This window comes from Macaca thibetana, chromosome 1 (assembly GCF_024542745.1).
Source record: "Macaca thibetana thibetana isolate TM-01 chromosome 1, ASM2454274v1, whole genome shotgun sequence".
Lineage (NCBI taxonomy): Eukaryota > Metazoa > Chordata > Mammalia > Primates > Cercopithecidae > Macaca > Macaca thibetana.
Window position 1 is genome coordinate 180,384,256 of NC_065578.1, and position 56,860 is coordinate 180,441,115.

Consider the following 56,860-nt stretch of genomic DNA (forward strand, 5'->3'; position numbering starts at 1 on the left):
ACTGAATAGAACAGAGGCAACTGATCTATAAAAGTATATTGAAAGATGTTTTGAGCTGACTAGAGGTGGTGGCTTAAGCAATTAAGCAGCTGAAAACTCCAAAGAAAATGGAGCAGAGAACACAGTACTGTCAGAACATAGGGTAGGTTGGGAGGGGAAGGAGGTCAGTTTGGAAAGCACTGAGATTTTTTTCTGTGGGATATTTAAGCAGAGATACATGTTCAGTATGCAGCTGCTTACATGGCTCAGAAAGGAAATCAAGGTTGGAGATAGACTTGTGTGTCTGTAAATAGGTGCCATCAGCTTAACTGCTGAAGGTGATCTACAACATATATGCAGGATAAAGGACTTTGAAAAGGAAACCAAGACAAAAATATAACTTGCCCAAGATCATCCACATGGTGGAGAAAAGAATTAAGACAGACCCAGTTCTGTCTAATCCAATACCTTTGCCCTCTCCCATTGCTCAAATGAGAAATCTGCAAATTCACTGGAAACTGTAAAGTGTTATAAATGTATGAACATGTCTATTAAAGTGGCTTAAGAGTTCTACGGAGTGATTATATTGCTTTTAATTGTCACAGTAGAAACTCACTTAGAAAAGAAAATGCTGGCCTTGGTCTTATTCAAAGACAGAATATGGGAGGAAGCCAAATGTTCAGCCCTAGGTCAAAAGTTTTATTCAGATTTATGTGGCTTGTACACTTGCCAGTATTTACTTCAAAAGGTAACAATTCCAAGGTGATTTTTCTATTACAAGTAGTATCACTTAGTATACTTTTGAAACATGGTACAACTACTCTGACATTTAAAATGAACAGATGTAACTGGCATTATAAAATTTTCTAATATATAAGGTCAACAAACTACACGGCAAGTATTCGGTGTAATACTTTATTTTCTACTGTATTAAACGAAAGCCAGGAAAATACCAAGTTATTTAAAGGCAAATCTTTACTCCTTAAAGAAAAAATACAAACTGTGGTATTTTTAAGATAGATCGTTATATTTTACATAATATAAACAAAATCACTAATGCATCTATATGCTTGGTTTCCTTAAACTACAATGAACCACAGAATGGGTGAAAATGCATTTACTTTTTGGTGGCAAATAAACATATTGGAAAAAACACGTAACACATAGCATGCCTTTTTTTCCTTACTGTCTACACACAGGAACTGACATAACCAAGATTTAATAGCCACCACCTCCTCTCCCCTGTCCAAAGTAGCCACCTCCATAGGCCCCCCTACCACCTCCTCGCTGGAATCCCCCAGATCCTCTGTAGCCTCCACTAGGCCCTCTGTAGTCTCCTCCAGAGTTGCCTCTAAAGCCACCTCGGGAAACTCCTCTATAGCCTCCACCAACACCTGCACCATATCCTGCCCGAAAGGAGTTGGGGCTGCCACCATAGCCTCCGCTACCATAGCCTCCGCTACCATAGCCCCCGCCACCATAGCCTCCACTGGTATAGCCACCGCCATAGCCTCCACCGCTGTAACTAGAACCTCCCCTTCTATATCCGCTTCCATTGTCGTATCGGGCCATCTTGGGAGGACGTGGACCATCTCCATACCTAGGAAAAGCACAAAACCATCACTTCAGCAAAGCATTCTTATTATTTCCCAACCACTCACCAAATGCACACAGTTAGTTATATTTGAAAATTTAATACATAAAGGGAATGAAGCCAAACGCACAAATCGAAATTGAAACAAAATTGATCTGCTATTCTAAAACAGTCATCAATTATATCCATCTGTTTTTCTGAAGTTCTTTCTGGTTCAATCTCAAAAGTTTTGAATTTTGGCAGTATGTCATTACAACTTTAAGAAGTGCTTACTCAGGTCAACAACATAGTGTTCCAAGAAGGCAAGCATTAGGAGAGGGTTCCTGGAGCTGCCAATAAACTATTTGGTCTTTATCACTAAAAGTTTTCCTGCAATAATTCTGAAATACGATTTTGAAAAATGTATATCTAATTTTGAAAAATTCTATCTACTACTGTAATTTAGGCCACCACATATTCATACATCCTAAACTCTCTTACGTATATCCCTTTCTTTCTAGTTTCTAGACTACTATCCCTCATAGAAACAGATTATATATACAAAGGTTCCTTGCTTACCAGCCCTCCTACCAAAAATAATCTCTCTTCTCCTAAACACCCATGAATACTTAATTTGTTATCTGCCTATGATGCTTACTGAATTATCCTATACATTTAAGCACCTAGGAGGGCCACAGTAAAGCCTAGTAAGAACACTGTTTCAGGAGGCATGTTGCCTGGGTTTGAATCTGGTTCTATCAGTTATTAGTTGTATGACCTTATCTGTGCCCGGTTTCCTTATTTATATTAAAGAGAATGAGGATAACCATCTACCCATTTTATAGACAGACCAAATGCAGTAAGTCATTTTTGATGAGGAATTAGAGGTCATTTTTGGATAACTGGAAGGATTTTAGTACAATAGCATATTATAGTATTACTAAAACACTTAAGGTTTTGGGGTGGTATTGTGACCATGTTCTTAAAAGATATGAAGTGTATTGATGTAAAATGTGGTAGTGCCTACTACTTCATCACAAATGATTAACGAAATGTACAAAACGCTGAAAATTAGTGAATCTAAACAAAGACTATATGGCTAAACATTGTATCACTTTTCTGCCTTTTTGGCAAGTATCAAGTATTTGTAAATAAAAACTCATGGGCAAAGGAAAAAATTTTAAAACCTGAAGCAAATAAAAATTTTAAGAATTAAGATAAATTTCTCATTTCTTTAAGATATCCATACTCTTAGTTGTTTAAGATAAACAAAAACACATACACATTGGATAAAGAAGCAATTTAACATCTCATCAATATTTTTTCTTTAGAGATGCCAAAACAGTACCATGGAAAAAGGGCTATCTGGGCTGTGTCACTTCCCTGTCATGTGACCTACTCTGAACTACGTATGTGTATTTGTAAGATCCTTTTCCAACACTACCAATACGCACTGATGCGGCAGACCAATTACTAACAAAGGGACTAACAAAAGTAAATGACATTTTTGTTCTGAGTTTGTTAGACGGAACTAAACTATCTATATCTAGAATTTTACTTAATAAGGCTTCTATCACTAACTCTAGGAATTCTAGACCTATGAAAGATCTCTCCCCTCTACTTGGTTCAATGAGAAGTTAATATGGTACTCACCGTGTACTGCCAATCATAAGGTTGATACCAGCAGCTGAGGGTCTAGAGATTTGACGGATCATGTTCAGCATACGTTCATTTACAGGGTCCAACTGGCTGATGATAGCAGGTTGTTTGGTTACTTCAACAACAAGAGCCTCCATGGCTGCCCGGAGACCGGTGATACAGGCAGCAGCTTCATGAGATATTTGCAGTTTAATCCTAAAGTGGCGAAAAACATTAAAAGTAAGAGAGGGAGTATATGAAGAAAAAGACCATTATCTCTCAACCTCACACATGGCAAGTTAAAGAATAAATTTAACTTCTTAAGCATTAATATTTTTAAAAACTACTTATAATGGCCCCAAACTTAGGCAAACACAGATATGAAGAGTATTAATAATCAGCACTAACCTCTTAAAATTCACTGCTACTAGCAGGAATCTTAAGCCATAAAGTCTATCAAGCCAAATAAAATACAAAAATATATGTAATATATAATAAACAAAAAAAAGTCTGGCAATATGGATCATTCAGACTTATTATTTTTTGAGACAGAGTCTTGCTCTGTTGCCCAGGCTGGAGTGCAGTGGCATGATCTTGGCTCACTGCAACCTCTGCCTCCCAGGTTCAAGTGATTCTCCTGCCTCAGCCTCCAGAATAGCTGGGACTACAGGTGTGCGCTACCACACTGGGCTAGATTTTTTGTATTTTTAGTAGAGACAGGTTTCACCATGTTGTCCAGGCTGATCTCGAACTTCCTGAGCCCAACTCATCTGCGGCACCCAGCCAGATCATCCAGACTTTAAAAGAATGAATTAAGAGACCCAGAATGCTGGCATTTTCTAGGTTTTCAAGAATATGATGGCTGAGCCTACTGGCTATCCATTAAGCTCTATTCCATTTTTGCCCAGTGCTTGCCACTAGTTTTGAATCAATATAGAGAGTATGTGAAAGTGTATTCAAGTTTCACTTAGATTGATTCCATAGTGGTGTGCATAGTGGTTAGACATGGCTCAAATTTCTAATGCATCTGCTTCTACTGGTATCCGTTTAAGTATATAGTATGCAATTAAGTTAGATATAATTAGTATATATTTAAGTTATAATTAGTATATAATTAAGTTAGATTAGCAGCTGAATTCCATCATATTATAATTCTAAGAATTCAGTTTGGAGTTCACAGCGGAAAATCCTTACCAGTCATCTACAAGCACGATCTGCCCATCAGATTGGACTTTCTTGGAGGCAAACAGAAGCAACTGCAGGGGGGTGACTAAAGTCATGCCTTTAGCAGAGATGGCTCGAGTTCGAATCTGCAAATGGAGAAAGAGACAGTACAAAATGGTTGACATTCCAACTTCCAAATACCGCCACATACTGTGCTTTGAAAATCAAAATTCATATTCCTAATGATTGTGAAGACAATTTCAACTTTCAATGTTAACTTTTGTAGTCTTTTCTTACCTTTTCACCAAATACAAAGAAGGGAGATGGGTACTTCATGTCTTGGCTACTAAAAGGACAATTAACAGATGATTTATGGATAAGTGCATTACGTCCTTCAGTGGTGAGAATCTTTCTCTTTTCCTTATGATAGCATACATTGGGGTACACACCAAAGGCCAGGAGGGAGATAACAACATCCAAATTATTATCTGGTCCAGTGTTAGTAAACACTTGTGTCAACAAACAATCTGTTAAGAGGAGCAGAGTGAAAAGAAAAATCAGATAACTGGCTGATCTTCACATTACATGCAAACTATTCAAGAAAATTCAGAGAACTGACTCTTCCTCTCTTCACATAACCTGTCTGTAAAACTTTCTCATCTGCTACTCTTCAATAGTTGTTAGTTGTAGAGAAGATGGAATGATAATCTAAGAGGACACCTACTGGAATGAAGGCTGACGTTTTTACCCAGTCTACACTTTATGAGTACTTAGCTACTGACTGGAAAGCATGACAGTCAACCGCTGAAAGCACAGACATATTTTGTTCTGGACAAACGAGTTCTAGCCTTATAACCTCCTAATTGGATATAACCTCCTAATTGGATAAATTAAAGACAATTTATACCTTGGTGCCTGTTTCATTACTTATAAAATGCATCTCAAGACTCTAGCACATAAAAAGTTTTCCCTTTCTTATAATTCTGAGGAGAAACTAACATTTCAGCTGGCTTATGACAGAAGAGAACCACTCACTACTCTGTTAAGTTATTCCAATCACAGCTGTTAAAAATTTACCATCTTGCCCAACTACCTTCTGTCTCTCAACAGTCTTATCTCTGGTTATGCATTCCAGTTCTCAATGTTTTAGGAAATAATTCTATATTTTAACCTAGTTGGAAAAGAAAAGTACTACAGTTCATCTTTATATTAAAGCCATTTAAAATTTAATGTGGTAGAATTTACTTCAAGTCTAAATGCTAATCAATTACTTTGCAAACCACTATAAGGTTATCAGCAAAGTACTCATTCTGGGAGCTGGACCAGTATCCATGAGAACTAAGAAATAGTTGGGAATATAGAAAAATCATAGGGTCTAAAATTTGAAGCTAAAATACACTTTGCTGTCAATTTGCATGTACTATATAAATGTCACTTTAAAGGTATCTTAAGAATGGGAGTCTTACCTTCTGGAAACCCAGAATTAATCAAAATCTCTTTGAGTTGAACTTTGGCTTCCCAAGTCATTCTTAGTGTAGCCATATTAAGTCTTTTGTGCTCACAAAAACGTATCTCTGCTTCTTCTCCACCCATTCTAAAATAAATCGGTATGAGAAATCATTCTCTAAGACCCGAGAACTAAATACAAATGAGAAACTACAGACAGACCACCCAAATCTTACTCATACCTAGCATCATCCCAGGCTTGGAATACTGATAAAAGGGCTACGTGATCAGAAAATCTGTTTCCAGCAAAATTTCGATGGATATAGCCCAGCCGCTTTCCTTCATTGATGAAAGGCTCTGGAAAGCAGGTAGCAGCAGCAATGGTACAGATAGCATCTCCCACGCTGAAATACACAAAGACAGTTAAATTCAGACTAGATCACAATATTGTTGCCAGCAGCTCAGGTAGTACTGTCGACTGTGAGTTGCAGTCTTTATGGCTATGATTCTACTTTTATTTGCAATGAAATTGGCTTAACAAAGAACTTTACAGCTGCTCTCTTCAGAATCAGAGAGAGAAAAAAAAAAGGTGCGCTGACATTCCAATGGTCACGTACTTACCATAATTATGACCAAGTATATTTTTCCTTTAATATTCTCTCTCTCTTCCCCATCATACCAAATCTCTTTAATCTTCAACATTTTCTGATAAAATAAACCTTTTTTCCTGATGCTGCTCTTTCAAGACCAACTATTAATAACGAGGGACCCTCCCACCCCGGCCTCCCAAAGTGCTAGGATTAAAGGTGTGAGCCACATTGCCTGGCCTGCTTTTTACTTATGAGAAATCAGTGCCCGTTTCCCCGTGTTGGGCCCAGATATCCATATACTGGAACTGTACATTTTTTTCGTGTTATACTTCTCTCAATATTTAAGTATGTCACTTCCCTTAAGAACATTCAGGATTTTTTTTGTCTGAGCCAATACTGCTTTTACAGGGAGAAGAAGATTCAGAAATTATTCTACCACTTAATGAAGAGAAATAAAACAAAGCACTTACTAGAAAATACACCCCATTATCATCATTTTCCCAAAACGAGGCTCAATGGGGAGTTTAGCCAGGATTCGTCCCAAAGGAGTCAACTCATCATTGGCATCTAATGCATCAAGCTCTGTGGGGAGATAGTTTTTTGTGAGTAGAAACAAATGAACACTAATTTTAGGCAGACAAAACATTACTTTCTAAATTAAGGTTAAGAGAGTTTAGACTTCCTCTTTTGTCAAGCCACTGCTAGTACCATGTCTATAGTCAACAATTCTCTTTACTCAAAAATAGAACAAAATCAAAATCTGGAGCACTCAACATAAGGAAGGTACTACAACTACATCCTGCAGGTTATAAAAACAAATACAATTCATATTGTCTATAAATACAGTATTAACTATAATAGCAGCATAAGTTTCTATATGCCATAAGAAGTCTGACACTCAACTGTTAATGTTTTAGAAAAAAAATAAAATCTGGAGAAAATTCTGAAGTTACATAGCAGATAAATGCTAGATTCAAAATTCAAATTCAGATCTAGCTCCAATGCCCTTAATTTTCACTGCACTATTTTCACTGCTTCTAATAAAACAACTTTAGCAAGAAAACATAAATGTTCCAGGCTGGACGTGGCTCACGCCTGTAATCCCAGCACTTTGGGAGGCTGAGGTGGGTGGATCACTTGAGGTAGGGAGTTTCAGACCAGCCTGGCCAACATGGTGAAACCCCGTCCCTACTAAAAATACAAAAATTTGCCAGGTGTGGTGGTGTATGCCTGTAGTCTCAGCTACTCGGGAGGTTGAGGCAGAAGAATGGCCTGAACCTGGGAGGTGGAGGTTGCAGTGAGCTGAGATCACGCCACTGCACTCCAGCCTGGGCAATGGAGCAAGATTCTGTCTCAAAAAAGTTCTAAGAGATTCATATGAAATTCATTGGGTATCCTAAATTATGTTCTGATCTTTAGTACATAGTTAAGAGATGCCTTTTTAAGTTTTCTTTTGTAAAGTAACACTCACTGTCCCTTTCTTCCCTCTCATTGCTCATTAGAACAGGGACTATATTAAGTACCTAAGGTAAGACTGGAGGCCTTGCTATTATTATCACGGCCCTGTTGACTACATCTTGATTCATTTGTTGTGTTATCTGCCAGGATAAGACAGATGGTATGATTAATATCTGTGTCAAGTAGGTTTGTATTTGTTAAGTACCTCTAAGAGTGTGTTCTGCTTCAATCACAGCATCCAAAGGGGGAGGTTCAATTGCTTTGGCCAGAAATTGGCCAATTCCTCCCAGACGCAGAAGTTTTATGCTAAGAGCAATTTCATGCAATGGTGTTCGGAACATCTCTGGTGTCATGTGGGTTTCAAGTCTGAGAGAAAACAAGCATAAAATAACCATCCTCCTTGTGTATACACAGATGTTAGTTTAATAAACTTTTTTCAGCAAGGTAATCAGGGATAGAGCTGCCCTTTCCTCATCCTTTTATTTTACAATTACCATCGAACCTTTTATCATTCACTATACACACTGTTGACAAAATTTAATCTGGCTGCATAGTGGTTTCTGACCTATCCTCACAGCTTGATGGCCTTTCCAGCTGAGAAGAAAAATGAAAAAATTATCCAAAATCTCGAATGCTATTAGCTCCACCCATGGTCTCTTCAGGCCTTGCCTGTTGACAAACATGGGTTAAAAACGACAACACCACTTTTTGTAGGATAACTCATACTGACATTTCTCTACAACCTCCCACCTTCCTAGTTCATGTAATTTTAGTGCCACTAGAAAGGCTCGTACAGATGTAACTCTTTAAAATCCAAAACTTTTTGACTTCTGACATGACACTTAAAGGAAATGCTCACTAGAGCATTTTGGATTTCATGTTTTCAGATTAGGGATGCCAAACTGGTAAATACAATGCAAATATTACAAATAAATCAAAATCCACTTCTGGTCCCAAGTATTTCAGTTTTAAAAGAGATATCTGACCTGTATAAATTAACAATAGCAAACACTTATTGGGAGATCATGATGTGCCAGACACTGTTCAAAGTATTTTACATTATTAACTCATTTAATTTCTTATACTAATCCTATGGGTTAGTCATTATTTACCATATTCTTTTTACAACTGAGGAAACAAGAGAGATTAAGTAACTTAGTATTGTATAGAATGAGGAAAACTCAGGCTTAAGGAGTAACCATTTAGTGTTATACAACATATTAGACACAAATAATGTTAAAATCTAGGTCTCCATATTTCTAATTCTGGCTTATTCTCTATAAATGATTCATGATGAAGATTCTTAAGAAACATTTACACCTGATTCCAACATGGCTGGCAAAACTTAGATCAGCTTAAATTCGCAGGTTTACATAACTGCATGTCTGTCCCTACAGAGAACAGAACAAAAATCCCTTACTAAAGGTCAAGAATTGGTCTTACCTCTCAAAACGAGCTCGGCTGCACAGGTGAAAGCAGAATCCAGGCCGTACTCGGCCAGCTCGCCCTTTCCGCTGCTCAAGGTTTGTTTTTGATGCCCATACTGTAGCATAGTTGGTCATATTGTTGTGAGCAGTGAAGAGTTTCACTTTCTGCCTACATAGGAAAGACTGGTTAATTCTAAGACTCATGTGTATTATCAATAACTATTACATATCCACTAAGTAGTGAATCCTTTCCACTATGTAGTTAAAGTCATGCCTACTTGTGATGTCTATTCATGAATGGCACAAGTAAAAATTATCAATTTGACTGCACACTCCAAGTTGTCAACCTACTGAAACGCAATGTAACATCCACCTGCCACTTACCAGCTGAACTGCCTTGGCCAAACTTTCTATGCCATTACCTACCTTATAAGAGTTTTTTTTTTTTGTAAACGTTAAGTAAAATAACAAATGCAAAGCATTTAAATGGAATATGGCACATACACAAAATAAAATAATTATTTAAGTCATCTCTATTCCAAAGTTTAGTATAACTTTTAGGATATCTATATGTAGTGATGACTGTGTGGTCCTTCTGAACCCCCAAGCAACCTCAGATTCCTTCAATGTTACATACAGAGACAGCTGCCACTAAACTACTGGGACTGGCACAGAATGCTATTTAACATTTCCTAAAACGGATGTTGGCAGCAAATTGTTTTCATTGTCAGGACACACTAAGGAATTATACAGAGAAGTCATGGGGCACAAGTTGGCCAGATATAACCAAGTTTCAACGTTTTTGTCCTTTCAATTGATCAATTACCATGTAATTCCTGTATCTACACAGAATGCCTCCTGGCACATTTTCCAGGTTCATCTCATACCAAAATGAAGACCTTTAATCCATAAAGGAGGGTCCTTCAAGGTAGGATATTTGTCATGTGCTAAACACTGGTTATCTTTATTGATCAAATAGCATGCTATAGTATGTCAGAGATCAATGGAAATACCCAATGGGAAATTAGCGAAACACCAGCAGCCAAGAGCAATGAGAAGTAATCATCAGTTACAGTTTCAAGCTTTGTCACTTTCTACCATAACTGATTTGCAGTAATCAACACAAGTAACTACTCTTAATTATCAATTACCTATAATGCTATATAGATGCACAATAATTTTGGAGATATGAGAACACAGGAGTTTAAAAATAAGGTGTTTTTGATTCTGTTAACTGGTAAGAAGTTTCCAGTTGGTAATACTGGAACAGGCAAATAGGTTTCCCAGTAACTTACTTGCAGGAGTCAATGACATAAACAACATCGTTTATGGTAATGCTTGTTTCAGCAATATTTGTGGACAAAATAACCTGTGAAGAAAGAAAAATTACATTCTTATTACATACTTGAAAGGACTGATTTCCTTATGTAACAAATGACAAGAAAATTACAGAAGTCCTAAAAAGATCACCCAATAACTGATTAATGAACCATCTACTAAGCTCAGAAAGAGAAGACTCCTTTTTTCTTCCTCAATTTAGATGGGTTACAATTTTTTGGTTAGCTCTTTGAAGGCCTGTAACATTTGTTTAGTCTCTACCTCACTTCCAGTCCCATCACTGTAATGTTTAATATTTACCTTGGTTACTCCAACTGGTACTGGATCAAACACTTTGCGCTGTTCCTCTCGAGGAATCTGAGAATGCAGAGGTAGAATCTGATACCGATGGCTTCCTATATAACAATACAGAACAATCAGGGACTAAAAACAGGAGCTGGTTTCAAACAGCTCTCCATTATACATACTTTTATTCAAAGGTAGAGACAACACAAAATTTTGTTTTCACATACTGGCTAAGGCACTAGCAAAAACACTCATTTTCACTCTCAAATACGTGAGAATTCAAAGATTCATACCAAAATGTGGATTCATTTCCAAATGCTTCTGCATAGTATAAATCAAATTCCAGCCAGGCAAAAAAACCAACACAGCTCCAGGAACATTAAGGGTTTCAATGTACTTAAGTAGAGCTTCGATGAGTTCAAAAGGAGTTTCCTTTTCGTTCAATTGAGACATGCTCAACCTTGTTTCTGGACCATATTCATCACCACAGATCAAGTTGCAATTTGCCTGTAAAAAATGGGGAGACATATTTTGGACTGTCTCAGTTACTACAGCTCATGAGATAAGTCTTCTAGATTTCTTCCACTGACTCTAATGACTTATAATGTCATTATTTATTCTAGTTGACTAGTCACACACTATAGAATACAGAAATTTAATTTCCAAAAACACAGAGCTTACATCAATATACCCAACTTTTCTACTAACTAGTACTTCTCACAGGATAGGACTAAAACTGAGGCACAAACTTTTAAATTTGACTCAAACCTCTCATGGAGCCTTCTACCGAGTATATTTCTTTTTTACTATTACTGAAATAATGTGGTATTCTCCAAAAAGTTTACATTAGAATCAATGATAAAACAAGTTGAGAAAGTTGTTACAATTGTTTTTTTCCTGCTAAATTTTCTAATCTGCTGTTCATTTACATCTTCAGATATTTTGATTAAAAAGATATAATCTTAGGTTTTCTAGCAAATTCTGTATTGCTGGCTGGCTCAGTCTATATTTCCAGATAATTCATTTTTATACTATCATTTGTCCAACTCTCAAACACTACAAAGTAAGTCTTTCCTGTTTCTCCTAGGAAATCCCTCATCGCTCCCTGATTTAATACTCCATCCACCTGATAATGTCATCTCCAGTCTCCTGTAGCTAAAGCTATAGCTGCTGTCTCTTAAACTTTATTGTATATACAGATCACTTGGGGATCTTGTTAAACTGTAGATTCTGATTCAGTAGATCTAGGGTGGGGCACAGGATTCTGCCTTTCTACCAGTTTCCCAGGTGCTGCAGCCTACTGAAAACACTTTGAGTAGCAAAACCTTATACAATAGTGTTGTCTCTAACCATGCCTGGCCTTTAAACATCGTATTCTTTCTTCTCTTTCTTTTGACCTTTACGCCAGAAATAATTTAACTCGCGATAGAAAATAGCTTGTCACTGAACCTGGAATTTTTTGCAGTAAAATACATCAATTAATCCAAAGGCAGACATTAGAGTTTTTTAAAAAGTTTTCTGTAATGCTAATACACTGCATGTTATATTAACTCATTTTTTCTCTGCATTGACAACTTGCCCATAATGGAAATTCTTCATGAAATTCACTTACATCATCATCCTCACCACCATCTTCATCCTTATCCTTCTTCTTCTTGTCTTTTGGTGGAGGAACAAAGTGGGTCATCTGAATGCAGTCTTCCAGAAAATATTCTGCCAGGGACAATCCAGTCAGGTTAAGTACTATCAACTTTCACAATGGGGCAGACTCAAATTCATTTGCTAATTTACAGTTCAAAACTACTTTAATACCCCTCCAGTCTGATTCTTCACAAATGCCAAAAAATTCCAGTAGCAATAACCTTATTTTCCTAATCAAATTCAGTGTTTCCCTCTCTTAGACATTGAAGGAGGGTGAGGTATCTTTTATACATGTTCCCACAGAGTCAGTTGGGGTATCCTCTGTGTATAACATTCAACCAAACGTTTATCTATACACTTCCATTGTGTGGGAGTTATACATGAAATAAGTAACTTCAATACAATATACCATAGTCCATCCTTCCTCTATCAGTAGGCACACACAAAACGGCTTCTAGTTAATCTGAAGAAGGATCTCAATGCAAGGACTGGAAGATCTGTTGATCAATTATGCCCGAGATTCTCAGATGGCCCCAGAATGTCTTTATAATCGAAACATCCTCTATATCCAAGACTCCCAAAGTGCCATTCTCATCACATCATATTTAAGGGCACATCTTATCAATATGACTTACTCCTCATGATGTTAAAACCTGATCACCTGTGGTAGTGCCTGCCAAGTTTCTCCGCCGTAAAGTTACTCATTTTCCCTTCTTCCCACACTGTACTCTTTAGAAGTTATTAAACGCAGCCCACTCAAGGCTTAGGTAGTTCAGGCCCACTTGTTTGAAAAGTGGGGAGACCATTTACATAAATAATTCAAAATTCTTTTGTAAGAGACACTTGTCGCTACTCTTTTTATTAAACCACTTATTTAAATAGCAGTATAGACACATACGTATTTTATATTTTGGTAATCTAATACCATGTTATTTTTTTTCCTCAAACTGTTCCAGCTTTGGCCATTGGGAGCTCTTTCAAGTTGGCTCCTGTGTCTCCTTATCCCCATCGTTATGGGCTTTTAGGCACTTCCTTATTTTAAGGGACAAGATGTTCCAGGCTCATTTTTGTATATACTGTTTCATCCTAGCAGCAGCCATTTCTCTGGTTCCTTTAACTGGAGAAGGGCATTAAAAACAAAATCTGGATGTGGGGCATATCCCTATCTATTGGGTGTCACCGCTTCTACTCCCACTCAGCACACAGAGCTAGGAAAAAATGTGTATGTATACTAACACATGTATCCACATCTACCTGTAATTATTTCTGTATCTATCCACTTGTATCTCCATTTAGCTAAACACAGTTCATACCGATCTCTTTGAGTATAATCCAGTACCATATGGTTTGTTCTGGCAATCCCACTTATTCTTCTCTTTCTAGTAGTAAGAAACTGAGCTCCCACCACTTGCCATTCATTTACTTATATGTCAATTCCAGTACACATATTCAGCAGCTTTAGAATTAACCTGCACCCCAGTGAATTACACTGGCTTAGCCATAACATCACTTCATATCTATCTACACTGTTTCTCTCTTATTTTCATGCCCTCAATTAGAATGTGCCATAATTCTTTTTATTCCCCCACAACTACCAGATGACTATCCTAGAAAACTGTGATAACAACTCCTAAAGATAGTAAAGAAGGCTGGGCGCAGTGGCTCTAGACTGTAATCCCAGCACTTTGGGAGGCTGAGGCAGGCTGACCGCCTGAACGCCTGAGTTCATAACTTTGAGACCAGCTTGGGCAACACGGTGAGACCTTGTCTCTACAAAATACACAGAAATTAGCCAGGCGCGGCGGTGTGCACCGGTAGTCCCAGGTACTCAGGAAGCTGAGATGGGAGGACTGGTTGAGCCTGGGAGTCAGAGGTTGCAGTGAGCCACAGCATCACTACACTCCAGTCTGGGCGACAGAGTGAGACCCTGTCTCAGAAAAACAAAAAGATACTAAATAACTCTCACTTATCAGAAATATATAATCTTGATATAAGTCCCTTAATCTTAATTCAAAATCTAGTTGCTCAGGCTCTAAAAAGGATTCTTAATTTGATCCTGGCTGCGCAAACTTTTAATAGTAATTCCCATAATTACCTATACACCACAGTGATTTCCCTTTGATCATACATTTTAATTTTTGAAAGTTTGGCTTCATAAGTAAAGGCCTGGAAACTTAGTGGATATGCAAACTACTCAAGTAGCAAATGAAACCTGGTCTCATTTCTCAGACTGTACTCACTACTGTATAAAAATTACAGGTAAGAAACTCCTCAAATATGCTATGATACATTTGATACTATAATTTGGTCTGTATTTTAAGTATTCTTTAAATCATACCTCCAATCTCCAGGATTAAGAAAATACAAACCCTACTGTACAAAAGCTGTTCCTATACCGCCCCCACAATATTACCTTGAACTGGGTAAGTCCTCCCATAAACTTCAATGATGGGGCAATTGAAGAAATATTCACAGAACATGCTGGTATCAATAGTAGCGGACATAAGAACAATGCGAACTTCAGGATAAGCCTGAACCACATCACGCAGTACTACCAGAAGGAAGTCAGTCTATTAAAACACAAACAAAATGTTTGAAATTACATTGTTTATACAACAAGCTACGCCTGAAAGAGTTATACAGCCACAAGACATCAATTAAATTCAGTTTCTTAGATGGCTCATAGAAGTGCAAGATAAAGGACCACAGTGGGTCCTTTATCAATTTTTAAGATATCGGTAACAATTTTTTTTTTTTTTGAGACGGAGTCTCGCTCTGTCGCCCAGGCTGGAGTGCAGTGGCGCCATCTCCACTCACTGCAAGCTCCGCCTCCCAGGTTCAAGCCATTCTCCTGCCTCAGCCTCCCGTATAGCTGAGACTACAGGCGTCCGCCACCGCGCCTGGCTAATTTTTGTATTTTAGAAGAGACGGGGCTTCACCGTGTTAGCCAAGATGGTCTCGATCTCCTGACCTCGTGATCCGCCCGTCTCGGCCTCCCAAGGTGCTGGGATTACAGGCGTGAGCCACCGCGCCCGGCCAGCAATTTTTAAGAACAGTTGTAAGCCTAACAGTTGTGGAGATTAGAAATGAGTGCTACTGGCCGGGCTCGGTGGCTCACACCTGTAATCCCAGCATTTTGGGAGGTCAAGGCGGGTGGATCATCTGAGGTCAGGAGTTTGAGACCAGCCTGACCAACATGGAGAAACCCTGTTTCTACTAAAAATACAAAACTAGCCCAGTGTGGTGGCACATGCCTGTAATCCCAGGTACTTGGGAGGTTGAGGCAGGATAATCACTTGAACCTGGGAGGGAGAGGCTGCGGTGAGCCAAGCCATATTGGCCAGGCTGGTCTCAAACTCCTGGCCTCAAGTGATCCATCTGCCTCGGCCAAATGTATTTTTAAATTTTACTTACTTTATGGGAATGCATATTTTATGCTGTGTTGGAATTTCCTTTTTTACATACAACAGCATTGCTAAGAACTTAAGGAGACAATGCTTAACTATTTGTTGTGATCTAGACCTACACTTTCCTATTAGTCCCAACAAGATTATCTCCATGTTTATTAGCCAAATGTTTCCTCTTCTATAAATTGCCTGTATTTTTGCTCATTTTTCTACTAAGTTGTTTAAACTTTTCTTATTGATTTGTAAAAGTTGCTTATATATTCCTATACTAACATATTGGAATCTTCGAGCTTGTGGTTTTCCTTAAAGTATCTTCTGATTAAACAAATGACCTTAATTTTAATATAGAAGAAAACACTGATCTTTTATTTCAAAGTTAGTGCATTTCATGTTTTCAGCAATCCTTTCCGAAGGTTTAAGACTATGCTGCCCAATACAGTGGCATTAATCTGAATTGAGATGTACTCTAAATGTAAAATACCAAATTTTGAAGACATTGTATGAAGAAAAAGAATGCAAAATATCTCAAATGTAACTTTTAAAATTAACTACGTGTTGTAAATATTTTAGATATTCTGGGTTAAATATGTTTAATTTCACCTTTTTAAACATTAGAAAAATTTAAATTATGTGGCTTACATATTTCTTTTGGACAGTACTGTCTAGAAGACGCTTATTTATATTTTTGTATTTTCTACTTCAGTGTTTGAAAAACTCACGTCAACATATTTAAAGTTCTCAATCTATATGGAGTTGATTTTTGTACTTAGTTATGAGGTATGGAACCGATTTCAACTACTTTGAAATAAACATTAGTTTCCAGTTCCATTTACTTAATTGCTTATTCCCTTTCTCACTGATCTGACATGCCACCACCATCTCCTATGTAACATACAACACACAATGTGGTTTTGTGCCCTGCCTTATCCCATTTGTCAACTCATGTACCTCACTGTCTCGATTACTTTAGCTTCAAAACAAGTCTTGTTATCTGGAAGGAAAGATTCTCCATTCTGCACTTCTTTAGAAGTACTGGCTATTTGGGGCCATAAATCTATCTTTTTAAGTATTTATAATCACCTCATCAAGTTATATGGAAAACCCTGCTGGGATTTTAATTAGAATTGCATTCAAAATGTGAATCAACTTGAAAATAACTGATATGCTATTAAATCCTTCTATATATAAACATGGTCTTTTTCAGTGTTCTGTAATAAAACTTATTTTTCTTGTAGAGATCTTGCATGTTTTTGTTGTTTATTCTTAGGTACTGAAAACTTTGACTACTGCACTGATTTTTTTTTAAGTTTTATTCTAGCTATTCGTGTAAGTATAAAAAATACAACTGCCTTTGGTATATTAACCTTTTATCCAGCCATATTGTTAAATTCTATTATTTGTAGTAATTGGCATATAAGTGCACTTGGGTGTTCTATGTCAGGTGACAAAACTAGGTAAGATCCTTGAAAAAGAATGTGAAAAGCTTCTGCAGGTGGGGCACTGTGGCTCACACCTGTAAATCCCAGCACTTTGGGAGGCCGAGGTAGGCAGATCACCTGAGGTCAGTTGAAGTCCAGCTTGGACATGGTGAAACCCTGTCTCTACTAAAAATACAAAAATTAGCCAGGTGTGGTGGTGGGCGCCTACAATCCAGCTACTCGTAGGCTGAGGCAGAACTGCTTGAACTCAGGGGTGGAGGTTGCAGTGAGCTGAGATGCAGCAACTTTACTCTAGCCTGTGCAGAAGAGGGAAACTCCAAGACCGGACCAAACCAGATAAGACTGGTCAGGACTGGACTGAACCAGACTGGACTGGACTGAACCGGAAATGACCAGACAAGACTGGTCAAGACCAGACCAAACTGGACAGGACTGGACCGGACAAGGTTTCACTGTGAATAGTACACAGACCTCGAGAGACCCATTCACCTCAGCCTCCCAAAGTGCTAGGATTACAGGCGTGAGTCACCGTGCCTGGCCCAGACTTACTTACATCCTAAGTCTTTTAAGCTGACCAAAACCACTTACTGTTTTACAAAAATACCAAGGATAATCCATGACATTATTCCAGTGTTTGGAATAATTTAAACCCTAAGAACACAGCTACATTAACCTATCTATTTGCTTTAGCTTAGCTTTGCCAAAACTCAAGATGTTTAACAACAACAGATAAAAAAGTAAGAGGAGAAATTTTTAAGAAATGCTTTGAGGCCAGGAGGGTGGATCACCTGAGGTTAGGAGTTTGAGACCAGCCTGGCCAACATGGTGAAATCCTATCTCTACTAAAAATACAAAAAATTAGCCAGGCCTGGTGGCAGGCACCTGTAATCTCAGCTACTTCAGAGGCTGAGGCAAGGAGAATCGCTTAAACCTGGGAGGCAGAGGTTGCAGCGAGCCGAGATCGCACCATTGCACTCTAGCCTGGGTAATAAGGGTGAGACTCCGCCTCAAAAAAAAAAAAAAAAAAAAAAAAAAATTATGTGTTACAGATTATCTATCATAAGATCTAAAATCCAAATCCTTTTATTAACCTCATTTTAAATTTTATTAAATAAAAAGTACATCAAATAATGTCACATTTCAAGCATAACAGTTAAATTTTTTTGACTGTTATGCTTGAAATTGGGAAATTCCCAATCCCTGGACACTACTGATTTGTCACCACAGACCAGATTTGCTTTTTTCTAAAATTTCATATGCATAAAATTATATGGTAAGTATTCTTGTCTCTAGCTTATTTCTTTTAGAATGTTTTAAAATTTATCTATACTGATGGATGATGAATCAGTACTTTATTTCTTTTTATTGCTGAGTACTATTCAATTTTATGACTTGTGATATTATGAAATATATATTTGGTCTTTGACCCCCTTTCCTGGTATATAACTCCTAAAATACTTAGAAACTCTGAAGTTATGTCTTGTGTTTGCTAATGATTGACTGAACTTACGGCTGATAGCCCCTGGGTAACTTCAGGATGGGGGATGGGAGAAGAAAAAAAAAGAAGAAATGCTTTGAGTCACAGTTGACAGTTTATGTAAGCATGCTGCCCATGCACTGAAATCTTTGAAAGACACTATACTACTTGGCTTGGATATTGTTTCATATCACTTAATTGCATAGCAATTGATTTTACACAGGTTTTGCCAAGGACCAAAAGAGGGGTTGGAAATAAATTCTAGTTTCTTCCTGATTTTGGCATGATTCTCATTAACATCTGAAAAGATCAGAGCTGAAAGCATCTAAAAAGACTCTTAATTATAGGCTAGGCACAATGGCTCATGCCTGTAATCCCAGCATTTTGGGAGGCTAAGGCAGGTGGATCACCTGAGGTCAGGAGTTCGATACCAGCCTGACCATCATGATGAAACCCTGTCTCTACTGAAAATACAAAAATCGATCAGGCATGGTGTCCCAGCTACTCAGGAGGCTGAGGCAGAATTGCCTGAATGCGGGAGGCGGAGGTTGCTGTGAGCCGAGATCGTGCCACTGCACTCCAGCCTGGGTGACAGAGTGAGAATCAGTCTCAAAAAAAAAAAAAAAAAAAAAAAAAACCATTATAAAATCTATCATAAACTTCCAATTCAAGGAAAAACGAATCATAAAAATTCCATCAGCTATTTAGTCATAAATTATTAGTTCAATTGCTGAATTATGCCAACTATTATTGCAGTTATACTTTACGATATAGGTCTTCACCTCCAGAATGCTTTGTGTAAAGTTTAATACGAGGAAAAAAACAAAAAAAAAAGATTGAAGAATCTCGCTAAAAAAGGATTTTCAACATCTTAGTGATTGAAGTTCATGGTTTTGATAATGATAAAAACGGGGGAAATGGAAAACAAAGCAAAGACATTCTACTGATTTCTGTTAGAAATAGCAGAATTAGTACCTTATTGTACCTCTCAAGTTACTTACATTAATGTCTCTTTCATGTATTTCATCTACAATTACATGACTGATTCCTCGAATGCCTGCTTCTAATTTTCTTAGGAGTACACCTTGAAAAGAAAAACAAGCAACAAACTATAGAAAAGTTCAAAGAAGCAAATCTCTGAACAATTATATTTCAACTAGGATACCCCAGCATCATTTTAGAAAACAATCACATTTACACTTAAACTATTAAAAAGTGATAATGTACTATGAAATATAGTTTTCAATGATTTTATGATTTCATTTTCTCTAAGCTACAAGATCTAATGGGTATATCATACTTTCCACGAAGGAAAAAACTGCCAAGTTTTATTTAAACGAGAAATCTGAGACTGGCTCATTACTTCTTTCCAGTCATTCTGTTCTGCTATCAAGTTTTCTTCACTAACACCACAATATGGACCTCAAATGAAAGATCAAAATACATTACTGACCTACAGTACAAAACATTATACTGGCATGAGGACGAGGAAGTATAGACTCAAATCGAACACTGTAGCCACAGCTTTTTCCAGGCTCTTCTCCTCTTTCAAATGCAACTCGCTCTGCCACAGAAACTGCACTGATTCTTCTGGGCTGAGACAGAAAAAAAGTAAAGCGACTTAACAACTACAAAGTTAGATACACTTATTAGCATTTTTGGATTATTGTAGTAATCCAGCTGAATAATTAACAGAAACAATAAATGTACAAAAAATACTATTTGATTCTATGGCAGACTAACTTAAATGTTGTTTTTCATTTTGTATATAAAATGATTCTACAATTTGTCATTGTCTCCAACTCTTAAATAGTATTCAAAGTGATTTTCCAGTAACAGGGCACAGCATACGTAGGGGGGTTTGTTTTTGTAACTGATTGCCACACTAAAAACACAGTTTTAGAAAATTATTTAACTGAGACCTATGGGAATCAGGAAGGTGAACAATTGCCTTCTTGGCCATACGTACTGTGACAACCTTCTGCTCAGTTATTAACTCAGCAAACAAACATTCAATGCACTTTTGCATCAGGTGCCAGAGAAGGTGCTAGAGATAGGAAACTGAAATCACTGTTTTTGATAAGCTCACACAGCAGGAAAAACTGACTGTGTATTGCTATTTCCAACAATCAATCTGCAAAACTCTAAGCGGAATGCTATAGATTAAGTGTTGGACCTTTTTATGAAAACTCTTCTGAAGTGTTCCATGTCTTCTAAGTACAAAAACAATCTTTACTTGGTGGATACTATGAGGACATGCCTAATGTACAGCTACAGAGGTACACGAAGATTTATATACTGCATGCTTTTAAGTTGCCTTGGGTTTGATTCTGTCTAAAAGTTCCTGATGACAGGCTAGATTTCAGTTCCTTGTTTGAGAAAACTTTTTCTGAGTTTCATACTTACTTAAGTACCTATTTGATATCTCATGTTAGGACATGACTAGGAAACCAGAGGCTGATGTAATATTTAATATAAAACATGATTTTAATTTCTATTCTCCTAATACAAGAGTTAATTAGGGTATGAGGCTAGTAACATGTAAAAGTATACTATCACTGGGCTCATATTTATCCTGCCCATAAAGATAGAAGAATGAAAGCTACTTTGTTGAACACACTGTGTAGAATTTTGGTAGCTTTTACCGATCACTATCTTCTTTGTACTAAACAATCCTTTCAATAATCTTATTTAGCAATGGGTAAGGATTTTTCCAGCTATTTCACCATTTTCTTGAATTTCTCTATATTTCATAGAAATTACCGAAGTTCTGAAGGTTCAACTCCTGTAAGTCAGATCAGCTGTTTAAATATCAACACATCAAATATACGCACTTTCATCCAGAGATTTAGTGAGAACAAAATGAGATACACAGTGCTCTGCACCTCAGTTACCCTGAAAAATAGTGTTACATGAAAGTATGGGCTCTGTATCTTTCCATCAAAAGAGTCCTACATACTTGAGTCAAGGAATGTGAAAATGATATTTCACTAAAGGTATAAAATGTAACCACCAAGTTTTCTGCATACTTTCAAAAAGTTGCTTGCATTCTACAACCTATCATCCCCCTTTTCTACTACTGTCTTTCCTATAGTTTTTCTTCTTTTTTTCTTTTCTAACACTTCCACTAACAGCTGGCTTCCAGAAAGACTTAAAATATTAGGATATTTGACTCTTCTGAGGTGTTGTGTTCACAGGCTACTGGTTCTCAGAGATGGCTTTGCCACCTTGGGGTTATTTTCAAGTCTACGATCCTTGTGGTTTCCAGATTACTCCTAAACTGAATATGCGCAGGAGATGGCCCGTTTCTCAAGCAGTTATCTATTTTAGTTCTTAACTACCCACAAAACACAAACATCTTAAATCCCAAGGAAGCCACGATAGAGGTTTTAAATACTACTAGTACAGGAGGTGCCTGTATTATCACATATTACTAATTACAAGAAGTGCCTGTAAACCATGATCAGAAGCACTTTTTGCTAAATTTGTAAGTATGACTAGAACATTAATTTCAAGACAACTATTCCAACACCAAAGAAATAAATGACCCCACAATCTCTTTCCCGTATTTTGTATGCTTCTCTGATTTACCAACTTCCAGTTTCCTTAACAGCCCTTGACTTAAACAAAAAACATTTAAAATACATATTAAAAAGAGAAATTTTTCATCTCTCGTTGATTTGACTAGAAATCTGTAATTTTTCTTGAGGGGAGTGTGGCAAAATGCTTAAAAGTTAAAATATGCATACCCTCTGACCCAACAATTCTATGTCTAGGAATTTAATCCAATTAATCAAAGAGTATACACGTATGTCCATCCCAGCATACATATGAAAATATCAGAAACCATCTTTAAGCCTGGTGCAGTAGCTAGCCAGTGAATTCCAACATTTTGGGAGGCCAAGGCAGGAGGAATGCTGGAGGCAATGAGTTCAAGACCAGCCTGGGCAACACGGTGAGACATCATCTTTACAAAAATAAACATCAGCTAGGTCTGGTGACAGAGGCCTCTAGTCCCAGCTACTCCAGAGTCTGAGGCTGGCGGGTTGCTCCACCCAGGAGTTTGAGGTTGCAGTAAGCAATGATGGTGTGTCCCTGCAATCCCAACAGAGTAAGACCCTGTCTCTCAAGAAACAAAAAATTACTCCCAGGTTCAAGCAATCCTCCCACCTCAGCCTCCAAAGTACTTGGGACTACACTGGGGAGCCATCACGCCTAATTAATTTTTGTATTTTTTGTAGAGATGGAATTTCGCCATGTTGCCCAGGCTGGTCTTAAACTCCTGCACTCAAATAATCCAACTGTCTTGAACTCTCAAAGTGCTGTAATTACAGGTGTGAGTCACCAAGCCTGGCCTGGGTTTTGGATTTTTAAAAAATTATTCTATTCTTAAAATTTCCCCAAGGTGTATGTATTACTCTTGTAGTACACAAAAAGCAATAAAAAAATTCTAATTATTAATTCTTAGCTCATTAGAAATATTCACAGGACAGGCATTTTTTGTGGGATGACAATGCTTAACCTGAGAGTATCAATGAATATTTAAACACTTCTCAGACTGCATGCCACCTTACAGCATATGAAGATGCTCTCCTTATCCCTTAAATAATCTATTGCTTTTCCCATGATCTTCTGTGCTTCAATTATTATTTTATATATTCTGCCAGTGAATAAATACAAGGCACGGCTCATAGGTAAAACAAGTTCTATCTATACCTGCAGGGCCACTTCTATTATAAGAATATACACATATTCTATATTCCTCAAATATAAATAAGAATCAAGAACATAGAGACATCTAGAAATCATATTTGTGTAATATAACAGTAAAAACCAGGGCGGCATATGCCTTATTTATGCTTCAGAATACTAGTAAAATCTTTTCCTGCTGCACTCTAGTAGATTAAAAACACAAGCTCAGAGGTGATTTTGCCTAAGGACACATAAATGACTTAAGACTTCAAATTTTCTTTACTCCCAATATAATCCTTTTTCCAGTTACTTTACCTTTTATTATTTTAACTATGTTACACTTGGATTACTAAATATGCTAAAAACAAAACAGGAACTGACAAAAGTGAGACTAGTTAGACAGTACCACTGATGAAAGCAAAAGGTATTTTTCCAACAGAAAGTTGGAAGAATAGTTCCAACTGTCCTCCAGATATGTGCTTTTCTTTTAATTTTCATTCCATGTATCTGCTTATCTCATTTTCTCTTTAGAATTTTACTACTCTTGCCTGGAGTCCAGCCATAGTAGTAGGTAATTCCAAGTGCTAACCTCTTCCTCACACTTCTGACTGGTTTAACTGAAGTAGTGCTAATAATACGTACTAAGCACTCACTGAAATTTCTATGTACCAGGTACTGGGTAACACTTTCTATACCACAAGAGGTTGGAGGTATCTCCCAAATTGTTATTTTGTAGTATTCTAGAATCCATACCTTTGATGTACACCTCTTGCCATTTACCCACAACTGCAGCAATTTCTTCCATCTTTCAGAACTGAAGTTCTAAAAGGTCCCAACTGTGCTCTTTTTCACATCTGAGCGTTAAATACACAGTAATGTGACTAAGCTGCCACAAAATGTCAAGATTCCTAATGCACTAGATACTACAAAATGTATCAGGCTTCATCACCTCCATCTTCTAAGGTTCTGAGTTTATTTTGTATAAAGAACAGCTCACATCCTGAAATGATGGTACTATGGAGTAAGTACAGGATCGATAAAACCACATTAATTTAATATGCTTGACTTATATCCTACAATTAAAATTTGTCTCTTTCAAACAACTTTAAAGGTAGAAGATAACTATTTCCTACTTAAAATTTTCTGCATATAGCCCACAGGTTTTAAGTGGCTTGAGCATGGATAGCCTGAAGGCGAGAATTCAGTGAGTTTGGTTGAGAATTTACACTAAGGCTGATGTCATGGTTTGAGCTACTCATTCTGTTATACTCCAGTCCATAACTCAACTTGTGCTCTGTGAACTGAGATAATACACTTAAAATCAGGAACATAAAAAAACTTTCTAATACTTAACTGATGACTTCATGTGGTTTCCTATAGATGGCTACAAGTGTAAGATAAGGGAAAAATGATTCAACAGCGGTATTACTGCAAAAATAACTACTGCTATCTCAGACTGTGCCAACAGTACAGTATATTAAAAACAAAAATAAAAAACTGTATTCTGTAATAACCAATCAGCACGCCCAGGCCTACTTTTCATATTATAGGTAGGTGCTGATGAATCTGAATGCGTTTAACTAAATCTTAGACCTACCGGACCTTCATGGCTGAACTATAAATGTTCAGTTGAGACTTTCGAACTACGTACATATTAGGACACAATATAGGTTTTTAACATTTTCAAGACTTGTTACAGTTCAGAGGTATGAGACTGACTTTGGGACAAACACTAGGACAAAAACGTAAGTCACAGAATGTAGATGCAATATGACAGTAATTCACCCCAAATCAGAAGACACAGGTTTGCCAATACATTTCCATGCCACTGAACATTTTAAAAGACAGTGAGACAAAGCACTTCTCACTTGGGCAGGAATTTTTACTCTATTTATGACATGCAGACAACTTGAGACGCCTGTCTTCAGCTCGCCTGTTAAATTCTGCACTTCTTTCTGCTATATGCTGGAACTGCTTTTGAGATTAGAAATGGATAGTGGTAAGAGAGGGGACAGGCGGGTAAGAGCAGAGCAGAGCTGAGCTCAAGGCTTCCCTTCTGTAAAATTGCACACTCTTGAACAATGTTCTTCTTGAAAGATGAATTAAGAATTAAGAATAAGAATTTTTATTGGAGTGTGATGATATCTGGGGCTCGGGCCTTCACTGTAAGTCAAAAAATCCATAGCCAGTTTTAGGGGTGAGTCGGGAAATCAAAGAAAATTTTGTGAACAAGAAAGCTAGGAATCCTTTCCCAGAAAAACGTGAATTTATCATATTTTTTTCAAGGCTAAGATATCATAAGCCTTAGGATGCAACGTGATTCCTTCAGCAATTTTTTTCAGGTGAAAACCCAATTCTCATATAAAACATACATTATAAAAATGCATCTCAATTTCAGAAATGTTAAAAAGCTTCAGATATATGCTTTATACATGCAAATGTAAATGAACATGCACACTTTTTGTTATTTCAAAGTTCGTAACTCTCCTCTGAAAATTGATTATGTTTCCCAGATTAAGCAACATTAACCCACTGGGGAAAAAAAAAATTTCTAAGTCAAGATGTAAGCCTACCTGAGAGGTAGTACCTGGCTATTTGCAATGCTCTCCCATCAAGTGCCTGAAGTACAGGGTAGAGCCAACGGAACTGCTTTAACCTGAGAACAGCTAATCAGTTCTTCCCTAAGTACTGGGACAAACTCGCAGGCACTGCTCATTGCTGGTAAGGTAATACAGTGTTAGTTAAAAGGAAGAATCCTAAAAGGCAGATTGCTTGGTTTTTAAATCCTAGTTCTACCTCTTTCTGTATAACCGTGGGCATTTTACCTTCTTTGTGACTTAATTTACTGAAAGACAAATACTATGTGAAATAGTACTTACATCTTAGGGTCATTACGAACTTCGATTGAGTTTTTTCTTAAAAGCTACTGCTTAAAATAGAACATGGCGTAAGTTAACCATTACCTGTTTTACTGGTTTTTATTCAATATCAAGGTGGTAAGACAGAGATGATAAAGATTTGGATGAACATTAGGACAAAGAATTCTTAATCTTGACAGTCTGATTCTAGGCCCAGAGACTCCCTTTAAGCCCAGATAAAAAGAATCCAGTTCTGCTTACTAGTGTAGCATACTAGAGATTAGAAAAAGACTTAAGTTCTTTTTATTGTTTGTTGTTTTTTTTTTTTAAATTTAATTTCAAGGGCACAACACTAACTCTCACAACCTTATATAATCACAAAAAGTAGTTAAAGAAAGAATTAGAAATAGTCTGGTCTCCAGGTATTTCATGGTTGGTCTACTACTTACCTGAGTTACTACAATGTTACACTCTGCTGCTCGGTCATTCTGGATAAAGTCATCTAGAATGAACTGGGGAACCTGTGTGGTTTTCCCACACCCAGTAGCACCTCTAATAATGACAACTGAATTTTGACTGATTGCTTCCAGAATCTCACTTTCAAATTTCTTCACAGGCAGTAACTCTCTCTCCTGCAAGATCTGCATTAGAAAAGTCACACTTTAGTCAAATTTCTACCAACACATTAGAAGCAACTGTCTTGATCCTTCAAAAAACTTCCATCTCTAGATGTCGGGAGCAGTGGCTCACGCCTGTAATCCCAGCACTTTGGGAGGCTGAGGATCATGAGGTCAGGAGTTCGAGATCAGTCTTGCCAACATGGTGAAACCCCATCTCTACTAAAAATACAAAAATTAGCCAGCTGTGGTGGCGCGCGCCTGTAATCCCACCTACTCAGGAGGCTGAGGCAGAACGGCTTGAACCCAGGAGGCGGAGGGTACAGTGAGTCGAGATCATGCCACTGTACTCCAGCCTGGGCAACTCAGTGAGACTTTGTCTCGAGAAAACAAACAAACAAAAAAAACCAAACTTCCATCTCTTTTTTAGATTTCCATTGGCTTAGTGATAAAAATTTTTTTTTTTCCCCCAAAAAAATTTCTCTAATAGAACTGCTTCTTTCCACTAAACTTCTGAATAATGTATCTTTTGGTGTTGTCCAAAAACTAAATTTTCTCATTGTCCCTGAACATCGCACATGCACTCCTTCTAACATTTTAATTTTTTATTTGGAAAACACAAAGACAAACAACAACAAAAAACCCAACAACAAAAGGAGTTACTGCCCTGAATCTCTCCACTTTTATTAAATTACATTAAGAAGTGAAATTATCTCCCAGGCCCTCAACTCACAGCAACTAACTTCTGGGGTAACTAGGATTAAGCAGTTTGGTACATATCTTTTGATGTGCCCTCCTAAAAAGGGCAAAATGTATTATTCTTTGACTTTTTACCCAAACCTAGAATGTTCTGAAGCTCTGGGCACTACATGTCTAAATAATTCAGACTTACTGCTTGCAAATCATGATCCTGTTCCAACTGGTACATCAATTCATTCTTGAGGTCCATGCTTATTTGCTCTGGAGTAGCCTGTAAAACAAAAAGCCAACATGGTCAAACAAAGCATGTAATTCTGCTTCAAAATAAATCCATTTTTTACCTAGACATACTAATGAAGTATAGTCAAGAGTAAAACACAAGAGTCTCATCTCAAAAACAATATTGCACTCACAAAAGCCAGAGGCCCCTCATCAATGTTGCTACTAGTCCAAGGATTCCAGTTGGATTGTGGAGGTGACCAAGGAACCACACCCACTTGGTTTTGTCGCTGAGATGGTTCAAAGTGAGCCAATTTGCCAATGTTGAGTGCAACTGGCACAGAAGGATCTTCAGGCTATTAAAAAATAAGAAAAAAAAAATATGACTTGCTTGTCTACTGAGTGTTTTACACAAATGTGAACTAAATAGCTTTATGCTTACCGGGGGCAAAATCTCAAGGTTTAGCTCTTGAATGATGTTTTGCAGTTGATGCTCTAAATCTTGAGAGAGGTTTACTTTGTAAGGCTCCACCTACGGAAAAAGGATCACACATAACAACACTACTCAAATCTACTACAATGGGGCTAAGACTATACAGTCAACACTAAGTCTACAATATTCCTAAACCAACAGTCAGTTCCCTTTAGTGCAAGAACTACTTCAATGGTTATTTACTCACTGCCTATTATGAACATTATGCCAGACACAGAGATGATTAGCAGGACCATTTTCATTCCCTGAGGTAAGATTCCTTGAAATTAAACTTCTTTAGCCAAATACTAAACAAGAGCTAAATTGAATCCTACACTATCTCACAAGTCTATTAAATCTAAAGACTCACTGTCTCTCCTTCCTTCTTCTTTGTAAGTCCAGAGTAAGCTTCAACCACTCCAAGATGGTAGAGTTGTCTGACAAGTGACAGGGCACAGGACTGTGCTGCCAGTTTCTTATTTGATCCATGTTCTCGTGCAAAAATCCCTGTAATGTAAGGTCAGGATTACCAGAAAGAAATCACCTAAGTGAAGAAACATCACAAGAAACTATGGGTTTACGTACACAAGAAGCTCTCAAATACAGTGTATGCCATGGGTTCTAGCTAAACAAAAGAAATTGCCCAACAGCTTAGCAACTAAATAACCAACTGTTTTGGTTACGGGCTGATACTAGGACTCATACAAATCAATATTATGAAAGCAAATAATCTATTTCAACAAAGTTGTCACTGTTAAGATCATCGGGCATTAAAATAGGGGAAGAAAACATAGTTTGAAAAGACAAAGAGTAAAAAATAAACCAGTAAAAGTAATTGGGTCCAGAGTGGTTAACTAGACCAGGATTTGGGAAACTTTTTCCATAAAGGGTCAAATAATAAATATTTTAGGCTTTGCAGGCCATATAGTCTCTTGTCACAACTACTCAACTCTGCCTTTAATGTGTGAAAGCAGTTACTGACAATAGAGTTTGACAAACCACAGGCCTGGGAATGGCTTTACGTTTTTCAGGATTTGTAAAAATAAAACGAAAATAACAACGTGTGACCTGTGAAGTCTAAAATATGAGTGTAGCTATGTTACACAATAAAACAGTTCTTATAAAAACAGGCAGTAAGTTGGATTTGGCCAGAGGGATATAGTTTGCTGACTTCAGCATTAAACTAAAGCTAAGTTACTCATATCCTTAAAGAAAATATTAATAGAAAGTTTCCTCTCCTCCAGTATCATTCAGCTTTAGGAGAGATGAATATAAAGCAAAGGGGTACAAAGATATCTTTCTGCCTAACTAGCCAAATTAACCTTGATAAGTGAGCTGACATAAGTTAGCCTGCCTTTATCCTCTCTCCCTTAGTATTACCCATCCACTCAAAATAACTCATTTTATATATAAAAATGAAAAAATGTTTTAAGGCCAGGCGCAGTGGCTCACCCCTGTAATCCCAGCACTTTGGGAGGCTGGGGCGGGTGGATCACAAGGTCAGGAGATCGAGACCATCTGGCTAACATGACGAAACCCTGTCCCTACTAAAAAATACAAAATAATTAGCTGGGCGTGGTGACTGGCGCCTGTAGTACCAGCTACTGGGGAGGCTGAGGCAGGAGAATGGGGTGAACCCGGGAGGCGGAGCTTGCAGTGAACCGAGATCAACCACTGCACTCTAGCCTGGGCGACAGAGCAAGACTCCGTTTCAAAAAAAAAAAAAGTTTAAAATTCTTTGACGCTGGCAGATTCCTAATCATCTCACTGTGTCTTACCTTTGAAATACTACACTAACACGGTCTGTTTTCACATGCAAACTGGGAGACTTTGCCTCTACTTTATAATTCCTAATATTCTAATATATACCCTAGATGCTATCTTATATCATGTGCTCTTTCAATAATACAGCTTCTGTATATGTGGCTCAACACTTAAATGTGAAGATTCCTTCTCTATACAAAGACTTGGAATATTGGGTAACAGTAACACTTACTTCTGCCCAGCTGCTTGATATAAATGGTCATTTCTGCAATAAAGCTCCTGTAACAACATATACAAGCAAGGTTAGAAATTTCACTGTTAGAAACTGGCAAATCCAGGTCTCCCAAGTCAGGCAGGCTTTCCAACTGCTTAGGCAAATCACAGAAAAAAAAAAAAATTACCAACATTTATTTCTGCCCAACCCTAGAACAAATGAAGTATATAAACTTCATATAATATACAACATGGCATAACACAACTATAATCAAAGTTGATGAGCCAATTGTTCATGAAAGGAAAACGTTAGGGTATTAGATTTTATATTTACTTACTCTTATTCCAAAGGCTGGAGTCTCAAGAGCTACAACACATTCCATGAAAAGGAATTTTCCGCTTAGCTTGGAGCCAAGAAATAAAGCAGGCCCCAAATGTTTTACATTACAGTTATAATTATTGTAAGATTCCTTTGCATAGGCCACTCAGTAATGACTGCGATCTATTAAGCTAATATACGCAAACACACATGCACATACATTTTGTGCATAATCAATGGCTCCTGAGGCAGAGTTCTCACATCTGCCTGCAGTTGGAAGCAGCCCTGGATGACAAAAAACTTAGCCTATTTTTATCACATTTATTTAAATCAGGTCCTGGAGAATAAAACACATGTTGTAACATTACATCTAAAACTGCTAGCAGAGTCTAAAAAATGAATTTAGGTTTTAGTAAGGGAAAAACTGCCCTTTGAAAACTATGCATTCTGGTCCCTTTACTGCTCAGATACATTCTAACCTAGACTTGGTGGTGTGAATAAAAGGCTGGGTGAGGCTTAAGAAAAAAATAAATGTTAAGACTCCTTCCTATACCTCGTGTGAACTGACCTTCAGGCACAGCGGCTTCAGGGGTCAAAGGCCACTGGCTTTCAGGGGAACAACATCCACCCTTTCATTAATGACATCGATGCCAGTATGTTTCTCAGCCAGGCTTAAAGTCAGCACTCAATCTCATTCTCCTCCACCTAGGGGGAACAGCGACACCAGAAATCAGTTTACAATAGTTTCCCATGTGATTGCTTAGTTCAGCCTAAGCAGCAGCACATGTGTGTATGAACACAGACCTCTGGTGTTGCTGTCTGTTATGCCTTTAAATAAAAGGACATACAAAGAGCAATGCTGTCCTGGCTCCCCCAATTTCTGTGCCTCCCACATTGTCTTTTCCTGAATTCGTCACTGCTTTGTATCAGAAATCTATGGTAAGACACTGATAACAAAAAATGTCTGCAACGATGAGCTTCAGGCACACTTAGGTATCTTATTGTTCTTAAAGTCACCAAGTGCTACCAAGCCCAATCCGTTCAGAAAGACAAAATATGAAAGAAAACAAATCATCAACAAATGTATCACTCCTTTGCAACCTGAGGGTTTTAAAAGGCTGACACCAGAAATATTTGAGAATTCAGGATTGAACAAAACAGTGGGAGGAAGGGGGAACCATGCTCTAAATATCATTTTGATCAGTGACAAAATTTTGTATTAATAATAATTATTTCAGGGTCGCTAGATGCATCCAAGGGAGAACACTTTGATTTTTGATAAAAATATTTTTTAATATATTTGGATAATTTATTTCATAAGTACGGACAGCAAACTGAATCATTCAAAAAGGTTTCCATTACAACCTCCCCTCCCTTCTAATAAAAATACATCGCTCCCCAGAAAAGTCTAATCCATATGAGCCTTCCTGGGAGTAATAATTACTACACCCTGGAATGCTCTCAGGAAGAACAGCAAGCAGGCTGAGAAACATACTGTTAAAACGACCTCCCTTTATATTCAGTTTTATACATTTAACAGTATAAAAGTATACCCCACATACAAAGACCAAGGCTGTTCCTTTTCGACCTTACTTAGATAAGCCCTTAAATTTCAAAAGGACTCCTAAGAAAGCTGGCAGTTTTCAAGGCTTAAGTGAAATGTGGATGTAGATGCAATACGATGTACTTCTGGGACTCAAAACTTAAGTATCTAACCTGACCCATTAAAGAAATCGTAACGGCCTCTAACAATACCAAGGTGAAAAAAATCACCACCTTCGGCTGGTTTTTAAATCAACTAGGGACAAACTAGCACTTGTGGTTATGACTTTTGCCTCTCAGATTCAAATGAGCATCTCAAATGTCTAGCATGACAAAAAGCAGATTTACGCTGAACTTCTAACACAGCTAAAATTCACACTCGTGAAAACCATGGAAACTGCACAATACATATCAGTAATTATTCTTGGGCAAATCAACGTATCTTTTAATAATTCACTTCTAATCCACACAATTAACCAATGTACAAAAATAGATTATATTCAACAGTGAATATCCAAAACCACCTTAACTTACTACAGAAGGAAAAGAACGAAACAAGCAAACCTGTTGTGATCAGGACCCACTTGGGTGTACTTATATTCTCCTTGGATCTTTTCTTTCTGAAAATACTGGTTTAGACGAGCTTTAGCATTTTCCAAGGTCCAGTTTCCATGAAGCCCAGCATTTAAATCCACTTCTTCTGATTCTAGAGTCTGCAGAATCAATGATAAATTTGGCTGCATTAAGTTTAGTTATACACACTTAAGACCCAGAAATTTTTAATACCGTCTTTGTACTATCCTTTATAATGCAAAAGCTGTTTTGATAGTTTATAAATCCTAGTCAAAAACTGAACAAGAATTAGTTTCTACTGCATCTAAAGGCCCTATTATATAAACAAGCTATTGATTAATACATTGCGTTTAAATTCTTCCTAAAAAAAAAAAAATGACAACTTCTTTGTGCTTGTTTGAACACTCTGAATACATTTAGTGGAAAAATTAGCTATACTACTAAAGACATTTTTTACTCTAAGTGCTCATAAAATAAGGTCCCCTGACATAATTACATTTCCTATAAAGTTGAAGAGGAAACCTTTTTATTATTGCCAAGAAAAAATACTTTTTCCTCCATAGGCAATGTGAATAACAAGAGTAAATGGGTAGTTTAGCTTTATGATGACTTGTGCTAATAAGTAGTCTCGAATAACCTCTTAAAAAATGCACCCAATTACTAACTTGTTAATATCCTAAGCCTTGCTGTTAACTAAGTCCCAAATCACATTCTCAGAGATGTAACCTAGGGTGCTGGCCTTACCGCTTGCACTTCTTGTTCTTCCTTTCTTGAGTAGTAATCCTTCAAGTTGGCTCCTCGGTCCCATGTGGGCCCAGGAACACCATAGCCAGAGGCCCCTACCTCAGAATTATTTTCTGTTAAAAGAAAAAAAATTGTTCTCTTAATGAGTCGTAACTGTAGAAAAATCCTAAATACATTAATTATCCTAATTTATGGCTGGGCATGGTGGCTCACACCTGTAATCCCAGTACTTCTGGAGGCTGAGGAGAGTGGATCACTTGTGGTCAGGAGTTTGAGACCAGCCTGGCCAAAATAGTGAAACCTCGTCTCTACTAAAAACACAAAAATTAGCCGGGCATGGTGGCATATGGCTGTAATCACAGCTACTAGAGAGGCTGAGGTGAGAGAATCACTTGAACAGGGAGGCAGAGGTTGCAGTGAGCCAAGACTGCACCACTGCACTCCGTTCTGGGTGACAGAGCGACACTCTGCCTCAAAAAAAAAAAAAAAAAAAGGATTATCCTAATTTATATTTTGACCCTCCATGTTTAGAAATTCATGGTTTCAATTTGGAAAGGAGCCTGAAATGTCCATGGCTTACTTGAAAAGTGTTACATCAATCCCTGAAGTACACGTTCCAACTACAAATTCTGAGGCTAATATGCAGGGGGAAGCTATCTTAGTAGTGAATGACAGAAGTGATTGTAACAGGAAATGGCTAATTTAGCATATATTATCAATATAGCTTTGTTTTAAACTTGTTACATATGTAACAACAGATTGAACGATAAAACCATTTCTTTGATAAATGTGACTCTGAAAAGATAGCTACCTGCTAGGACTAGTGACGGAAATAAGGTAACTATTGATGAAAACGCCAAATAAGTAAAAACAGCAGCTAGCACTATTAACTCTAAGTTTATTACATGCATTTAAAAAAGTTTATCCCTCAAAGCAATCATATGAAGCAAATACTACTGTTATTTAATAAATAACAGATATGAGACTTAAGCAATCTGACCAAAATCCTAGTTAATCTACCATATGGTAGACATCCCAATACAAGCTGTGACTATACACTTAAGTCCTCACTTAACATCATTGCTTGATTCTTGGAAACGAAGACTGTAAACAATGTTGTAAGAGAATAACATTGAAGGAAACAAGTTATTCTAGGACCTGCTGTAAGTCATTCCGCAGTTTCCAAGAACCTACTGAGGATTTACTGCATATAGAATTCGGCAATGGCCAGGATCCACAGGGTAAACAAGTCAACAATATATTTAGTAAGAATAAGGAACAAGAAAAGGCAATTCCTAAGATTCTTTCACCAAATATTCTAGCCTATGCAAAATCTATTTACTCAGAGAAAAATTTAGTAAAAGTTAATGACAGCAAACAACTATGCTGTACCACACGTTCTAAGAAAAAAATAAATGATCTGGTAGTATGTGCAAATTTATGAAGGCCTTGGGTTGTCTCTTAACATCAAGAGTTTACTGCAGTTCTTTCTACCCAAAATGAGAAACAGAGATGGTGATCAAGATTGTATGTATCTTATTCTCCATCATGTGCACGCATTCAAGTCCCTTACCTGCTTTGAGAGCCAGATGAGGAGGAAGAGGTCCTCCCATGGTTGCTGGTAAATCTCCTTCAGCATTTGCTGTAGTGTCAGGAGTATCAGTAAGTGGGGGAGGAGATGCTACCTGCAAGAGAAAAAGTCAAGGCAGTTGTCAGTGCTTTCGTCTTCACAGACACTAGTAAATTCTTTTAATATTTAAGAGACCCATGTGTCACACCTCCTTTCTTTGTAATATTACCATCTTTGTTTAGAGGTTAAGTCTGTGGAGCAGTGCATCTCAAACTGTCTGCAATGAAGAACTGGCTGAATGTTTCCCCTAATCCACTGGGAACAACCTGTCACAATACTGTATTTCTAAATGTCTACTTATTTCTGTACTTACCTCCTCACAAACTGTAACATTTCCAGTAACACTGCTCTGGGGCCCATTTTTAGTGCAGTGTTTACTACTGATTTTAGATAATACCCTTTAAAGCAGTCAAGAAAGTATTTTTCTACTCCATTTCTTAAGTATTTTACTGGTCATTAGTGTTTAATTTTATCAAATGCCTTTTCCAAAGCCTTTATTAAAATGATCACTGAGTAGATATTTTTCTTATAAACTCATTAATATGCTGTATTAGGAAAGTTTAATTACAGGGTTTTGCCTCAGATGTGCTGTTACATAAAATGTATTAGTTTTCTAAACTAAGGAAAATCCTGAATTCTCAAACCCATCTAACCACATGGGTTCTAGGATAAAGAACTGAGATCTATGTAACCTTTTCCTTAACTAGATGGGATGGACTATTTCTGTTTGCAAAGAACATTTAAAAATTTTACTTATTTTTACTTTGTAATTCAGCAATTTCTGATTTTATCGCTATTAATTTCTTCCTGTTTTATTCTGAGATGAAAGCTTACTAATTCATTCAAAAGGCTGTTTTTTGTGCAATAATGTAACCAATGTTCTTTTGAATAAATGACTGTTCCTCTTATCATTCCAGAGTTTTGACAGACACTGTTATCTAAATAGTCTATGATCATAATTTAAAATTTTCACTTAGATCTAAATTCAAATTTCCAATTGTCTATTAGGGTTTTTGGGCCGCTTTGTTACTTTTTCACATTACCACTTTGTTTCTGCCAATATGTATATCAGCATTTCTAAAGCTAGGTGTTATTAGTACATTGTGAATTTTTTTCTTTTCTGCTTTCCTCTAGAGAGCTTATACCTTGAAGGATAACCTCCAAGGTTGGGGTTATGGAGACAAAGTAGAACCTACTCAAGGGTCAGCCCTAATAACCAAGGCCCAGAAAAATTCAGTGGGCAGTACTGGCACCAAAATGCTAACTTGTCCTCCTCTACCACCTTGCCACTCCAGGGCCTCAAATTCCTCTCTATCCCACTCTCTATCTACACCAACCTAAAAGAAAATTCCTAACCTATGAGAATTGAGGTGTTTGAGTGATGCAACTTCTATTTTCCAGTGATGGGGAGGATTTCCTAACATTTCAAAATAAATTAAAACAGGTGAGGTATAAAGAGTATTCAAAGTGTCACAGTACATAATCTTGGCTCTGCCTTAGAGTCAGCAATATGAGAAAATACTTTAAGTAGGTTATAAAAATAGCATACACAACATATATTTATCACATTAAAATATACATTTAAATATCTAAACAAAAATACACAGATTTTAGCAACATTGGCAGTGCTATAGTCCATTTATTTCTTTTTCTATTCTCACAATCTGTTCCCATTTAAAAACTTTTTTTTTTTTGAGACAGGGTCTTATACCATCACCCAGACTGGAGTGCAATGGTGCAATGACAGATCACTGCAGCCCCAACCTGCTGGGCTCAAGTGATCCTCCCACCTCAGCCTCTGGAGTAGATGGGACTACAGGCAGCCACCACCATTCCCAGCTAATATTTCTATTTTATTTTTGTAGAGATGGGGTCTAGGTTGCTGAGGTTACACTTGAACTCTTGGACTCAAGTGATTCTTCTGCCTCTATCTCCCAGTGTTGGTATTACAGGTGTGAGCCGCCACGCCATTTTTCTTTTTTTGAGACAGGGTCTGGCTCTGTCACCGAAGCTGGATGATTTAGCCTAGGTAAGAGTCAAGTCCTGATATGTTCATTACAAAAGGACACAAGTATCTGACAGAATACCCAAGCTTGTAGCAGTATTATGTATGAATACTTAAGGATATGGTTGAATACATAAGGATATGGTTCCACATTCTACCAAGAGGAAGATTAAAAAAAATTAAGGCGCAGTCAGAGACAGAAAGATAATTAGAGAATCCAGTGCCACAGAAAACAGAAAAATGTGTTGGGTTGGAGGATGTGATCAATAAAGCTGAACGATGATTAAATTAAAAAAAGGGGGGGTATGTGCGTTTACATTGAAAAAAATTTTTTGATATGGCAAAAAACACAAGTTATAATGGGCAAACTGAGAAAAAATATTTGTGACACATCGCAGATAAGGAGTTAATATTGCTAATATATAAACAAACGCAGAGGAAAAGACCAAGAATCCAATGAAAAAAAGGGGAGATACACGTACAGGCAGTACACAGAAATATATATGTAAATGATCCTTAAAGGTCAAAAGATGTTTGACTTCACTCATAATTTTAAGAAGCAAATTAAAAGTATAAGTTATCTAAAACTAGTGATGAGATTACAGACCAAGGTTTCTCAACATTAGCACCACTGACATTTCAACCAGATAATTTGTTGCAGAAAGTTGTTCTGAATACCAGCGTTTTTAACTCCTTGGCTTCTACCCACTAGACGCCATCAGCACACCTCCTTCAAATTCAAACATCTCCAGACATTACCAAATCTCCCATGAGGGGTAAAGTTTATAAAACAATCAGAAAAATCTCAACATTAATTGGATATCTGATTATATTAAGACACTATTCTTAAATTTTTCTTTTAGGTTTGATTATAACACATTTTTTTACAAAAGGATTATTTTAATTAAAAACAAATATTAACAGATGAATAAGATGTCAGGATGCTCCAAAATAATCTAAGAAAGGGGAGCAGTTAGAAATGAATAAAATTGAAAGTGCTGCAGCCAGATGATTGAAACACGGGGTTTCAATATTCTACAACTGTCCACAGCAAAAAAATTTTAAAATATCCTCTACACGCTCACTTTTGGCAAATGCAATGTATTGCATGAAAGGGCAAGTTTCAGATGAAATAAGTGATATGAAAAAGGATTTGCCTAGAATGAGGAGGTAAGATGAAGATGGTAGCTGGTAACAGCTTGGTTACATATCCCTGCCCAAATCTCTCGTCCAATTTTAATCCTCAATGTTGGAGGTACGGCCTGAAGAGTAGTAACTGGATCACGAGGTGGGTTTCTCACGCATGGTTTAGTGCCACTATCCTTGGTACTGCTATCCTAGCAACATCGAGTGCGTTCTCTTGACATCTGGTCATCTAAAAGTGTGTGGCATCTTCCCCTTTACTTTCTCTTGCTCCTGGACATCCCTGCTTCCCCCCTTCACCTTCTGCCATCATTCTAAGTTTCCTGAGGTGTCTTCAGAATCCAAGCAGACTCCAGTACCATGCCTCCTGCAAAGCCTGCAGAATTGTGAGCCCATTAAATCGCTGCTCTTTATAAAGTATGCAGTCTCAGGTGTTTCTTTATAGCAATGCAAGAATGGACTACGGGGTTAAAAGTAGAAATGGGTTGTTGTAATTTCTTCCCCCAAATTCATCCATTCATTTATTCAGCCAACCAAAAAACATTCAAGGGTCTGCTATAGACCAGGAACCATTCTAAATGTTGGGGACAGAGCAACGAACAAACACAAAAAAAAACCTGCCCTCATGAACTTATTCTCATACAATCAAACAAAAATAAATTACGTTGGAACAAGGTTTCTCATCTTGGTGACATTTTAGGCTGGTTAATTCTTTGTTCTAGGAGGCTGTCAAGTGCACTGTTGCTTATTAGCAGCATCTCTGGCCTTCGCCTTCTAGATGTCAGTGGCCCCCTCCAGTTACAACAACAAAAATACCTCCAAACATTGCCAAACGTTCCTTGGGGGGACAAAATTGTCTTCAGTTGAGAAACACTGAGTTAAAAAAGTAAGTGTTATGGAGAAAAATGAAGCACTGAAGGAGTTTAGGAAGTAATCTGAGGATGACAGTGAATTTATAATATAAAATAGGACAGCTGGGGAAGAGTACTTCAGGTAGAAGAAACAGGTATAAAAGTTTTGAGGCAGAAAGATGAGGGCATATTTGAAGACCTATTAAGAAGCACAGTGTAGCTGGAACAGAGGAAGTAAGGAAGAAAAGTAGGAAATCCACGGAGCATTTAATAGAAAACATCTGAGCCATGTTAAAACACTAATAAAAAAATGACATATGAGATTACTTCTGGTTGAGGCCAAATAAGTTCCTGTAAGACTGACCCTCCTGCAAATAACATAAACTTTAGGGGGAAAAAATACAAACACACATACAACACACCAGAACTATGTGCAGGCAATAAAAAAATAACCAAAAAATAGTAGGTAGATTCTTGAGAGAAGTTAAAATGGGGAAGCACGGAGTATCAAAGGTCTACTTCCAGCTTATTTGTAGCTTTTAGCCTGAGGGAAGCCATCCCAGGCAGCTAAAACTCCAATGAAACCATCTTTTTGGCCTGAAGGATCAGAATTAAGAGTTCAGGAAAAGCAAAGCTGCTAGAAAGTGAGGGAATGCTGGAAAGGAAACAGCCAGAGAGGAGGAGCCCCAAATTCTGTATATGAAATCTCTGGCTAGCCCTTGAAAACCACACATGTACAGGGCAAATTCCAAAGGAGACCTGAAAGACTCTTCCATGGCTGTCCTATTTAAATAATCAGAAAACTGAGATGAGATTTGAGTTAACACCCAAAAGACAGCACTTGTAGTTTGAGTTCGATCAAATTAAATGCCTGATTAAGAAGAAAACACAACCACCACATCAATGCTCTCTGGAGGAGTATAACACTATTCAGAGTCTCCACAGCATAATATTCCAATGCCCAGGATACAGTCCAAAATTATTTGATACACAAAAAGGAAAATGTGATCCAACCTCAAGAAAATATACCTATCAATAGAATCTAACCCTGAGATGACTTAGATGTTAACAGTAGTAGGCAAGGATTTTAAGGCAGCTATTAGAATTAAGCTTCATGACATAAAAGAAATCCATATTTATATTACAAACATACACTTATAATGAATGAAAAGATAAGCCACCAGAGAAATAAAACATATAAAAAAAGAACAAGCTGGAGATTTTAAAAAGTGAAAATGGTAGTGTCTGAAATACATTGGATGGGCTTAGCAAAATGGAAGGGACAGAAAAAAAAAATCACAGAATCTGAAGATAATCAATAAAAATTATTCAATTTGAAGAAGAGTAGAAAAAATGATACGAAAGAAAAAAGAAAGAGAGCCTCAGGGAGCTGTGGGGGATATCAAAAGTCTTAAATATAAACCCCAAGAGGAAAGAAGAAAAAATAAAACAAAAAATATCTTAAATAATAGCCAAGTCTCTCAAATTTGGTGGAATACATATATCTATGGATTCAAGAATCTCAACAAACCTTGAACAAGTTAAGCACGCACATACAAAAAAAACTCATGCCCAGTCACAACATAAGTCAAACTACTAAAAACCAAAAATAACAGGAAAAGATATTAAAAACAGAGACCACCACATTACATATAGGAGAGAATGATTCGATTTTAGCTGACTTCTTACAGAAAACAGGAAGTAGACAATGTCATATTAAAGCATATCTGGTCTCTGGCCAGGCGCAGTGGCTCACGCCTGTAATCCCAGCATTCTGGGAGGCTGAGGCAGGCAGATAACCTGAGATTGGGAGTTGGAGACCAGCCTGACCAAGACGGAGAAACCCCATCACTATTAAAAATACAAAATTAGCCGGGCATGGTGGTGCATGCCTGTAATCCCAGATACTCCTGCCTGAGGTAGGAGAATTGCTTGAACTCAGAGGCAAAGGTGGCGGTGAGCCAAAATCATGCCACTGCACTCCAGCCTGGGCAGCAAGAGCGAAATTCCATCTCAAAAAAAAAAAAAAAAAAAAAAAGTATTTGGTCTTCAATCCCCTTTCCCTGGCATAGAACTCCTAAATCCTTATAATCTCCTAAGTGGAGACTTTTTGTATGCTAATGAGTTGACTGCCAGCAGGCAGGCCCTAGGTAGCTTCGGTGTGAGGGATGGTCACTGGAAAGACCAAGAAAAGATTAGAGGGCTAGAACTTTCAGTTCCACCTACCAACCTCTGGTGAGGGGAGAAGGGCTGAAGGTCAAGTCACCATTGGCAAACGATTTAATCAATACTGAATAATGAAGTTTCCATAAAAACCAAAGGACAGGATTTGGAGGGCTTCCAAATAGCAGAATACATGGAGGTTCCTGAAGAATGGTGTTCGAGGCAGGGCATGGGAGCTCCCTGTCACCTCCTCCATATCTTGCCCTATGTATCTCTTCAACTGTATTTTGTAGTATCCTTTATAATAAACTGGTTTATTTATAATTTATAAATGCAGGTTTTCCTGAGTTCTGTAAGCCACACTAGCAAATTAACTGACCCCAAAGAGGCAGTCATGAAAACCATAACTTGAAGCTAGTTAGGCAGAAGTTCTAGAGGCCCAGACTTGCAGGTGGTGTCTGAAGGGACTGGAGTCTTGTGGGACTGAGCCTTCACCCTGTGGGATCTGACGCTATCTCCAGGTAGTGTCAGAGGTGAACTGGAGGATACCCAGCTACTGTCTGCTGCAGAACTGATTGCTGGCTTGGTGTGTGTGGAAAAAGCCTCCCACCCCTGCCCCTCATTTAGTCACAGAAATCTTCTGTGTTGATTATTGGGGTATGAGAGAAGAAGAAAAACTTTTTCCCACTTACATACTAAAAGGGGGAAAAAGTCTGGCACCCCAGAATTCTATATCCGGTGAAAGTATTCTTAAAGAAGATAAAATAACAGTATTTTCAGAAAAGAAAATAAAGAGAATTTGTCACCAGCAGATCTACAAGACTATAGAGAAGAGCCTAAAAGATAAAGAATGAATAGAGACTTCAAGGACTTCAAATATGTAAAACTGTTTTCTCAACCAGAAGGCATTTTCAAGATCATCTTGCCCAATCCCTTCATTTTACAGAGAGGGAAACCAATGAAATTAAAGACTGTATAAGATATTGTAATTATCCAGCAGTTAATCTACCAAAAAGTAAGTCTATCGTTAGGCAAAGGAATGGAAGAAAATAAGATTTCTTTTTCTTTTTTATTTTGAGACGGAGTCTCGCTCTGTCGCCCAGGCTGGAGTGCAGTGGCGCGATCTGGGCTCACTGCAAGCACCGTCTCCCAGGTTCACGCCATTCTCCTGCTTCCGTCTCCCGAGTAGCTGGGACTACAGGTGCCCGCCACCTCGCCCGGCTAGTTTTTTGTATTTTTTTTAGTAGAGACGGGGTTTCACCGTGTTAGCCAGGATGGTCATGATCTCCTGACCTCGTGATCCGCCCTTGGCCTCCCAAAGTGCTGGGATTACAGGCTTGAGCCACCACGCCCGGCCAAGATTTCTTTTATAACAAGTCAGTATACAAAAATTCAGTAACAGGACCCTGTTAAAACTGGCATAGACAGGCCGGGTGTGGTGGCTCATGCCTGTAATCCCAGCACTTTGGGAGGCTGAAGGGGGCGGATTACTTAAGGTCAGGAGTTCAAGACAAGCCTGGCCAGCATGGTGAAAATCTATCTCTACTAAAAATACAAAAATTAGCTGGGCGTAGAAGGGCGTGGTGGTTCACGCCTATAATCCCAGCACTTTGGGAGGCCAAGGTCAGGAGTTTGAGACCAGCCTGGCCAAAATGGTAAAACCCCGACTCTACTAAAAATATAAAATTAGCTGGGCATGTTGGCAGGTATCTGTTATCCCAGCGACTTGGGAGGCTGAGGCAGGAGAATCGCTTGAACCCGGGAGGCAGAGATTGCAGTGAGCCGAGATTCCACCACTGCACTCCAGCTTAGGGAACAAGAGCAAGACTTTGTCTCAAAAAAAAATAAATAAATAAAATAATAATAATAATAATAATTAGCTGGGTGTGGTGACTCACACCTGTTAATCCCAGCTACTCAGGAGACTGAGGCAGAATAATTGCTTGAACACGGAAGGCGGAGGTTGCGGTGAGCCCAGATTGTGCCACTGCATTCCACCCTAGGTAACAGAGCGAGACTCCATCTTAAAAAAATAAAAGAAAAAGAAATAAAGCTTATTTTCAAAAACTAGTAAAGCCTAGTGTAGCGGCACATACGCACAGTCCCAGCTACTGGGGTAGAGCTGAGGTGGGAGGATGGCTTGAGGCCAAGAGTTTGACGGAGCCTATGAATAGTCACTGCACTCCAGCCTCAAAAACAAAAAAGGCAGAAAAACAAAACAAAATCCCCAAAAAACAACCTACTAGACAGAGGTATCTCTTGCATACTTACATACTTAAAATAATCATGATATAAAAAACACAAAAATACTCTATTGCATAAAATACTATTTTGTTATATAAGGATATGTCAGCCAGGTGCAGTGGCTCATGCCTGTGATCCCAGCACTTTGGAAGACCGAAGCGGGTGGATGGATCACTGGAGGTCAGGAGTTCAAGACCAGCCTGGCCAACATGGTGAGACCCCATCTCTACTAAAAATACAAAAAATAGGGGGGCACCATGGAGCATGCCTGTAATCCCAGCTACTTGGAGGCTGAGGCAGGAGAGAATCGCTTGAACCCAGAAGGTGGAGGTTGCAGTGAGCCAAGATCACTCCAGCCTGGGCAACAGAGCAAGACTGCCTCAAAAAACAAACAACTTGCCAGAAGTGATGGCATGAACCTGTAGTCCAGCTACTAAGAGGGGTAAGGATGAAGGATTGCTTGAGCCCAAGAATTTGAGGCTGCAGTGAGCTATGGTTGTCACTGCATTCTAGCCTGGGTGACAGAGCAAGGACTCATTGCTTACCTGGGGTGGGGGGTGGAGGGAGTGTCAATGGGAGCAAACATGTCTAAAATATTACTGATTTTTCTATTTAAAGTATTATCACTGGAAATGAATGGAACATAACAGACTCTGAAATTTCTGGTGTATGAATACATGAAACAAATAAAACCATAAGACACAAAGATTAATGGAATTTCTCAAGCCCCTAAGACAGGTACATAATAAGGATGCAATCCACATCTTCAGAAATTTTGTCCAGTCCTGAGAGAAAACAAGATACCAAATTTCGTTAAGAAACACGATATATATGTAAACAGTGAAAAATTATTATCCTGAGTCTCTTACGCATATTGACTTTGTACAACTTTACAACACGCATCTCAACTGCTTGGCCATAGGTACTTACCCCAAAAGCTGGAACTTCTTCACTCTTTATTTCATTTATTCGAACCAAATAGTTAACAAAGTCTCTGGCAGCATTGCTTTGTGCATCTTTTTTATTGGTGGAATTTCCCATGCCAGTGTAATTATAGCCTTCCACCTGAACCTTAAAAAAAAGAAACAAAAAACAAAACAGCTAACTTTAGGAAATATACTCTAGAAATACACTGAAAATAATACACCTAAGAGAATTCATGAGCTACTGAAAGAAAAAGCTTGAATTGTGTTGTATAATGATAACACAAAAACAATGTTAAGAGGTTCAGCTATTTTTTTCTCATATAACAGAAGGTTCACATTACAATCTGATTCTGTAATATGCACGAACAAGCTCTTCAGTTGTATTTAAGCACTTTGATTTGAAGCAATCAAGAATTGCTCTGCTTTCTAAAGGTGCTTGTAAAACTGCAAACAGTTGATCCAACTTTTCCCATCCCGACTACTGGTGCTGAGGAAGATATAGGCTCTAATTAGAATAATTTACCTGTCAGATTGCTTTAAAAGCAATGCTGACTTGAAAATAATTTAGAATAGGAGTCAAGTCACAATAATAAACTGTTGTTTCCTAATGTGCAACACATTAACATCTCCAAACAGAAAACATTCTTTTAACCCCAAAATGAACCTCATAAATCACATAAATGCAAACTGTATTCTTTAGTACCTCACACATGAATTTCTGCCTGTTTTTGTTCCCCACCGCTCTAATTTCATAGGACGGGGTCATCTTCCTTTTGCCACACCAGGCATACAGAAAATTTTTAACGTCACCCATGATTCAAGTGTCTTCTTCAGATCTAAGAAAACAAAAGTCAGTTAAAAACACAATTTATAATAGCAAAAACTGGGAGGAACCAATTATCTGGATCACTGAATCTAGGTTAAACATAGGATATTCTATCATGTTGCTAAGACTTCCCACATATAAATTTTAATGACATAATTGAAACTTTCACATGTTGTAAGAAAAAGGATACAAAACGGTATGATTTGAACTACATGAAAAATACATACACATGAGCAAGACTGGAAAGAAATACCCCCTAAAATGGTTATCTTTGGGGACTAAGAGTGATTTTTATCTTTTGTTACAAAGTATTTTATATAAGGCCCTACATTCTACAACGGGCACCTTATTATTTAACTCAGTTCATCCTCACAACAACTGGCACACAGATATGGTGGGTACTATCATTGTCTTTTCAGGAAGCTTCCCTCCTAAACTTCCTTCCTTCCTAAACTAAGACTTAGAAAGTTAAGTAACTTCCAAGTCACCCACAGTGGAGGCCTAAATTCAAATTCAAACAACTATATATTAAGAAACAGCTATCATTTGCATATAAACTCAATGTTTTATTCTCATTCTGATTACGACCATTAGCACACTGTTTCCAAAGTTGTGGTCATGTATTAATAATATAATAAAGTTCAAATACATTAAGCACTCAGTACTGAAGACAGTGACCTATTATTAACTTAAATGTTCTATACCAAATCTCTCCTTTAGGCTTTATTATTTATTAAAATTTGAGGATACTAAAGTTTTCTTGAAATGCAGCAATCAGTCTTGGCACTCCCTCTCTGTCTCAGTCTATAAAATACCAGAAGATATGGAGCCTATCAGTCTAAATGCTGAGTCTAAACTGTAAGGAAGATATCTGAGACCACATTTATAACCAGAGAAAATAAAATGTGCTATGAATTTAGTTTGCTGTGAAACGAATCCTATTACCGGCATTAAACCGTCTGCTTCACGTTTCACGTTTGATGCATTTTGTTAGCACCTACGTCTAATGCATCAAACTGTACCCTGGCATAAATTTGTTACGTTTGAGTGGTCACAGTCTAACTCTGGTCATCCATGTGGCGAAGGGAATGTCCTATTAACAAAAAAGCCGTGGAAAGCTGAAGATGTTTATCTGGAAATTCCACCTCGTGAATAATTAAACAACAAGCCCTCATGGTGAATGAGTAATATGAAGGACTATACTATCAAACTCCTGCCTCTCTAGTCTCATACAACCCCATAATTTTCAATACCAACTACATGCTTTCGATGCTCAAATATATATATTGAAGGTTTAGTCTTTTCTCTTTTTTTCTTTTTTTGAGACAGAGTCTCATTCAGTCGCAGACTGTAGTGGCGAGATCTCGGCTCACTGCAACCTCCGCCTCCAGGGTTCAAGCGATTCTCCTGCCTCAGCCTCCCCAGTAGCCGGGACTACAGGCGCCCGCCACCACGACCAGCTAATTTTTTATATTTTTAGTATACACGGGGTTGTCTGGATCTCCTAACCTCTTGATCCGCCCGCCTCAGCCTCCCAAAGTGCTGGGATTACAGGCGTGAGCCACAGCTCCCGGCCCGTCGTTTCTCTTTAAAGTCCAAAATCAAGTGCATCCAACTGTGGCACTAACTCACCCATCTGCATGCTATCTTGGCATCTCAGTCAAAACAGAATTTTAAATTTCCCCTCAAATCTGTTCCAACACCCTACCCTACATTTCGGTTTCCATAAACGGCACAACATCCACCAAGTTACTCCTGGCACAAGTTGAGAGTCGTCCACTCCCTGAAGATTCTCCATAGTTATCCTTTGTAGAACCCTTACTGTGTGTCAAACAATATCCATAACAGATCATCTAAATGGAACTATTTTACTTAATCCTTAGTAATCTTGTATAGGTAAGACCACTATCCCTTTAGAGAAGGAAACTGAGACAAAGAATATCTTGCCTCAGAAAGACAGAGCTACTAATTAGAAGAACAATAATTCGGGCAGGCGCTGTGGCTCACGCCTGGAATCCTAACACTTTGGGAGGCCAAGGCAGTCGGATCACGAGGTCAAGATACCGAGATCATCCTGGCCAACATGATGAAACCCCGTTTCTACTAAAAATACAAAAATTAGCTGGGCGTGGTGGCGCGCGCCTGTAGTCCCAGCTACTGAGGGAGGCTAAGGCAGGAGAATCACTTGAACCCGGGAGACGGAGGTTGCAGTGGGCCGCGATCGCGCCACTGCACTCCAGCCTGGCGACAGAGAGAGACTCCGTCCAAAAAAAAAAAAAAAAAATCAAGAATTTCAGAAAACGTAGCCTGACTCCAGATCTACTACCTTCCACCACTGCGCATTTCTCCTTCAAAATATGTCCCCTATCCATTCGTTTCTCCCCATCTCTCCTGCCACCACTACTGCACACCCGGCTAAATACTGTCCTATACGGTTTCTGTTTCCATTCTTGCCACCCTAAAACCCATTCTCCTTTGAAGGCCTTCTCGCCACACTCCAGTCACATGGCCTGCTTTCAGCTCCCGCGCAGTCTCTGCCGTTAGGCGCTAACTAATCCCTTCCGCTTCTGCAGGCTCTGCTTTTCCTTCGCGTCGGCCGAGGTGATCAGCTCAAAGCCTCCCTCCTTCGAGACGCCTCACCTCGCTATACTAGCCAAAGGCGCTCTCCCTTTACATTCTTTAATTTCTTTTTGCTCTAGCCACAAGGCCTGCACGACGGCGCCAGTTATTTGTGGCTTGAATGAATGACTGAAAGGCCCTAGGTGAGTGGCGCCCCGGCGGCAACCACCACAGGCGATGCACCCTCTTCCCTCAGCCGCCGCGGTGCTCCGGCGTACGCAGGCCAGAGGAGGAAGCGGGCCTTGGCTGCTAGAGGCAGCAGCGGGAACCGCTGGGCGAAGGGGAGGGGGCCACAGGCGGCCTGGGCAGCGCAAGCGCACCTCGGCGAGGCGCGCACGCAACCCGCAATCCGGGGACCCGCGGGCGGCTCGTCCCTTCCCCCACCCCCAGCCGCCGCCGCCGCCCGCGCTTCGCAACAAAGCCGGCTGCGGAGCCACGGTCCACGCAGCCCGCCCGCGACCCCGCCGCCCCGCATGATGGTCGCAACGTCTCTCCCTTACCAGCCTTCGCTTCCTGGTGCCCAGCTCTTAGGACCGTGTGTGACTCTGGCCTTCCACAGAGACAACAGAGAAACGCACTGCAACTCGCATGGAGGAATCGGCGAAATGGCTCCGACCGCGGCGCGAGGGGGCGGGACTAGCGAGCGTACGCATGCGCAGAACGCGCGCCGGGGGCGGGGGATGGTGAGGGCGCGCCAATAGAGGGGGCGGGGCTCAGCCACCTCGCGGCGCGGAAGGGTTTCGTTGCTAGGGAGATGCGCTGCGCCAGGCAGGCAGCGGGCCAGGCCTGCTACTCTGGATAATCCGCTACCCGCGATAATCCGCTACCCGCTTTTGCGCATGTTAGGGATTTGACGACCTGTAGCATTCTGATGCAGCAAAATGTTTCGTAGGGTCTGTCATAGGGATGTCTGGTGAGAGGAGGTTCCCTTCGAAGGCAGAACTGGAAACCTTGCTGCTAACTGGGTAGGGTTGTTGAGATAATTACATGAAATGGCATATGAAGGGGGACTTAGTTCAATACCTGGCACGTGGTAGGTGTTCAGTAGGCGTAGTTACTGTATTGATTCAGATAGTCTCAATGCCAATGTCTCTTGAAAGAAACTGGCCGGGCGCGGTGCCTGCAATCCCAGCACTTTGGGAGGCCGAGGTGGGCGAATCACTTGAGATCAGGAGTTCGAGACCAGCCTGGCCAACGTGGTGAAACCCTGTCTCTACTAAAAAAATACAAAAATTAGCCGGGCATGGGGGCGGGCACCTGCAATCCCAGCTACTTGGGTGGCTGGGCGGGCTCCTGCAATCCCAGCTACTCAGGAGGCTGAAGCAGGAGAATCGCTTGAACCCTGGGGTGGGGGCTGGGGGGGGCGGCGGAGGTTGCAGTGGACCGAGATCACACCATTGCCTGGGCGAGAGAGCGAGGCTCCGTCTCAAAAACAAAAAACCATGAAAGAAATAAGCTTAGTGAAGGCGGGCGTTCTGCCTGGCTAACGCAGGTCGCTCTCTGCTGTGCCTGGAACATTGTAAGTGCTCAGCAAACTAGTTTAAGGTAGGAATAAAATCTGCAAGGTTGCTTTTGTTTAAATTGGATAAACTTTTGTGTTCCAAGTCTTTGGAATAATTGTATCCTTAATTATTATACTAGTCATTGTTAAATTTTGAACTCCAGTGCTTCCTATGAAGGTAATGATACACAACATTTCCAGCTGGGATTGTTCCAGGGAATTCAGATGAATCAATTATCTGGGCTCATTATATCTATGGATATAATTCACCCGTTTCCGTATGTTTTTCTTAATCCTTCTAGCTCACAGTGATCACTCCCTTTAAAACTGTCATTCTTAAAATCAGCACAACATAGTTTAGCATTTACTCATTTTCTTCATGTGATTGTTCTCTTTAATTAAGAATAAAATCACTGAAGGAAAGACCTTAATTTTTTTTTTGTACCCTTCAGGGTGTTGAAAGCAGCAGGGGCCTAGAAGACATTAAACCGATACCACAGAAATACAAAGGATCATTAGAGACTGTTATGAACAACTATATGCCAACAAATTGGAAACCAAATGGAAATGGGTAAATTCCTGAACAGATACAACTTATCAAAATTGAACCAAGAAGAAATAGAAAACCTGAAAAGACCAACTATGAGTAATGAGATTGAATCAGTAATATAAAGTCTCCCATCAAATAAAAGCCCAGGCCCTGATTGCTTCACTGCTGAATTCTACCAAACAGTTAAAGAAGAACTAATACCAATTCTTCTCAAACTCATCCTGTGAGGCCAGCATTACCCTGATACCAAAACTAGATATGGACACAAGAAAAAAAAAATCTATAGGCCAGTATCCCTGATGAAGATAGATGCAAGAACCCTCAACAAGGACAGGTGCGGTGGTTCACGCCTGTAATCCCAGCACTTTGGGAGGGCAAGGCATGTGGATCACCTGAGGTCAGGAATTCGAGACCAGCCTGGCCAACATGGCGAAACCCCGTCTCTACTAAAAATACAAAAATTAGCCGGGCAAGGTGGTGGGTGCCTGTAATCCCAGCTACTCGGGAGGCTAAGGCAAGATAATTGCTTGAACCTGGAGGGGGCAGAGGTTGCAGCCAGCTCAGATCGTCCCACTGCACTCCAGCCTGGGTGACAGAGTGAGACTCCATCTCAAAATAAGTAAATAAAGAGACTCAACTAGCATAAATGAATTGCAAGTTTTTTATAGTATATAATGAGCACAACAAAAGTATCAATATATTATATGGAAATACATTTTTCAAAAGTGGATCTTTAGCTTCCAAGGATTAAGAATTTTGTTATTGAGTTGGTTCTTAATTCAGGCTCTGCACCTGAGACCTAGAGTCCCCTGGGATTTGGGTCCGAGGACTGGCATTACCTTTGTAGGTGGCCCTTGGCAACTAGCACTGTCTACAATCTTAACATTTGCAGATGAAGCCTTACAACATGTCCCAAAAGTATGGAAAGTGGGCCGATTTCAACACAACCATTACCTGTTCCCAGTAGCTGACCAATTAGGGAGATTTCAGAGGTTAAGCAGGACAGAGCAGGGTAGGGAATATTTTTTAAGCTTTATTATAAAACAGGTAACTTTGTCCCTATTAAGAATTTGGAACTGAGGCTATAGGTCACTCATGATCAAATAATGAAAGGTCTGCTTCAATTGGACTACATAACATTTCACATTTACCTTTTTGACTAGAAATAACAGATGAAAGTTCACTTAGTTTGGTGGGAAACAAGAGATACAAAGATATCTTCTCCTCCAGGATGAAACTCCTAAAGGCAAATGTTCTCTGAGTACCACTGTCGCTCAAATTTAAGACATTTGGAGTTCCTTTGAGGATAGTCCTGCTCTCACATTTCTGATCACTTCATCTAGACTCCTCCTCAACTTCTCTTCCTCTGTGTGCACTCCAATTGCAAGTCATGCCCAGGTTCTGTTCTTAGCACTCTATATACCCTCTACCTGGAGAGTCTTATTCTTCCTATATTCCAACCACCATCCATATGCTGATATGGACTGAATATTTGTATCTCCCTCAAATTTGTATGCTGAAGCCCTAATCCTCAATGTGATGGTATTTGGAGATGGGGCTTTTAGGATATAACTGGGTTTAGATGAGGTCATGACAGTAGAGCCCCCATGATGGGATTAGTGCCCTTATAAGAGGATGAGACCAGAACCTTCTCTCCTCTGATATAATTACCCACATAAACCTTCCCATATTGAAGAGCTGGTTGATCTCTTAACGAAGGGGTCTCCAATTCCTGGGCTGCAGACCAGTACTGGTCCATGGCCTGTCAGGAACGGGGCCGTACAGAAGGAAGTGAGCGAAGGGTGAGCGAGCATTACCACCTGTCACATCAGCAGCAGCATTAGATTCTTATAGGAATGTGAACCTTACTGTGAACTGCAGATGCAAGGGATCTAGGTTGTGTGCTCCTTATGAGAAAATGCCTAATGATCTGAGGTGGAATGGCTTCATCCTGACACCATCCCTCCCAGGCCCCTGGTGCGTGGAAAAATTGTCTTCCATGAAACCTGTCCCTGGTGCCAAATAGGTTGGGGACTGCTGGTTTAAAGGACTGATGACGCTTTTAATGCAATGAGTGACACAGATGAAGTATATAATGTGAATTCCAGCAAAAATGGTAGTCTAGCTTTTGAGAATGAAGAACAGAACCTATCTGATTCTTTTTAAAATTATTTTCTTGTTATATAATTATGGTCATTCAACAGCCAATTTCTATTAGACTTCTTTTTTATTGCTTGTACATATGTATAAGTGACTATTTGTCTTTTCTATAAGCAATCATAACATTGGAAATCATTTTTCTGTCTCCATTGTACCAGTTTTTCTTGAACCATTTGTTAATCTACAAGTTCTATGGCTACATAGAAATCTATTCACATTCACAGGATTTTGCAACATGCTTTGCTCCATTTTTACAGTTATATTTGCTTTCTCCATATTTATTCTACAGGAATTAATTTATAGTTTGGCTTGCTTCTTAGTTATGTAGTCTTGAAATGCCATATTCACATTTGCTTTTATGGTTCCCATATTAAGTTAGTTCAGGGCTTTATTTACCCATGCATTTATATATTTGAGCATTTTTGTTGCTTGCTTTATACAAGCTTTAACTGAGACTAATACATGTCTTTCTTTTCTTTTTGTAGAGACAGGGTCTTGTTATGTTGCCCAGGCTAGTCTCAAACACCTGGCTTCAACTGATCCTCCCACCTCAGCTTCTGAAAGTGCTGGGATTACAGGCATGAGCCACCACAAGAACACATTTCTATAAGGTTATGGGGTTTTACTTTTTTCCAGTGTTAATTAGTTTCACATATCTAGAATTTATAATTTCTTACTGGATACTAGTATAGAATTACTGTATTTATTTACCTGAACAAATTAATGTTTCCCTCTACAAACTACTTTAGAAAGATTTTCAATAAAGGTAAATGGGACATAGTAATCTATTAAGAGAAAATGACTCAGAGTGGAACCTGTAGCAAAATATAAATTTGCTGTCTTTAAAAGACGAATTGAAAGCAAAAGATTCCAAAAGCTTGAAAAAAATGGAGATGCCCTAAATAAACTTACCATTGAAAACAGAAAATGTTGAATACAATAAAAAAATGCATTGTTGTGCTGCCAAGAAACAAAATGCTTTAGAGGTAAACATTAATGAAGTGAATGAATGAATCCAGAGAGGCAAAAGAACCCTGATGTAAGCACCTACTCTGAAAGGGTCTGCTGATTTTTAATGAACTTGAGCTTCCTTTTAATAAAAGCTGCATTGGAGCTTAGGAGAAAGGAGACAAAAGAGACTGCCCAACATGCAGAGTCTAAGAGGAGACCTATACATAAGCCAGAATGCCTTATATCTTCAGTGAAAAGTGAACAACAATAGCAACAATGAAAAACCAAACCAACCAGAAGAGGGGAATAAGGAAACTTGTCTATCAAAAACTAGATGCTAGGTAGGAAAAAAAAAAAAAAAAAGACTCATTTCCTATGATATCCAAAAAACCCTCAAGTCAATTATTTAAAGTGCTTATTAATCAGCGGAAATAAATCACTTAGAAGGATTAAAATTATATTCTCTTTGGTGGAATAGTCTTCTATCCAGACCTCAAATAATTCCTATAAAATTCCACTGAATATAAGCTCAAGTTCAAAAAATCATAAAACAGGTGAGGATCTTTACCTCTGATGAGTGGCAGGGTATAAGTGGCTCATGTGGGTGATCCCAACACTTTGGGAGGTTGAGGTGTGGGATCACCTGAAGCCAGGAGTTCAAAACCAGCCTGGCCAACATAGTGAGACCCTGTCTCTGTTTTTAAAAAACAAAGTCCAATGAGTTGAGTGCCAGCAGAAAAAGAAAACTGACAGAATTATATCTATAAATGTTTTAGATACTAGAATTATCTGTTGCTGAATAGAAATATACCTTTTCCTCGTTATTACGTTTAATTCACTCCTGAAAACCCTACTGCTAAGTGAAAAGCCACTAAATGAAAATAATATTTTCACTGGAAAATCATGATGCATTCTGTGTAAACCCAAGAAAACTAAACAAATTCAGACCAAAAAAATCAATTTTACCAGAGATAAGCTTATATAAACAAGTTGAAATAATAAAGACAGTTTATTTACAAACTATAATGTAATGAAGGCTTGTTGTAAACTTTCTTCCTTCTTTACCAATTTTTTAGTCTTCGGGGGGGCCTATAGTTATTTTACACTCTAAATTTATAGCACTTAAAGTTACAGCACAGAAAAACACGGTGAGTTTAATGTTCCTGTGGCTTACAACACCTTACAGGAGCTGGCTCCTTTGCAGTCGCTTTACATTAATCACTTCCTACTCTTTCTCATTGGTGTCTGAGCTCTGATTCATTGGCTTCTGTTCAGTTCTTCACACTCCAGACTCTCCCATGGCTCAGAACTGTCAAATATGTTGGTCCTACCACCTGGAATGCATCCTCTGCTACTCTTCACCTGACTGGTTTCTTTCCAACATTCTAATTTCATATTAAGTGTAATGGACCCAGAGAAGCCCCCTCTTACCACCTTGTGGAAATTGGTCCCTCTTCTGCACCTCCATCCCCCACCACTTTCCTCTGGCCATATTGCAGGATCTTGAGAGATATACAGATAGGTACAGTTCTATATAGACAAATGAAAGAGCTAAAGGCAGAATATATTTAGTGTTTTAATTGAATGATTCTGGAGTTCTGCTCAAATTGGGAAGTCAAACCTGATTGAGGTTATTACCTTAGGAAAAGGACAATACTAATTGGTTAATGTTCAGGGGAGTTCAGATAGTAACTGCAACCTGAAGACCAGCTAGGCCTGTGATATGGTTTGGCTGTGTCCCCACCCAAATCTCATCTTGAATTGTAGTTTCCATAATCCCCATCTGCTGTGGGAGGGACCTGATGGGAGTTAACTGAATCATGAGGGTGGTTACTCCCATCCTGCTGTTTTCATGAGAGTGAGTTCTCACGATATCTGATGGTTTTACAAGGGGCTTTTCCCCCTTTTGCTCGGCACTTCTCCTTGCTGCCGCCATGTGAAGAAGGATGTGTTTGCTCCCCCTTCTCCCCAGCCATGCTGAACTGTAAACATCTTTTCTTTATAAATTACCCAGTCTCAGATATATCTTTATTAGCAGCATGAGAATGAACTAAAACAGCCTGTGAATATTATTTGCCACTCTCACTAACATGCATTAAATGTGCCCACTCATTCAAGCTCTGAGGGTGGATCACTTTGTTTCACCCTAATCTGAGGATTCTCAAGAATGTAGTACGTGGTCATTATCCCACCTCCTTCTACCTGAGGTAGGATAACTTTAAAATGGTGCAAACCGGACTTGGACTGTAGACCATACTGAGATGCTGATGTACTTGCCCACTTGTGGGAACCCACTTCCCCATGACCTCAAAGATAACCTTGTTTTCTGTGCTTGCTGATAGATGAGAAGGCCTGTCTCTCACACCAAAGGCTGGCATTTGTGACAATTTCCATGCCTATAGGGCCTGACCCAACATCTGGCTCAAACATGGGACGCTGATATTCATGAAGGGCATTCTAGCAGAATATATCAGAGAAAACATATCAGAGGTGAACGTGTGATTGATGTATAATCTCCTTTGGTGGTCCCTCTGGAATAAAACTTCAACACTCTCTGTAACTGGTCTACAGATAAAGGTAACACATCCTGTTGGATATAGTTCTCTATGTATTTTGTTGAATCCATTCCATTATATTTATTAATTGTGTGATTAAGACTTAAGAAAATGCTTTAGGGTTCTCCTTCTGGTTGTGTAACTTAAAATGCTAAAATGTATTATATATCAAATAATTTCCTAAGAGTCACCAAGGGGTTCACAGAGAAACTACGATTTGGGTTTTCTTGTTCACCCAGATAGCCATTTCTCAGCCCCAGAAACCCAAAGTGTGAGGTAGTGCTCTGCCTCTACCTGGGGCTTAGCTCTGCTATTTGCATAATTTTGGTTCCAAGTTTCCCTCTTACTTTCACTGGAGGAAATTGAGGGTTGAGTCAGCATGTGATAAGGGAATGGTTAAATGGCTTGGATGTGTTGTTTCCTCTACTTGATTTGATGGGTTTGTAGATCCAACTCCATTTCCCCTGTATGAAAAGCCTTGGTGAGCTCAGGTGGGTACCTAAGCTTGGGTTGCAGTCACTACGCAAAGTCCCTCAACCCAGCCTTAGACATCAGCCTCCTAAGAGTTTGGATTTTCTGTGCCCTTCAGGTGATCAGAAAGAAGAAATTTATCTCAAGTTGTGGCAAATAACCCTTCTAGGAAAAAATATACATTACTCCCACTGCCCCCCACCCTACTGCCACCTCACCCCCATGGCATTTTCCTACGTCTTTGAATAAACCCAAGAGAGATCCTAAGTAAAACCAATTCCTAAAATCACTCCTGTCCCTCCAACCATCCCCAATGGACTGATCTCAGATTTCTATCTTGAAACAAAGAGGTTGGAAATCAGCTTTTAGTACTGTGTTGAATGAAATATTTCACATGCCATTACTGTAGTTTTAATGTTAAAAACAATTTAGGAATATATTATAAACAAAACAATAAGTTCATAGTATTCCAAAATTTTACTTGTTAAGTGCACTATTAATAGCCTACGCTATATGATATTCATTTCTAAGCTACTGGATGTTAACAGAGCTAAACTCAGACCTGGCCATTTTAAAATCATATCTCTCTTTATGTTCACAAAAGCTCATTAACCATCTTAAAAATCCTCTAAGCACTGACTTCACAAAAGCAAAATAGAAAAATAGTTCTTTGTTTATTGGATACCCAAGA

The 56,860-nt window shown here is 38.7% G+C and overlaps 1 protein-coding gene across 1 annotated transcript; it reads right to left on the bottom strand.

Moving 5' to 3' along the window:
- Positions 1 to 880: 880 nt before the first annotated feature.
- DHX9 (DExH-box helicase 9) lies at positions 881 to 48,587 on the bottom strand. Its single transcript, XM_050766071.1, has 28 exons — positions 48,482 to 48,587; positions 45,240 to 45,372; positions 44,541 to 44,681; positions 35,148 to 35,259; positions 33,575 to 33,687; positions 32,822 to 32,970; positions 30,416 to 30,462; positions 28,790 to 28,926; positions 28,390 to 28,479; positions 28,142 to 28,303; positions 27,922 to 27,999; positions 26,862 to 27,053; positions 20,316 to 20,457; positions 19,864 to 19,946; positions 14,953 to 15,109; positions 12,511 to 12,611; positions 11,192 to 11,405; positions 10,914 to 11,008; positions 10,571 to 10,644; positions 9,292 to 9,444; positions 8,054 to 8,214; positions 6,861 to 6,972; positions 6,043 to 6,204; positions 5,821 to 5,948; positions 4,652 to 4,881; positions 4,385 to 4,500; positions 3,206 to 3,406; positions 881 to 1,579 (listed from the first exon to the last, which is right to left on the bottom strand). Exons 2-28 carry the CDS (start codon positions 45,348 to 45,350, stop codon positions 1,198 to 1,200), a joined length of 3,843 nt encoding a protein of 1,280 aa, XP_050622028.1. The 5' UTR covers positions 45,351 to 45,372; positions 48,482 to 48,587; the 3' UTR covers positions 881 to 1,197.
- Positions 48,588 to 56,860: the final 8,273 nt, after the last annotated feature.

Excerpts from the sequence above, each read along its gene's own strand:
- DHX9 (XM_050766071.1), bottom strand. The coding sequence starts at position 45,350 with ATGGGTGACGTTAAAAATTTTCTGTATGCCTGGTGTGGCAAAAGGAAG. Across the intron at positions 32,971-33,574 it reads AAGAACAAGAAGTGCAAGCG|ACTCTAGAATCAGAAGAAGT; the intron begins GTAAGGCCAGCA and ends TTGATTCTGCAG. Across the intron at positions 12,612-14,952 it reads GAGGACTTACCCAGTTCAAG|AATATTTTCTGGAAGACTGC; the intron begins GTAATATTGTGG and ends TGTCCCTGGCAG.